A 71296-nucleotide genomic window follows, 5' to 3' on the forward strand; every position below is an offset into this window, starting at 1 on the left:
ACCTGTGGTGAAAGCAGGGTGGTCTGCTTCTGCATCCTTTAGAAATGGTGCGGGCTGGCCAAAACCAGACAAATTATGGGATACCAGGATAGGAATCATGGGAATCTGTGGGTATGACATGAAGCCCCATAATTCCTGTAGTCTGCTAGATATCCCCAGATGCACCATGCAAAAAATCCCAGAATTTATTTAGCCTAAGAGTGGGACATGGAACTGTGGGACACCTGCCCAGAATGCTGGGTGCTTATTTCAGATCAGTGCAGAGCTGTGTGGATGCAATGATTCACAAGGGAAACAGTTAAAGCTGGTTTAAACCAAATAGTGTGCACATACACTTTTGATATAGTTATAGAGGAAAAATCTATATTAAAATACTTTCCTCTAGACAAGCCTTAAGCCTTTTTGTGCACTGTGTGGTGTGATGCCAGTCTGCTAAACTGCCCAGAGCAATAGAGCAGGAGTATGAATACTGGTACAAATGTGGGGTTGTGGGCACTGGGAATATGCAACAGTGTGTTAGAAAGAGACAAAGCTCTTTCATATTCCCCTATCATCTTGCTCTAACTCAGGGGTTGGCAACCTGCAACACACGTGTCAAAGGCGGCACACGAGCTGCTTTTTAGTGGCACTCTGCTGCCAGCCGAGGTCCCGGCTGCCACCTCAGCTCAGCCTGCTGCCAGCCTGGATAGACAGAACCTCGGGCCGACAGTGGGCTTATCGGGGTCGGCGGCCAGGACCCCGGCTGGCAGGGGCTGGCGGCTGGAACCCCAGACCAGCAGCGGGCTGAGCAGCTCAGCCGGTCTGGGGTTCCATCTGCCCCCCGTGCTGCCAGTCTGGGATTCCGTCTGCTGGCCCCATAAATGTAAAATGTATTACTGGCAAGCGAAACCTTAAATTAATGACAATGTGGCACACCATTTCTCAAAGGTTGCCGACCCCTGCTCTAACTAGTGCAATGTCAGCTTCTGAAAGGGGCAGCAGCAGCCATCCTATGGCCCTAGAACACTGAGGATGTTTTTAAAACTCTTTCTTGCACTATTAGATTGTAAACTAAAAAGAGCCATTGGGCCCCTCCTCCTGGATGTTTGGCATAGCGCAGCCCAGAAAAAAAGCATCCCTGATTTCTCTAGCTGCAGATGCCCCTCATCTCACATGGTAGGTGAGCTCTGGCCACTTGCTGCAGCTAATTCAATACAGCCGCATAACGCACAATGAGGGCAGCACGAGTGTGTGAAGAGGAATGATGCTGTTGCATTGTAGCAGCACAACACACCAATAGCAGATTGTGTTGGATATAGGTGAGGTCTGTATTTCCCCCCCTAGAGCCTGTTGCCAGCTGGAGGGGCTAAGGTCGGGTGGGTGAAATGTGGCTGACACTACCCTCTCTATATTCCTTGGTTTTCAGGGGTTTCATTGTATTCTGCCTTAACTCTTCATTTCCTGGTTTTCTGACATTCTGTGAGGGTATGGGGCAGTGCCATTCAGCATGAGCTCTGTGCTAACAAAGCTTTTGGGCGGTGATTTCTAAGGAAGAAAGCTGGCAGCATCCAGAAACAATCTATACCACCAGTTTTTGTGCTGCTGCTGTATCAGCCCCTGCATGTGCTGCAAAGTCCAGAGAACTCTGGTTGGCAGATGGGTCATTTAATGAAACAAAATGTGTCACAGCCCGACCCCATGGGTCCAGAGGAGGGGAAAGGAAAACAACTATTCGTAGATGATGCCACTCAACTCTCACTCTACAGTGTACTTTAATGATTTCCCCTTGCACGTTAACTGCTTTTTACAACTTTACTAGTGACAATATTGAACTTTGCTGCTGCTTTGCTTTGTAGGGCCTGTCTGTGTGACTGCAGCTTGAGGCGACATAGCTGAGCAGGCTGTAATCTGGCTTGCTCAGGTCCTGCAGCAGTGAAGTCATGGTAGTGCACGCTTCAGCAAAGGGGTTAGAGGCCAGTGCCCCCCTATAGGCTTTAGCCTTGTGATTAGGCCCCTCACCTGGAATGTAAGAGACCCAAGCTCACTCTCCTCACCCCCACAATGTGGCAAAGTGATTTGGATGCAGGCCTCTGCCTTTGCAAGAGACTGCCCTGACAGCTGAGCTATGGGATATCAGGGCGTCCTCACTCTCTCCGTCTGAAGCTCTACCACTTGTTTTTATAAATAATCAAACACCTGTTGGATCCTGCATGCGAGTCTCCCACTGCCTGGGTGAGCGCCCGAACTGTTCGGCAGTACAGCCAGACAGTGTCTTGCCCAGTGACTATCCACTGTCACCAGGAATGGCGATGAATTGCCACTATCTAGGAATGACACATCCCAGATGGGTGCCATCACACTGGGCTAAAGGCTACAAGGAACTCGGTGGTACTCTCAGGTTCCCTTCTTCTGGCTCTTTTCTGAATCATTTGCTGCTTTTGTCAAAATACCTGGAAGTTGAAACATTTTTTTTCTGTTTAAAACAAAACTAAAAGTCTAATTTTGACAGTAACAAAATGCTTTGACTTTTTCAGCTTGGCTGAAACTATTCAGTAAATAATTTCAGTCAACCCCAAACTTCAATTTTAATGAATAAACTATTCATCTGAATTTTTTCTCCCAGCTCCACTTGTCCATTCTGGCTGTGGGAAGGAGATCTGAGGACAGCCTCAGGTGGCCTGGGAGAGTCTGGGGAGTGGCCAGCTGTGACTGGGAACTAAAATTCAACTGTGACAGGAAAGGAGCGGTGACTGGAGTTGCTCTGCAAATACAGCTAGTTAAATGGGCTGTGCTTTACTTGGCTACAATGTACCAGCCATATAATCATATTGTGAAAGGATACATTATTGCAGTGGTGTACAATACACTGGCACCATTGTTTTAATTTAGGCTCACACCCAGCTGTGGCTTTTTGGCAGCTTGCTGCAGTGATTTTCTTTAAGGAGAATTAGATCAGATGTTTAAAATTTGCAGTCACTAGCCAAACACACCAAACTTCACTCAAGGCAACAGAGGAGAAAGAGACTGCCATTGTAACTTTAACCCAGTGGTTTGGGTACTAATCTACTATGGGGGAGAGCCCCCATTCACATCCTCCTTCTGATTCAGATTCACAGACTGGGCTCTAGCCCAAATAGGAACATCTGTGCTGCTATTTTTAGCCCCACGAACCCCAGTCGGTTTACCCAGGCTCTGAGATTCACTGCCATGGGTTTTATTATTATTATTTGCAGTGTAGACATAGACTTAGGTACCTTTGTGGGTCCTGGCCTGAGTGCGTTAAGTGACATAGTGCTAGCAGCGCCCCTTCAAAAACATTGTGGGAAGCGTTTCCAAAATGTTTATTGGATGTTGTGTTTGAAAAACGAAAATAAATAAATCCCTGAAAGTTGTATAATTTAATTAAATATTTCAATCATTGTTAATACTACAAGGAGTCCTGTGGCACCTTAAAGACTAACAATGAACATTTTTTTCACAAAAATGAACCATTTTAATAATGTCAGCACTATTTCAAAAAAAATCTGAGAGGAAAGAGTCATTTTTCATGGAACCTTGTTTGCTGGAAAAAATTCAACCATCTCTAGAAAATAGATTTTTGTTTTTGTGTGTATTTAATGAAGGGTAATTGAAACTGTTGTATTAGATGACATCATGGACATAATAGTGAAGGGGTTGAAAGGTCTGTAAAAGTTACAGCTGTGGTATTCTCTCTGTGAAGTAGTCTCTGGCTACGGCTACCCTGTGCACTTTTTAGCAACACAGCTATGCCACTAAAGCTGTTCCACTAAAAGGTGCGCAGTGTAGCTCCCTGCCCCCCCAAAAAATCCACCCCCAGAGAACGGCAGCAGCATGGTCGGCAGGAAAGCGTTCCTGCCGACAAAGCGCTATTCACACCAGCGCTTTTTGTCAGTAAAACTTTTGTCATTCGGGGTGGCGGGGTGTTTTTTAACACCCCTGAACAACAAAAGTTTTGCCAATGAAGTTCCTGTGTAGACAAAGCCTAAGTATGTGAGTGTAGGACCGTGATCTATACAGGGCATGAGCATGGGTGTAGTGGGTCATCATGCAAAGAGGGCAGAGTTAAGTTTGGGTTGGCATGTGATGGGTTGGACCCTCTAGAGTGTCATTTGGGGTGCTGGGACACCACTGAGTCAGTTTTCTGCCAGCCTGGGCCCCCTTTTCACCTGGACGTGCTGGGCTCGGCTCCCTTCAGCCTTTTCCAGCCAAGCACACAGGCAGAACCACACCCAGCTGCACAGAGAGGCAGAGATCCGCTCTCAGACAGCTCAGCTAAAGGGACTTGCCACAGCACCCAAGTGTCCACCCCTCCTAGGAGTTCAAACCCACAATTATACTAAATTTGCCTCTTCCCTCAGTGTGGAAGAGAATATGCACAAACTCCTTGCCCCCTCCAGGTAACGATTACTTACACTGGGTTTACTAGTAAACAAAAGTGATTTTATTAAGTATAAAGGTAGGATTTAAGAGGTCATATGAGATAACCTACTTTGTTCTGTATCAGAGGGGTAGCCGTGTTAGTCTGAATCTGTAAAAAGCAACAGAGGGTCCTGTGGCACCTTTGAGACTAACAGAAGTACTGGGAGCATAAGCTTTCGTGGGTCAGAACCTCACTTGCATCTGAAGAAGTGAGGTTCTGACCCACGAAAGCTTATGCTCCCAGTACTTCTGTTAGTCTCAAAGGTGCCACAGGACCCTCTGTTACTTTTTACTTTGTTCTGTCTGCTATTAAGCAAAATAAAATACCTGGGGGGAGGTTGTCATCACGTGTGGCCTCACCATAGCCTCACTGGGGATGGGGCTGCCCCTTGCCCAGCGTGGGGCAGGAGTGGGGACTGCAGGGTGGTGGCTGTGGGGGGAGGTAGGGTGTCACAAAATTCACCCAAGCCCCAGCTGCTCAGGTCTAGGAAGCCCCCCTCCCCAGTGGCATAGCCAGGTTCTAACATCGGGGGAGGGAACACAAAAAAAGGCACCACCCGACATATCAAATTACTAATCAGGTCGCAGGGTTCACAATGTTCTAACAAGAGATTATGCTATTACCATTCTTCAGTCAACTTGCACACTACTATTTTGAATTAGTGATAATTCACAGAGAGAGAGAAAGAAGAAAGCTGAATTTAGAGAACAATTATTAACCAGATTCCTGGTTATTCACCAGCCACTTTACTCCAGTCCATAGCACAAAGCCCCATAAACCCAGTAGAATCTGGCCAAGAGACTATTCACCTCAAATTGGCATCTGCTACACTCCCCTTCCCCCCACCCCCCCATTCCCAGGCTGCGCTGCCACCCCTTCCCCTCCTGGCAGAGCCCACCCCAGCTTGGGAGCCTCCTCCTCCTCATCCCCAGGGAGCCGGGCAACCAGCCAACGCTGCAGCCCCAGAGCTAGCGAGCTGGGCTGGGGATGCAGGGGGGCAGTGCGGAGCCCAGAGCCAGCCGGCAGCCACACGCAAAACCCGGCTCTAGACTCCGAGTCCAGAGCCCAGTGCTGGCTGCCTGGAAACTGGAAAGGTGCCGCTTTTGGAAAATGTGCACAGAGGGGAGCGGCCACTCCCCACAGCTATGCTACTGGGCCAGAGGGGGACGCTCCGGGGCGGGGACGAGGGGTGGCGGCAGGGGCCGGTGCCTGCTCCAGGCAGGGCAAGGGGAGAAACCCAGCTCCAGATATTGGTGGAGCACAGCCCCCAGCCTTGAATATTCCTGGTGCTCAGGCACCAGGAGCCCATATAACCTGCCGCCCCTGTATTCATAAGCATATTTCCATATGGAGTGCAACATCACAGTGAATGTACCATAACTGTGTATTTTCAGGTGTTCAGAAGTTTGAATTTGCTGAACTTGGTGTTCTGGAAGGACATGCGATATTGCCAGGCAACCAGATCTCTGTGGTAATGAAGTGTTTTTTTGTTAACGTATTTCCTAGGGTATTTAAAAAAAAAAAAACAAATGGAAGGAGAAATGTTGTTGGTAAGAGTTAGTAGAGTCGCAAAGAGACTGACACCTATCACTTTAAGTGCCTAAGCCCAAGAATCAGATCCCACTGGGATACACAAACTCCCACTCGGCTGCCTCTGAACCCTGTAGGTGCATATACTTGCTCAGAGCCCAACTTTCCACCCTAAAAGTTCCATAGGTGCCTATGATTCTGCCTCCAGGCAGGCACTGCAGCCCCACACCGGGCTTCTGGGTGGCTGTCTCCTGCCCCGACCTGTTGCAATGCACAAAGCAGGGGAGGATAGGTGCAGCAGAACCTACCTTGCCTGTGGGACCTCATCTGATAGTGCTACCCTGGCACTCATCCCCACTCAGCACAGGAGGGCTGACTGTAGGCCACTGATAGATGTTGGGGCACTCAGCACTTGCATTAAAAGCAGCCGGGGGCCAAAGGGCAGCACAAAGGGAGGGGCAGAAAAAAAAAAAAAAAAAAGATCCTTCCAGTGAGCAGATGGACTATCCAACTGTCGGGATATTTGATCGGGGTGGGCATGGGTTAGTGGTGCAGGGGGGTAGGTAGTCATTCAACTAAAGGGTGCCAGGTGAAGATGAGAATAAAACAAACAGATTTGGCTAAGCTGAAAAGTGCAAATTGTGGAACATGCACATGAAACCCTCTTTTGGGAACGACACCTTCACTTTCCACTAGAGGTTCACAACATCTGTGTAAAATGACAAGAGAAATTTCCCTGAGCTGATGTCTCTAAAGCATCTTCTAAAATCATCAATACATTTATTATGATCTTACTGTAATATCTATGCTGCAAGTAATTACTCAATCCTTTTTTAGGTAAAACTGTAGAAAATGATGTCATAATCTTATTTCACTTTAACTTGGGGGGCACAATTGGGGTTACATATTTTAAAAACAGCTCCACAGGTGACCCTGGCAACTACAGGCCAGTGAGCCTCACTTCAGTACCGGGCAAATTGGTTGAAACTATCGTAAAGATCAAAATTGTCAGACACATAGATGAACATAATTTGTTGGGAAATAGTCGACATGGTTTTTGTAAAGGGAAATCATGCTTCACCAATCTATTAGAATTCTTTGAGCACACGAAGCAGGGGGATACAGTGGATATAGTGTATTTAGATTTTCAGAAAGCCTTTGACAAAGTCCCTCACCAAAGGCTCTTAAGCAAAGTAAGCTGTCATGGGATAAGAGGGAAGGTCCTCTCATGGATTGGTAACTGGTTAAAAGTTAGGAAACAAAGCATAGGAATAAATGGCCAGTTTTCAGAATGGAGAGAGGAAAATAGTTGTGCCCCCCAAGGATCTGTACTGGGACCAGTCCTATTCAACATATTCATAAATGATCTGGAAAAAGGGGTAAACAGTGAGGTGGCAAAATTTGCAGATGATACAAAACTACTCAAGATAGTTAAGTCCCAGGCAGACTGTGAAGACCTACAAAAGGATCTCACAAAACTGGGTGACTGGGCAACAAAATGGCAGATGAAATTTAATGTTGATAAATGCAAAGTAATGCACATTGGAAAGCATAATCCCAACTATACATATCAAATGATGGGGTTGAAATTAGCTGTTACCACTCAAGAAAGAGATCTCAGAGTCATTGTGGATAGTTCTCTGAAAACATCCACTCAATGTGCAGCGCAGTCAAAAAAGCAAACAGAATGCTGGGAATAATTTAAAAAGGGATAGATAATAGGACAGAAAATATCATCTTGCCTCTATATAAATCCATGGTATGCCCACACCTTGAATACTGTGCAGATGTGGTCGCCCCATCTCAAAAAAGATATATTGGCAGGACTGTCCCTACCATTTCTGGTGCCCTACACAGCCCGAGTACATGCCCCCCCTCTGCGTGGGTGGGAGGGCTGCGAGGCCATGGGGGCAGGAGCAGGGCAGGGAGGGTGGGAGGCTCACTTAAGAAAGGGGGTCAGGCGGGAGGCTGCGAATGGTGTGGTTCTGGGCAACTGCCCCAGGCCCTAGGGCTTTGTCAAGCTGGGCCTTAAAAATATCTAAGGATGAAGATTCCACCACCTCCTTAGGTAACCCATTCCAGTGCTTCACCACCCTCCTAGTGAAATAGTGTTTCCTAATTTCCAACCTAGACCTCCCCCACTGCAACTTGAGACCATTACTCCTTGTTCTGTCATCTGCCACCACTCATCTTCCTTCAGAGAAAGGAGAATGTGTGTGGGAAGGGTTGGGGAGGGTTAGGAGAATAAACACCTGGAAGAAGAAATAAGAGATTTATTTCCAAATAGGGACTTGTCACTTGCTGCTTCAGTGATTGCTAAAATGTAGTGACGTCACCTACCTAGGTAAGTAGAAAATAAACATTAATGAGAGACTGAGACTAGTTCACTTCGTTTCCTTCTTTGGACTTAGTGCCACTTAGCAGGTAATAGCCTGTGGCATTTGCACGTCTCTGCTCTTTTGACTGATGTCTGGCTCCTTTGCCTTGCTCAGCTGTGAGACTCCTCCTGCTGCTCAGGGGTGCTGGAACGGGGGCGAGGGAAGGCAGGTCACTTTTAAAAGAGTGGGGGCTTTTTGAAAACTTGCCTCTCCCCCCAACAGAAGTTGGTCCAATAAAAGATAGATTAGCTCACGCACCTTCATGAGTGGTGGGTATAATAGGCCAGGAGCGACCACGTTAGCTCTCTGAAAGGACAAAGTCATATAGAACTCACACATTCCTATCTGAAACAAGGAATGATTGAAATCACAATTACTGGATTCCTCTGGATGAAATGTACTGTGTAAATACTGATAGTTGTTCAGGGATGGCCACTTGAAAAGAGGCGATGAGTCTCTTGTAACTTACCCTGAGCTACAGTGTAACCGTCTCCCTTCTTCCCTGCAGAGAAAAGGCAAATTTCAGTGAATGCAGCTCCCAAGGTAGGAACCAACTCCGATCTGTGTCCACAGCTCAGAAACAGGGCCCCTGGCCCAGCACAGTCCCCTGGCGCTCAGTAATGGACTCAAGTTCCCCGGCGCTCATCACTGGCAGGAGAGAAAGACACAATGAGACAGAGTTTCCAAAGAACTCAGCCCACTGGGTGCTGAGCTCTTTGGAAAAAATCTAGCCTCATATAAACGTAACCTGTATCCAGTTTCTGGGTCTGGCCCTCCAGCACCTCCCATGGGGTGTCACTAGCTCAGTCCCGCAGTGGGGGAGTTACACCATACTGACACTGGCTCCTGTATTGCTGTTGTCCTTAGCGGTATGTGCAGGGCCCAGCAAGTCCAGGGAATCCCACCCATCCCAGGCTCTTTACCTGGGCATTTCTTTTTCCAAACGACTACTCCGATTATAACACCAATCAGGACAACTGCAGTGATAACTCCAGCCACAATGGGAATCAGATTGTTATTTGGTGCTGAAATGAAATGGAGAGAATGATCAATGGGGAAAAAATCCCCCTCCCCCCCGCACTTAAACCCTCTTTCATCCCACTGCACGGATCAATCAGTCGGCTCCCCAGATAAGGGCTGAGTCTTGCAACCCTCCACCCCTTCCAATGAGCTCCATGCACGGCATTGCACCCCACCATAGAAAGTCCTGAACACAGCCTCTACCACTTCAGTGTCTATCAGGAATGGTCTAGACAGTATTTGGTCCTGCCATGAGGTCTCTCGAGGTCCCTTCCAGCCTAGAATCTATGAATTCATAATAAATATGTAGCACTTAAAATAGAAGACTTTTATAACATTAATCAATCGTCATACACCTCTGTGTGGGGGAGGATGGATGTCAGTATCATCCCTAAATTGAAGGGGAAGGTGAGTCAGTGCAAGAGCCAAGGACAGAACCCAGGAGTCCTGGCTCCCAGCCCCTAACCCCCCTTGACCACGCTGACTTTCATGACTAATGGAACACAATCCCATTGTGGGAGTCTGGTGACAAACTGGAAACTGACCTCAAAGCTCTGGATTTCCCAGCCATGAATGGAGTTACAGACACAATGCATGTTTTTTGAGGGGGCAGGAAGTGAAGAGGGGACGATAGAGATATTTTAATACTGTTCTTGGTTTATATAAACCTGTTAAACCCCGAGTTCTCTATACGCATTAGTGAAACTGAATCATCTTATCCTGTTGTCTGAAAGAGGCACATAATACAGCAAAAAGAAAAATATTTCTAAGAGAATAAGGAAATGTGGTTTATGAGACAAAAGTTGGCAGGGGACGTGGTAGCAACATTATGATGTGAAACTATCTTTTGACTAGATTTCCAGTGCAGGCTGCCCTTTTAGAAATTGTTTGCACTTCCAAATGCTGCATTTTTCCACATCCCAATTAACCAAGCAAAAAGATGGGTGGAAGGCAGCTCCATGTGTAAAAAATTCTTCCTTGACTTTCTTGTGCTAGGGGCATAGGAGACTCTCCCCACTGATGCAGGGCTCCAATCTGCCTCCTCGCTCCATTCCAAGGCCATACCCTCTCTTCCAGCATCTCTGCACACAGAAACAAGCTGCTCCCAACATTAAACATCTCTCTCTGGCCACATGGACAAGAATGAAGGACCCATAGAGCCATATTTCTGAGAACCTGCTGGATCATATGACTGGAAGGGACCTCGAGAGGTCATCTAGTCCCGTCCCTTGCACTCATGGCAGGACCACGAGTGCATGAAGTTGAGACCGGGCTGAAAGCTGAAGCAAGACCAATTCTGTCTGGAAATAAGGGGCAGATTTGAGCTTTCCCTCGGATGTGATAAATTCTTCATTTCTTGGAGACTTTACATCTGGAATGGGCATCTTTTTCTGAAGGGTCAGATCTACTTTGCCCACAGATGACCAGACTGGATGCTGGGGTCTCTGATGTGATTCCCCCCTGCCCTGGGCTATGCAGGAGCTCAGATCAGATGATTAGAATGGTCCCTTCAGGCCTTAATGCCTCATTGTTAATCTTCTCCCTTCAGAGACAGCGTATTGCTGAGATGTATCCAACAGCCCCAGAGGCAGAAAACTGGAGAGCAAGACATGAGCCCCAGGCACTGCAGGCCCCAACTCTAGCACAAGAACTTGACTGCAGAGGGACAGGGTCAAAGAGGACAGGGCCTCACAGACCCTCAGGAAATTCCAGCTTCAGCCTATTAATCAGAATGAGAATTTTTCAGGGGTTGAGTTTAATGGATTCCCCCTCTCCCACTAGGAAAACAGACAAACACACAAACTCCTTACCCCAGGAGACAGAGAGTGGCTCTAACAGGCTTTCATGCTCCACGTGACATGAATAATGGGCGTTGATCTTGGGATCAATCTCCATTGTCAACCAGGTCTGGTAGGTCCCATCCCCACTGGGTAGGATGCCTTCAGAGTAGGTCTCTTGCTGTCTGCTCTCCCCATTTTTCAGCCAGGTCACGGTGATGTCCCGGGGGTAGAACCCACTGACCTTACAAGAGAGGGTGCTGAGGCCATCATGAGATGACCTGTAACTCACTCTAGCAGTTGGGCCCACTGGGAAAAAGATGAAATTGAAGTTAGCTGTTTTCAAGCTCTAATCCAGGCAGTCTTTGCTGGAGTTTTGCAGCATGAAATTCTGAGACCCCAGCAGTGGGAGAGGATGAGAGTCCATGAGACGGAATCCCTCTGATGAGAGAGAACCACCATGTTAGAGGATTTCTGTGCCAAATTCACAGCATCAGCAATGGTGAACCCCAAATCCAGGTCCCTGACCAGATTCTATGAGTGTGGTAACCAGAAGCTTCTGCTCCCAGCCACAGTGACACAAGTACCTTGAAAGGCTTCACTAAGCTCCAGATACAGGTGTCAATCATTTCCTACGTTTGTGCCCATCTCCTCTCAGTCCCTGGATTTGAAAGAGAGAAGAATCTTGCCCTGGCCAGGGAGCAAAAAATGAACTAGATAAACTGACCAATTAGAAATGGAAAGAACCATTAAACAAAAAAATGACACATGGCTGTAAACTGGCCCTCAAACTAGCTAATATTAATTGGCTAATTTCTTGTAGGTTGTTAACAACAATATTTACCCAATATTATGGATTTCAAAAGGATTTACACATGTGGAAAAATCAGTTTCCCAGCCTCTTGGCACTGAAATACACATTACACTGCTGTGTATAGCTTTTTCTTGTTGGCATTTGTAAAGATGGCCAAGAACAAGATCATGTTCTGCTGAGGTTTGTGAGAGAAATAAGCAACTAGTACACCTCTACCTCGATATAACGCTGTCCTCGGGAGCCAAAAAAATCTTCCCACATTATAGGTGAAACCGTGTTATTTCGGACTTGCTTTGATCCACCGGAGTGCGCCGCCTCCCCCCCCGGAGCGCTGCTTTACCGTGTTATATTCGAATTCGCATTGTATCAGGGTAGAGATGTATAACTGTTGCAAAAAACTGGGTACAAAATTAAAGTAACCTTGAACAGCAAGAGCAAACAGTTTGGGAAGGGAAAGATTAGGGTGTGTAATGATGCTAACTAATTTGGGAAATTGGTAACAGACAAGGTACATACATGGGAAATAGTGAGTTAACATTTTGAAGCAGATTATGCTGCAACTAATCAGTTCTGAATCAGTATGGTAAAGCATTTAACCTCTTCCCTTCTATGTTTGTGCTGATTAATCTTTAACTAAAAAGCTTTGGTAATAAATGTGACTGAGTGATTATCTGATGTCTTATTGATAAAAGAATCAAGTAATAAGTATGAAAGTGTTGCAGCAAAGGTAGGTCTTGAGGGGGGAAAACTTTGAGGACAAGGGTAACATTCTTCCAGGTTAGTATGGCGAGAGCAATTCCACATGTAGGGGATGGCATGGAAGGAAGCACATAAATGACTGTGGAAGAAGTTTGGACAAAGAGGCAACAATAACAAAGCTACTGTCATTGGCGAAACACAGGGGATGGGGGTAAGACACTAAATATGATGGTATAGCGACAAAGAGTCCTGTGGCACCTGTGGCACCTTATAGACTAACAGACGTGTTGGAGCATGAGCTTTTGTGGGTGAATACCCACTTCGTCAGACCCATGGGTATTCACCCACGAAAGCTTATGGTCCAATACTTCTGTTAGTCTATAAGGTGCCACAGGACTCTTTGTCGCTTTTTACAGATCCAGACTAACACGGCTACCCCCCTGATATATGATGGTATAGACGGTGAATGAGGAAGAATTACATGGTGAATGAAGCTGGTGTCCATAGAAGTGGTGGCACTTCCTTAATTAAACAAAGTGCTCTAAAATGCACATGCACAGGCAGATTGCCTTGATAATTACTGTGTTACATCAGGGGAAGAGATAGAATTTGTGCTGTAAATTTGGGCTCATTAGGTCAGCTTCTCTACAGTGAGCTGCTTTTAACATTTTCAATTTCTTATCTTTTTTCCCCAGCAGAGCTAGGGAGGGGAGAGGGGTTGTTTCCCCACCCATCCCTGGTGTAAGGTTAGCTGAACTCCCTACTCCATTTTGGAACTGGGGCTGGGAAATAGAGATGTAACTTGTAGTGACTTCCTAGGTGGGGCTTGTCCCCCAGCCTTACCTTTCCTCTGTAGAGTCTCCTTCCCATACTCTAGAGAACTCCTTAGCCAGGAAATACATTCCTCTTCCAGGTAGTGTTTCCACCACTGGTTGTCAAATACTTCAGCATCCCATCTCCTCTTGGTGATCTGAGCCCCAATATCTGCTGCTACCCAAGTCATGGTCTCCTTATCGAAGGTAAGAAAGTCTCGTCCGTCATAGGAATCCTGGTAAAACCCCCAAGTGGTGTTGCCTTCCCGGAGATCACAGCCGATTATCATTTGGATAATGTGAAACCCTGAAAGACAGCTGAGGGTCAGCAGCAGCCTCTCTCTGAAAATCTCACCAAGACCCCACTGCAGATAGCCCAGTAGTTCTTCTCCTTGCTACTGGACCCTCCCTCCCCTGAGAAATGGGGTTCCCACTTATGCTGTTGGGTCCTACACCCTCCCAGCTCCTTTCAGGAGGGAACCCAAACCCACAGGGGGCGCCCTCTTCATCCGTTGGGTCTTGTACACTAAAGACCCCCCGCTGCATAGAGCTCACAACCTTCAAGGAGTACCTCACTGCTGCTTGTTCTTGTATGCTCCCTGCAGGGCGTGCAGGGAGGCACGACCCCAAAGGGAGTACTCCAGATATTGCAGGGGTCTATCCCCTCCAGCTCTCTTCTGCTGTCTGAGGATCCCCCCCAGTTCTGATAGTCAGGGTCATTTTAGGAAAGAGAGGGAGTGCAGGGTGTCTGTATCCCACTCTCTCCTGTTCTGGTTGTATTAATTTTGCAGGTCCACAGGGTCACTTGGTCCCCCACTTCCTCCATTCACAGTACCCCCATGTCCCTGTGGGGAGGGGGTACAGGTCTGTCCCCCACACTAACCGCTGCTCTGATTTAATGACCTCACAGAATCCCCAGGTCACTCTGTTTCCCCGCCCCATCTTCCCCGTGCTCCCAACTCAATCTAGGAATGGCAACAAACCAACTTCGGATGCTTGGCCTCTTTTTCATGTGGCCACTGTCTCAAGGTTCCCTGTAAGGATGAGAACATTGACGGCCTTTAGTTCAGCTGGCCACCATTTTCCTACAGCCAGGCTAATCTTCACAACAACAGCCACCATCTCGCACACAACCAAGACCAGGCTTAGTTTATACAGCCACCCCTGGGCTGAGAAGAGGCAGGGAGGTAGACGGGGGGGGGGGGGGGGGAGACACTGAGATGGGGACAGTAAGGAGAATTTAGGGGACAAAGAGGGAACGGATCAAATCCCTAGCCTGGCAAACAGGGCAGAATGTGGGGGTACAAAAATAATCCACACACGGTCCCAAATATTTTCACCCTTCCCCGTGCCTGCATTAGATACATTGAGGTAAACGCCTAGATTTTCAGCAATGCCTCTGCATATCAGACACCCAAAAAACACTAATTACTATCCCTCAGTGATACCCCTCAGGCCAGCTCTAGTGCCCTCTAGTGCAGCACTCATGTCGTGGTGCCAGGGGACCAGTTGACCCCGCACCTTCTCAGTTCCTTCTCGCCAGCAACTCCAACAGAGGGGTAGGATGGTGGCTCATAGAATCGACATGTGCAACACATCTCAAAGAACAACAGTTACAGAAACTTTAGTAAAGGACAGTTATCTGTTGGCAGCCGGTTTCAAGCAGAGTGCCCCAAGGGTCGGTCCTGGGGCCGGTTTTGTTCAATATCTTCATTAATGATCTGGAGGATGGCGTGGACTCCACTCTCAGCAAGTTTGCAGATGACACTAAACTGGGAGGAGTGGTAGATACGCTGGAGGGTAGAGATAAGATACAGAAGGACCTAGACAAATTAAGAGGATTGGGCCAAAAGAAACCTGATGAGGTTCAACAAGGACAAGTGCAGAATCCTGCACTTAGGATGGAAGAATCCCATGCACTGTTACAGACTAGGGACCGAATGGCTAGGAAGCAGTTCTGTAGAAAAGGACCTAGGGGTTACAGTGGACGAGAAGCTGGATATAAGTCAACAGTGTGCCCTTGTTGCCAAGAAGGCTAATGGCATTTTGGGCTGTATAAGTAGGAGCATTGCCAGCAGATAGAGGGACATGATCATTCCCCTCTATTCAACATTGGTGAGGCCTCATCTGGAGTACTGTGTCCAGTTTTGGACCCCACACTACAAGAAGGATGTGGAAAAATTGGAAAGAGTCCAGCGGAGGGCAACAAAAATGATTAGGGGGCTAGAGCACATGACTTATGAGGAGAGGGTGAGGGAACTGGGATTGGTTAGTCTGCAGAAGAGAAGAATGAGGGGGGATTTGTTAGTCTGTTCTCAGTGGTACTTGATGACAGAACAAGGAGTAATGGTCTCAAGTTGCAGTTGGGGAGGTTTAGGTTGGATATTAGGAAAAACTTTTTCACTAGGAGGGTGGTGAAGCACTGGAATGGGTTACCTAGGGAGGTGGTGGAATCTCCTTCCTTAGGGGTTTTTAAGGTCAGGCTTGACAAAGCCCTGGCTGGGATGATTTAGTGGGGAATTGGTCCTGCTTTGAGCAGGGGGTTGGACTAGAAGACCTTCTAAGGTCCCTTCCAACCCGGATATTCTATGATTCTATGGTTCCGTAACTGGTGTTCTTCGAGATGTGTTGCTCATGTCTATTCCACAGTAGGTGTGCGTGCTCACCACGTGCACCGGTGCCAGAAGTTTTTCCCTCAGCAGTATCCGTAGGGGGAGCGCCACTGCGACCCCTGGAGTGGTGCCGCTATAGCGCACTATAAAGGGAGCCGCACGCTCCCCCCACCCTAAGTTCCTTCTTGCTGGACCAACTCCGACAGAGGGGAAGGAGGGCGAGATGTGGAATAGACATGAGCAACACATCTCGAAGAATGCCAGTTACGGAACAGGTAACTGTCTTTTCTTCTTCGAGTGATTGCTCATGTGTATTCCACAGTAGGTGACTGCAAGCTCTGTCTGATGGAGGTGGGTAGGAGTTCACAGATTCCCTGGCTGAAGCACAGCTCTACCGAAACCAGCATCATCCCTGGCATGGGAGAAAATGGCATAATGCGACGTGAACATGTGTACTGAGGACCAGATAGCGGCTCTATAGATGTCCTGGATAGGGACAAGGGCCACAAAGGCTGCCGATGAGTTGTGGCTGATCAATGGCTAGATGCGGAGAAGAGAAGGTGTTCGGAAGGGGTCAGGCGTGTCCTCCTCGAAAGTAGAAAGCCATCCACATGCTGAGCCTACCTGGCGATGAGGCCGCCGATGAGGCCTGAGCCCTTGTTGAGTGAGCCCTTACGATAGGTGGTGCGGGAACCCCTGCTAGGTCGTAGCATGTGTGGATGCACGACGTGATCCACCGGGAAAGCCTCTGGGTGGAGATCGGTTGACCTGTCATGTGCTCGGCTGAAGCAACAAAGAGTTGCAAAGACCTACGGAACGGCTTAGTCCGATCCAGATAAAAAGCCAGTGCTCTGCGTACATCGAGCATATAGAAGTGACATTCCTCGTTAGAGTCATGAGGTTTGGGATAGAGGATAGGCAGGAAGATGTCCTGGCCCATGTGAAAAGCGGAGACCACCTCAGGGAGGAATGTAGGGTGTTGGCGGAGCTGTATCTTGTCCTTGTGAAAGACTGTGTGTGTGTGGGGGGGCGTTTCGCAGGTCAGGGCCCTGAGCTCTGAGACCCACCGGCCTGATGTGATGGCCATGAGGAAAGCTACCTTCCATGAAAGGTGAGACCATGAGCATGCAGCCAGGGATTCGAACAGGGGCCACATGAGGCAGGATAACACCAAATTTAGATCCCACTGAGGGACAGGGGTTCTAGCATAGGGGAAGGACCCGTCTAACCCTTTAAGGAAACACCCGGTCATGGAATGGGAGAAGACCAAGCAGGCCTGGACCGGCAGATGGAACGCCGAAATAGCAGCCAGGTGCACCCTGACAGAGGAAGGGGCCAGGCCTTGAGTTCTAAGGTGAAGAAGGTACACGAGGATAAGTTGGAGTGGGGCAGACATCGGGGGAAGTACCCCGCTCGCCCGCCCACCTGGAGAACCTGGGCCACTTCGCCAGGTAGGCTCAGCATGTGGATGGCTTTCTACTTTCGAGGAGGACACGCCTGACCCCTTCCAAACACCTTCTCTTCTCCGCATCTAGCCATTGATCAGCCACACTGTCAAATGGAGGGTGGCCAGATTGGGGCGCAGGAGACGGCCCTGGTCCTGGGAGACTAGGTCCGGGTGGAGCGGCAACGGAGGGGCCACGAGCAAGCCCAGGAGGGTCCCGTACCAATGTTCTCAGGACCAGGCTGGGGCAATCAGGAGGATGTGCGCCTCGTCCATTTTCACTTTCTCCAGGACCTTGCCAATGAGGGGAAACGGGGGAAAGGCGCAGAGGAGTTGATCCGACCATGACAGGAGGAAGGCATCTGAGATCGCGTTCCTCCCTACCCCCCCTCTGGAACAGAACCTGTGGCGATGGCGGTTCTGTCGGGTCGCAAACAGGTCTACTTGGGGAGAGCCCCACACTCGGAAGAGCCAGTGAGTGACCTCCGAGTGGAGCAACCATTCGTGTTGGGAGGAGAAAACCCTGCTCAAGCGATCGGCCTGTGTGTTGTTGAAGCCTTCAGGGAGATGTCGTGGGCTATACAGAACTCCCAGAGGCAGAGGGCTTCCAGGCAGAGGGCCAAAGACCTCGTCCCACCTTGCCTGTTGATGTAAAACATTGCGGCGGTGTTGTCCGTGACCACCTTGCGCAGCTGTGAGCTGAATGCCCCGCAGGCTAAGCGTATCGCCCTGAGTTCCCTGATGTTTATGTGAAGGGACAGCTCCACGGCTGACCACATCCCTTGGGTCTGCGAGTTCCCTACGTGGGCCCCCCAGCCCAGGTCCGATGCACTGGACACTAGGTCTAGTGACGGGGTCGGGTCCCGGAAGGGAACTCCCTGGAGCATATTGGCCGGGCAGGACCATCATTGTAGCATGGCGATCACCCGCGCCGGTACTGAGAGGACCTTGTCCAGTTTGTCCCGGGCCTGGGAGAACTCTGAGGCCAACCAGAGTTGGAGGGGCCTCACTCAAATCCTGGCGTGGCGGACCATATATGTGCACGCTGCCATGTGGCCCAGGAGCTGCAGGCATGCCCTGGCCGTGGTGACGGGGAACTCCGTGACCGAGGCTATAAGCCCCTTCAGGGTCTGGAACCTGTCCAGGGGAAGGGAGGCCGTGGCCTTGGAGGCATCCAGGAGAGCGCCTATGGATTCTATGCACTGCACCGGAACCAATGTCGACTTGGCCTCATTCCCTAGCAGGCCTAGGCTGGTACACGTAGCCAAGAGCAGGTCCACGTGGTTCTGTACCTGGGGCCGCGAACTGCCCTTGAGCAGCCAGTCATCGAGGTAGGGGAATATCTGTACCCCTCGGCGACTGAGGTAGGCCACCACCACTGCCATACACTTTGTAAATACCCTGGGCGTGGTGGACAGGCCGAACAGGAGGACCGTAAATTGGTAGTGGTCCTGTCCTACTAGGAAACGGAGGAAGCGTCTGTGCCCCTTGAATATGTGGAAATGGAAGTATGTGTCCTGAAGGTCCAGGGCTGCATACCAATCGCCAGGGTCCAGAGTGGGTATGATACATGCCAGAGAGACCATGTGGAACCGGCATTTTGCCATGAACCGATTGAGGTCTCACAGATCCAGGATGGGCCTGAGCCCCCCTTTTGCCTTGGGGATCTGGAAGTAACGGGAGTAAAACCCTTTCCCCCGGAACTCCCACTGAACCTTCTCCACAACTCCCAAGCTGAGGAGCTGACCCACTTCCTGCTGTAGCAGGGGTAAATGCGACGGATCCCCCTTGCCGTCCGAGGGAGGGGGGTGGGAGGGCAGGGGTGAGACAAATTGTAGTGTGTAACCCTGGGAAATGGTGTTGAGCACCCATTGGTCCAATGTTATTCAGGACCATTCCATAAGGAACGCACACAAGCGGCTGCTGAAGGTAAACTTCATTGGTCAGAGGGTCCTCTCGGGGGTACCGTCCTGCAACCAGTCAAAACCACCTCTTGCCCTGCTGCTTGCCCCTGGAGGGCCCAGGCTACGGGGCAAAGTGAGACTGCCTCTGAGGTCGCTTCTTTTGGGTCTTGGACCTCTTGTAGGTGGGCTCAACTCTCGGCTGGGGCGCAGGAATGGAGGCTTGTGTCTTAGGCTTTTCCTTGGGCAGGACATAGAGCCCGAGGGTTTGTAGGGTAGTACGTGAGTCCTTCATGCCATGGAGCCTCACATCTGTTTGTTCTGCGAACGGGTCCTTGCTGTCAAAGGCAAGATCCTGCATCACAGACTGCGCCTCCGCGGAGAGCCCGGACAGCAGTAGCCACGATGCCCTGCACATGGACACGGCCTTTGCAGCGGCGGCGCCCTCCTCCACCAGTGCCTTAAAATCCTTCCTTTCGCGCTCCAGGAGGGAGGGCTTGTATTTCGGCAGTGACCCCCACAAGTTAAACTCATAACGACTGAGGAGGGCTTGGTGGTTGGCCACCCGGAGCTGGAAGTTGGCAGACGAATAAAGCTTCCTGCCAAACGAGTCCAGTCTTTTAGAGTCTTTATTTTTGGGTGTGGGTCCTGGTTGACCCTGTCTTTCCGTATGATTTACGGACTCCACCACTAGGGAGTTGGGGGCCGGGTAGATATAAAAGGTATTTGTGCCCTTTCATGGGTATGAAGTATTTGCGCTCTGCCTGGCGAAAAAGAAATGGGGGCGAGGGAGGCCAGCGTTCGCCAGAGGGCATTGGAGATGTTAGCCACCCCTTCGTGCAGTGGGAGGGCCACTCTGCCCAGTACCGAGGACGAGAGCATGTTAGACGGCGAGTCTGAGGGTCCCTCCATCTTCTCAGCTGGAGACTGGATGCTACTCGCTTTAGTAGCTCCTGATGAGCCCTGAAGGCCTCGTGAAGGGGGTGGGGCTGCAATGTTGTCATCCGGTGTGGGGGAGGGGGCCAGTACGGGGCTCCGCACGTCGGCTGGTGCCATGGGATCCACCCCTTGGTCGGACTCCTCGTGCGGTGCCGAGGACCCATGATCCGCCGATCTATCCCTCGGAAGTCTGGATAGTGTGGCTGAAGGAGCCTCCGATGCCCCCGCCACCGACCAAGGGCCTGGCTGGGCGTGTACGGGAAGCCAGGAGGTCCACTGGCACCACTGGCCTTGCCATGAGGGCCCGTGCCATTGACTCTGCTGCAGCACCGGCGGCACCAGCTGGTCGGGTTGGCCCAGCTGAGTCGTAGGGTGCCGCGTGGAGGTCGAGGTCGGGGTTACCAACGACCTATCGGTGCAGTGGGAGCGGTACGAGCGGTGGTACCAAGAGCGATGTCTGCCACGGGACCAGGACTCCGACGTCAACGAATGGTGCCGCCTCAAGCTGCTACTCCTTGAGACACTTCGATGCCTTGATGGAGCTGGCGGCCCCCGCTGGGAGCCGTGGGCACGGTGCCTCGAGGCGAGAGAGCTGGAGCGTGACCAGCAACAGCGCCCATGGCGGGAGCAGCTTTGGTAGCTCCGCCAAGAATGGGAGCATCTACGTCATCTGCGCCTGTCCTGCCGATACTCTGTACTCGGCGTGGAGGGGTGCCTGGAACTCCACTCCGACGGCACAGGACCAGACAACCTGTTAGGCGACGAAAGCAGGGCTGTCCGGGGGGCGAGGAGGGGGGCGGGAGAGGGAAGTGGGGCAATTTGCCCCAGGCCCCACAGGGGCCCCCAGGAGAGTTTTTCGGAGCCCCTGGAGTGGGGTCCTTCACTCGCTCTGGGGGCCCTGGAAAACTCTTGTGGGGCCCGGGCCCCCGGAGCTTCTTCCGCTACAGGTCTTCGGCAGTAATTCGGCAGTAATTCAGGGGGCCCCCTCCGCCAACAACCCCAGGCCCCCTGAATCCTCTGGGCGGCCCTGGACGAAAGCGGAGGCTGGAGGCTGTGTCCTGATAGGACACTGAGCAGCGAGTGGGCCTGAGAGCGATCCCCTGACCGGGATCTGCGGCGGGTCGGTGTCGGTTGGTGGGGGCCCAGCGGCAGCTTGCCCGTAGAGTGGGATCCAGGTGCCGGCAGTGCCCCAGGCACCTGCAGAGTCATAATGTTTTTGGCAGCCTGCAGAGCCTCCGGCATCGAAGGCATGCAGACGTCCGGAGAGGCCTGAGTCAACGCAACTGGGCTGCTCCGCTCAACCTGAGTCGGAGATCTGGAGCCTGGGGGAGGAACTGGGGCTGCCCGACGTAGGTCTAGCCTCACCCCTTGCTTTCTCTCGACGCCTCTGAGAGGACGGGGCCTTTCTCTGCTTCTTGGATGGGGAGCGGTGCCAGCCACCAGAAGGTGCTGGGAGATCGCTGCACACCGAAGATGACGTACCCAGTGCCGATTCCGCTCGGCACATCGGGGTTGAGGCCAGTGCCGACTCCATGAGAAGGGCCCGAAGTCTAATGTCTCCCTCTTTTTTAGTTCTGGGTTTAAAGGACCTGCAGATCTTACAGCAGTCGCTGATGTGAGATTCACCCAAGCAGCGGAGACAGTCAGGCATGCAGGTCACTTCTAGGCATCGAACGCCTGCAAGACTCGCACAATTTAAACCCTGCGGCCTGGGGCATGCCCCGGCCTGAAGACTAACTAACTAACTAACCTGAAACTTTATTGAACTAACAAAGGCAGGTACTACTAACAACGAAACGAGTTCTGGGATGAGCTGCAGCAAAGCTGGAGCAAGTAGTTCCGATGCACCGTCACTGGCGGCAAGAAGGAACTGAGGGTGGAGGGAGTGCGCGGCTCCCCTTATAGCGTGCTATACAGGTGCCACTCCAGGGGTCGCAGCAGTGCTCCCACTACGGGTACTGCTGAGGTGATGGCGTAGTTGGAAGAAAAAGTATGTACTGGTGCCCAGGTCACTGCTCTGCAAATGTCCTGGATTGGGCCTGGGCCACAAACATCCCTGAGGAAGCTTGTACTCTCATAAAATGGATCATCAGGAAGGCAGGTGGTGGGATACCTGCCTACTTGTACCACATGTGAATGCACAACATGATCCAGGATGAAATTATCTGAGCCTTTCATCCTATCAGCTACTGTCACAAAGAGTTGAGTGGATTTACGGATCGACTTAGTCCTTTCTATATAGAATACTAGGGCGCACCTAATATCCAGAGTGTGGAGACGCCATTCCTACCTATTCTTAAATGGATTTGGGAAGAAAATGGGCAGGAAAATACCTTGATTACTATGAACTGCAAGACTACCTTTGGGAGGAACCCCGGGTGGGGACGACGTTGTACCTTGTCCTTAAAGAACACTGTACAGGGGAGTCGCATCATATGCGGATTCAACTTACATGATTTTAACTATACACGCTCGGCAAAAAAAAGAAGAAAAATAACAATTTAAATATTGTACCTGTAGTGCGGGCAATTCAGCCCGACATTCCACTCAATGAGTGTTTGGCTATACGCGATTTTCGCCTTACGCATTGACTTCAGAACCTAATCCCCGCGTAAAGTGTGACTCCACTGTATACGGAGGTTTTGACATAAGAGCTCTAATCTCCAAGACCCTCCTGACTGAGGTAATTGCTACCAGAAAGGCGACCTTCCAGGAATGGTACAACAGAAGGCACAATGCTAGCTGCTCAAAGGGAGCCCCTATGAGCTTTGACAGGACCAGATTTAAGTCCCTCAGGGGGATGGGTTCCTGGATTTGCAGGTATAGCCTGTGACGGGTTGGATCACAGAGATCCCAGTGGGACTGTCACCTGATGTGCTGAGCCTGCCAGTTTTCCCTGCCAGCCTGGGACCTCCAGATCCCTGTTCTGCTTGAGCCAGACAGGCTAGCCTGCTCAACACAGACTCAGGGTCTGGGCCATATCCCCAAAGCTGCAAGCTTCACTGAAAATAGCTTAGCAAGTTATCTGTCTCCAGCACCCAGACACCCAGCTCTCAATGGGATCCAAACCCAAACAAATCCGTTTTACTCTGTATAAAGCTCATACAGGGTAAATTCATAAAGTGTCTGCCCTCTATAGCACAGATAGAGAGATATGAACAGCTATTTGCCACTGCGCACCCACCCACCCCCAGGTATTAATCCCTTCACTTTTGTTTATTAATAAACTCAGAGTATTTTATTAAGTATAAAGAGTAGGATTTAAGTGGTTTCAAGTAATAACAGACAGAACAAGATAAGTTACTAAGTAAAATAAATCAAAATAGGCAAGGCTAACTTAATACACTGAGGATCTATTACAGGTAATATCTCACCCTCAAAGATGTTCCAATAAGCATACTTAACAGACTGGATACTTTCCTAGCCTGGGCCCAATCCTTTCCCCTGGTACTGTCCTTGTTAGTTCCAGCTTACATCGCAGGTGATAAACAGGGGTGTTCTCCTGACTGGCAGACTCTGGAGCTAGCTCAAAACCAAAATGGAGGGGCTTCCAGGGCCTTTTATATGCTCTCTCTCATGGGCGGAAACTCCTTTGTTCTTCTGTGCAAAATCACCGCAGCAAGTTGGAGTTTGTAGCTACATGGGCAAGTCATATGTCCATGAACGATTCAGCTTCTTGCAGGCTGAAGCCATTGTTTACATGTTAGCTCAGCAGATGTGGACTGGCGTCTCCCAAAAGTCCATTGTTAGTTAAATGTTTGCTGATGGGCCACTCATCAGCACACACAGAGAAATACAAGTTTGTATCTTATTTCCCTAAATTCAGACATAAAAATGATACATGCTGTGACAGGGTTGGGACTCAGCACCGTGGCGCCTCCCGCTGGTCACTCTGGGAATTAGCTCGGTCCATGGGGAGCACCCTCTGCTGGTGGTGTCCCGTCCGTCGTCTGTTCCTCGCTAGTGTTTGGACCCGCATTGCCACCGCTCAGCGACATCTGTTTCAGGCCACTGCCCTACGGCAGTGCCCCCTAGTCCATCTTCACCCCCTTCCTGGGGGAGAGTGGGTTAACAGCCGTCTTTCTCTGCACCCCAGCCACAGTGGTCAACCACACCCCAAAATCTAACCCGTGTCGGGGGTCTGGTGCAGTCCGCTACTGCCATATCCAATGGCTGGGTGCCCATGCAAGGGGGAAGGGGGGGACCCAGGCCTGCCCTCTACACTGGGTCCCAACCCAGGGTCCCTTTGGTGGCAGCCTTCCTGCCCTCCTTCTCTCCCCTTGTGCGTCTCTCTCTCTGGGCCGCTTCCCCTTTGGCTCCTTTGCACCGGCTCAGAGGAACCAGACCCCGAATTCCCCCACGTGCGTGTTGGGGGCAGACGCAGCTAGAGAGGGGAACACTGTTGGTGGCCAAGGTGCAGGACTCAGGACAGTCTCCGGCAAGCTGGCAGCCTCAGGACTGCAAGGAGGGGGCAAATGGGGGGAGGAAGCAGGAGGGGGCAGCGGGGACAGAACAGCAGCTCCCCAGCGCAGGCTTAGGGGCAGGCGAGCAGAGCCCCTCACTCAGCACTGGGGAGACCAGTGTCCGTGTGAGCGGGTCAGGTTGGACAGGCTCAGCAGCAGGGAACCAATGGGTGATACTAGTCAGGAGAGGGTTAAACTAGCTACAGAGGGGGTGGGCTAGGGGGGCAGACACTTGGCAACCCTCTGCCCTGTCGCTTAGTCCTGGGGCAGGGCTGCCAGGAACCCAGGTGTCCAGGGCAGAACGGGAATTAGTTCTCATTGCTGCTGTCCCAGTGCTGGGAGAAAGGAGGGATTGGGGCCAGGGTGGGGGTGTTACAACAAGGGGCTGGGGACACTCCTGAGTGAGGACCAATGTGACAGGCCAGTACCACTAACACAGGGGAATCAGGGATTTTCACTCGCCAGTCCCCTGTCAGGAAGGGCAGAGCAATTACATCAGAGAGACCCTCACCTGCCAGGGACAGTTCAGCAGCGCCAGGCACTGAACGCTTATGGATCATCACCGAGCTAAATGAGACAGCCCAATCGGGGGCCTAGCCAGGTGGCTACAGCCCCACACACTGGGGACTGAGCAGGAAGAACAGTTCTTTACACATCTGTCGATAGTGTGCAGGGGAACCTGCCTGACCCCGGGGGCTCCAACCAGGGGACACGTGCTGGGGTTGTGCTCCCAGGAGTAAGGAAGACTGGGAGTCTCTGCACGTTGTAGGGGCTGATTCTTTAACAACTCTCCAGCCCAAGTCGATGTCAGTCCCTCCTCCTGAGGAGTGAAGAGGAATCTGACCTTAAATAAACTCACTCTGGAAATAAGACAAAATGAACAATGAAGGAGGCTCACCGGTGAGCAGCTTCTCCCCAAGGCTGGGGTGAATGCAGCACTGCCTGCTCTTGTGACTTTACTGTGCGTCTCATGATAGTGGGTGGTTTTATTAAATCCCCAGTTCCTGGACTCATGGGATTAGAGGAGAGTCTCAGCTCTCTTTTCTTACAGCAGTAACTTCTAGTCCTTCTAGGAGCAGGGAAAACCCTGGAAATATGTCCCCTAAGGCTCAAACCAGAGGGCAAATAAAAATAACCTCCAATATTATTCCCAAAATACTCATGACATTTAAGCCAAACTCAGGATTTTGGGGGTCTGACTCGTGATGTTTGAACACTTGGGGTTGTCGATATTGGGATTCCCCATCACTCGGTGTCTGGGAATTGAGACAAGATGTCTCAGAGCCCTGTTCTAGCTCTAGGGTCTGACAACGTCACTTTCATAGCTGGGAGGAACAAACTGCTCTATGCAGGAATTCCTAGGTGCGATTCTCTGGCCTGGGCCACCAGGAGGTCAGACTAGCTGGGTCTGATGGGAACTTCTGGCTTTCTCACCTCTGCCACTCTGCCTGGGAAATAACCACACATGAGCGGCAACATGAGCGGCAGGGGGTCCCCGAAGGGCAGCAGAGGTAGTTGCAAGTGGGATTGGTAGCAGAAAACTGGGGTGTTTGGGAAGGGAACAGTATGAGAGTTCCACTTTGGAGGGTGTCAAAAATGTCTTTCGCATGGAACCTCCATCCTGCAGCCCCCCTTTGTCCCCCACATTCACACTGACTCCAGTGAGAAAATGCACCTGATGGCTGTCTCCTCCCCTACATCCCCAACATGCTATCCCTTCACACTGTTTACATCAACCGCGCTCCCTCTCCCCCACCCCACATACCTGCGTCCCTAGGTCAGGCCGTGTGCCGCACTCACCCTCACTGTGGTTGTAGAGCTCACGCAGGGTGTTCAGACTCGCGTTGAACCAGGCCTCCCAGCGCCGTGCCCAAAAGTTCTGAAGGTCCCAGAACTCTGGGCCCTCGTTCTGCGCCATCCACGCTGTGCAGGGCTCCACCCTCTGCATCCCGCTGGTGTAGTTAAAGATCACCTGATCATCCACGTATGCAACACGGCTGTATCAGGGCAGCCCCGGGCCGGGCTCTGACACCACCGTGTGGAACATGCGCCTGGAGTGCAGGCCTGAGGGGGGGAGATTGGGGGAGGGGGGAGTTAGACCCAATCAGACCCTGCCAGGGAGACCCTGGCAATACACAAGAGGTGGCACCAGCCCTCAGGAGCGCTCCTGTGGGAGGGAGACCTGGGAAAGGGCTCACACAATGGCCTGACCGGGGAGAAAGAGGCTTGGGTAAGAGGAGAAGTGTGGGCAGGGCCAGAAGGGGAGTGAGGAAGGGAAGGGGGTGAGGAGGTATAGGGGGGCGGGAGCATGCGTGAGGAATAAGGGAGCAGATGGGGAGAGTGTATTGGGGGTATGGCAGGGCTGAAGGGGAGTGTGAAGAAGGAAAAGCAGCCCAGAAGGAAGGGCAGGGATGGAGGGGGGTGTGAAGAGCAGGAGGGGGATTTTATGGGAGAGGGTAGGAGAGGAACAAGGGCTTGGGGGGTACGAGATGCAGGAGCTGAAACTGGAGGAGAGCAAGGGGATGTGTCCAAGCTGCAGGTGGGAGCCAGGGCTCCGGCTGTTCACACAATTTACTATAATTTATTAAGAACATAAGTATGATCATACTGGGTCAGACCAAAGGTCCATTTAGCCCAGTATTCGGTCTTCCGACAGTGGCCAGTGCCAGGTGCCCCAGAGGGAATGAACAGAACAGGGAATCATGAAGTTATCCATCCCGTCACCCATTCTCAACTTCTGGCAAACAGAGGCTAGAGACACCATCCCTGCCCATCCTGGTTCATAGCCATTGATAGACTTATCCACTGTCCATTTCACTCCCCTTCAGTCACAATCAGACGGCCTGATCCAGCGAGCAGGGCTGCTGACGCTGCTCCTCCCTGGCTAACTAATTAGGGTCAATGGAGCAGAGGGACTGGACCCGTGGACTCCCACCTCCCAGGTGAAGGCTCCACACCTGGCTACAGAGCCAGTCTCACGCCCCTGCTCTCTGGCCCAGTTTTAGTTCTCCCCAGAGGAACAGCTCCCACAGAAGTGATAGAGGGGGCCCCACAGCTCAGGGACTAGAGCACCTGTGAGGTGGCAAAGCCCTGCTCAAATCCTGTCTCCCCCGCAGGCAGAGGGGGGCTGGAACCAGGCGTCTCCCACACCCCAGGCGATGCTCAAACCACTCGGCTCCTCCCACACTGTTGTGAGCTCATGCGTGGGTCTGATCCAGCAAGCGGCCTGAGCACACCCACCACATAGGGCCCACAGACGAGTGCAGAAGACACCTGTCATCCCTTGGTGCATGCATTGCTCTGGGGCAAGATGGATAAAAATCAATGATTTTTTTTTTTTAAATCGAATGTTTTTTATTTAAATCAGATCTTTTTCATAAAATGCTTTTTGTGGAAAAAAAACCTATCTAAAGATAATGTACCTTAATGAAAACTGTAACTCAAAGATATCTCATCATGGAACAGGGATTATAAATTCTAATTCTATAGTATGAGACAATATATTCATGTAACATTTAAGAAAAGTTTTGTAAATGAGTTCCAATAATTCATGGATTAGGGATCCAATCTTATGGGGTTCCAGAGGCTTTTGTGTAGATTATTTAGGTTAATCTTTCTATCTACCCAAAGGGACTCAGTGCTCAGTTTGGAAGATACTATCAGAGATGCTTAGTTTTGCAGTTCTCAAACTGTGGATTTGTGTCTCCAGATAACATGCTTGTTAACAGCAAAAATGTTTTAAAATAAATGAATAATATAAGGAGGTGAGAAATAACAGACCTCAACCCTATTGTCCCTCTGCAAATTTGTGTACACAAAGTCAGTTCCTTACCTCTCTCTAAAAGTGAAAAGTTTCAAAAAGTCCAATGAATAGAAGATTGTTGGGGGTGGAATAGATCTGGACAAGGAGAAGTCTGGAGATAAATCTGAGAAGGAAGGGACAAACAGTAGAAACAAAAGTGAAACTGTTTGAGAAACATATTCCAGAAGACTTGAGGTCTTTCTGAGTGTAGCCTTCATTGATTTGAGATCTACCATACCATTCTCTCACTAAAAGGGAAAACCTATAATAGCAAGAGGCTTTAAAAGAGCCCCAGTTTGGAAATATTTTAATGACGTTCCTCTACCTGTGTGTAAAACAGGCATGGGTGCAAAATGCAAACAGTGCAACAAAGAAATGCATCGCTTGGTTTCCTGAATGAAACAACATCATGGGACGTGTTCCTTCTCAGGAGGAAGCTGCACTGAAGATGATGAAAGGAACATTTCTGAACATGCAGGATCTTTGGGTTGGTAAACTTTTTTTATTTCATACTGTCTTCCTTCTGGACTATTCTTGAATTCTCAAGTTTGAGCAAAAAATATAGTTATTACTCTATGGTACTATCATTTTTGATGCAGTTCTGATCAAAAATAAATAGCTGAAATAGGTAGATCTTCCTTTTTACAATTTCACCCTTAAAGTAGTATGGAGTGTCTGTGAATGCAATGAGTAATACTAAATGAGCAGCATGGTAATAATAATTAAATAACTACATTGACTTATTTTGTTTAGGAGAACCCATCACAGAATCATAGAATCTCAAGGTTGGAAGAGACCTCAGGAGGTCATCTAGTCCAACCCCCTGCTCAAAGCAGGACCAACACTAAATCATCCCAGCCAGGGCTTTGTCAAGCCGGGCCTTAGAAACCTCTAAGGATGGAGATTCCACCACCTCCCTAGGTAACCCATTCCAGTGCTTCACCACCCTCCTAGTGAAAGAGTGTTTCCTAATATCCAACCTAGATCTCCCCCATTGCAACTTGAGACCATTGCTCCTTGTTCTGTCATCTGCCACCATTGAGAACAGTCTAGATCCATCCTCTTTGGAACCCCCCTTCAGGTAGTTGAAGGCTGCTATCAAATCCCCTCTCTGCTGCAGACTAAATAAGCCCAGTTCCCTCAGCCTCTTCTCGTAAGTCATGTGGCCCCCTAAGCATTTTCGTTGCCCACCAGTAGACTCTCTCCAATTTGTCTACATCCACATCCCTTCTGTAGTGGGGGAGGGGGGGGGACCAAAACTGGACGCAATACTCCAGGTGTGGCCTCACCAGTGCCGAATAGAGGGGAATAATCCTGAGATAACTGACTCTGTGGATATGGGGAAAGCGGTGGATGTGAGATATCTTGACTTTAGCAAAGCTTTTGATACAGTCTCCCACAGTATTCTTGCCAGCAAGAATAGACAAGACGCGATAAATCGATCCCAGAAGATGTTTTAACTCATGTTTTAAAATCTTCACACAAATTAAAGTTGGCTACTCTAGCCTTCTATGAAGCACTGTATCTACATCCTTCTTGGTTTCTTGTTATTATTTTGCACAACTTTGTTAATGCACTTCTTGAATCCAATGCATTCATCTTTGGTGGCTTCTTGTGTGTCTGGTACTACCATTCCTTCAACTGATATGTTCATTAGTTCATTCACATGATCAGGCAGAAGGCGACTTCTTTCAGAACCCAAAATTCTATTCAATGATGAAAAAGAACACTCAACTGTAGCTGTTGTGACTGGGAGTAGCAAGAGATGAATTCCTACTTCTTTCATCCCAGGAAACAGAGCACAAAAGATCTGGTTGAGCCACTAGTGATGATAAAAACAAAGTTGAAGTCAAATCTTCATTCATTCGTTGTATGATATTCCACTCTGTGTTCAAATTCTCTATTCTGTGCTGAGCACATGTCAGCCCCATTGCTGGTAGTGGCTCACTCCACTCAACTGTCTGTGTTTTATAGGACAGGGATCTGTAAAAGCTACGTAGAGGTTGAGTAGAAGTCGCTGTTGTAGATTTTTAAGAATCAAGTCTGTGTACTTTTTCAGTTGTCTTAACAAACACTTCTTGTCCTCTTCACTTAAGGATTCAATATAAATGCCTCCATTAGTCAACTTCTGGACTGAAGTCTTTGCTTCTTCCAGTACTTTTTCAATGGATAGCTCTCTGATTGATCCAAATGTAGCTTCTATTGCTGGACAAAGATCTACTACTGTTGTAGCAGATGCCTGGATAGCATTGTTTAATGACCCAAGTGGTTTCAACAGTAGACTTACGAGAGAGAGAATGGCGATAGTCTTCTCTGAACCTAGTAGCAAAAGTAGTCCACCAGCCTCACTACTTAGATCCATCCCATCTTGCGCCGTCACCTTCTGCTGCCACCTGCCACTGTGACCTCTGCAAATTGGTCTCTTGAGGTTCCACCCAGCTCTCAGTGATTTCAGCTGAGCTCTCAGTGGGGGAACCTCGCTGCTAGTGGAGACTGGGCCTTCTCTTCCACAGAAACCCTGTCCCACAGCAGGTGTAAGCACTTAGACCTGATTATCAATGATTTCAGCTGTAGTGGTCACTTAACAGAACAAAAGACTATCTACGGAGCCTAATCAGCTCGGTCTTTAAACAGTGGAGAGGGGCAGGTCAAATAGTACTTGTGACTCAGGCAGACCATCAAGCAAAACACCTGTCCCCAACCTCTCTCTTGATGTCCTCAATCAGCACAGGCTAAGTACAGTTGTACTGCCCTTTACTCATACAATAAGAATAACAACATTTCATCCCCCACCCCCCACATTCAAGTGATCTGTAACCCAACCCCAGCCACAATCACTTGGGCAACACAGTTCTGTTTGCTGAATACCTAGGTAGATTAGGTGTGAATGTAAATACAATCTGGTCCTGAAGCCTTTTCCTCCTAACCCCCAGCTCATCACTAGCTGTCAGGGAGAGCTCATTTAGACTTTGCTTACAAATCATAACTGGAAATTATTAGGTTGGCCAACATCACCGAAATGAATGCACTGACATTGTTGTAAAAAACTACAGGTGTATAAGGAAGCTAGTCTATGTTCATACTTTTCAAATCTATTATACTTTTTCAGATACATGTATTTTATCATACACTTTATATGCTTTCAAAGTGTGTATTAATGTTTCAATTTCAATTCAAATTTCCAAATAATCGCTAGATTGGCAACACTGCATGTAACTAGTTCACAAAACTGGGGGGGGGGAGGAGGTTGGGGAAATTCACGGGGGGGTGTAGGGAAATCCCTGGGGCATCCAGTGGATATAGTGTACTTGGATTTTCAGAAAGTCTTTGACAAGGTCCCTCACCAAAGGTTCTTAAGCAAAGTAAGCTGTCATGGGATAAGAGGGAAGGTGCTCTCACCGACCAATAACTGCTTAAAAGGTAGGAAACAAAGTTTGGGAATAAATGGTCAGTTTTCAGAATGGAGAGAGGTAAATATAGTGGTGTTCCCCAGGGGTCTGTACTGGGACCAGTCCTATTCAACATATTCATAAATTATCTGGAAAAAGGGGTAAACAGTGAGGAGGCAAAATTTGCAGACGATACAAAACAACTCATGAAAGTTAAATCCCAGGCAGACTGTGAAGAGCTACAAAAGGATCTCTCAAAACTGGGTGATAGGGCAACAAAATGGCAGATAAAGTTCAATGCTGAGAATTGCAAAGTAATGCACATTGGAAAACATAATCCCAACTATACATATCAAATGATGGGGTCTAAATTAGCTATTACCACTCAAGAAAGATCTTTGAGTCATTGTGGATAGTTCTCTGAAAACATCCACTCGATGTGCAATGACAGTCAAAAAAGCGAAAAGAATGTTGGGAATCATTAAGAAAGGGATAGATAATAAGACAGAAAATATCATATTGCCTCTACATACATTTTTACTCCTCTTGGAATTCTGCAATTTTACTATGGCTCCAAATGCAACAATTGCAGAATTCCAAGAGGAGTAATAAATCCATGGTAAATCTTGTATACTGCATGCAGATGTGGTCGCCATCTCAAAAAAGATATATTGGAATTGGAAAAGGTTCAGAAAAGGGCAACAAAAATAATTAGGGGTATGGAATGACTTCTGTATGAGGAGATATTAAGAAGATTGGAACTTTTCAGCTTGGAAAAGACACAACTAAGGGGGGATATAATAAAGGTCTATAAAATCATGACTGATGTGGAGAAAGTAAATAAGGAAATGTTATTTACTCCTTCTCATAACATAGGAACTAGTGGTCACCAAATGAAATTAATAGGCAGCACCTTTAAAACAAACTAAAGGAAGTATTTCTTCACACAACACATAGTCAACCTGTGAAACTCCTTCCCAGAGGATGTTGTGAAGGCCAAGGGTTTAAACAGGGTTTAACGGGGTTCAAAAGAGAACTAGATAAATTCATGGAGGATAGGTCCATCAATGTCTATTAGCCAGGATGGGCAGGAATGGTGTCCCTATGGGTGACAGGGAATGGATCACTTGATGATTACATGCTCTGTTCATTCTCTCTGGGGCACCTGGCATTGACTACCATCAGAAGACAGGATACTGGACTAGACGGACCTTTGGTCTGACCCAGTATGGCTGTTCTTATGTTCTTCCGTGTGAAGCACTGGTCATGTGGATCTGTAACGATGAAACATGACAGTCCTCCTCCCCTCTCCCTCCCTTCCTTCAACTCCTACCTTGCAGATATGGACATTTTTCATCTGCTCTCCTCCTAACCCCTCCACTCACCTCACAGACCCCATCCCATTTCCTGATCTCCCTCCCTTACTCTTGACTTTAACCTCTCACTCTCCTCTGGCTCTTTCCCCCTCACAATATGAACACTCTTCAGCATCTTCCATCATAAAGACTTTTGACTCCATTTGCCTCTTCGGCTACCGCCCCTTCTCCCTTTCATCTCTCAGCCTCTGCAATTGCTGTCTGGAGTTCCTGTCCTCCGGTTCCCTCCTAGACCCTCCCTACCCCAGCTTCCACCCCTTGTGCTCCACAGAAATTGCTCCTGCCAAAGTCTCTAATGACTCTTCCTCGCTAACACTCAGACTCAGTGCTCCATCCTCACCCTCCTTGGCTTGCCTGCCAGCCGCCTCTGACACTATTCACCACACTCTTCTTAAAATCTTGTCCTCCCTGGCTTCCTTAACTCTGTCCCCTCTGACCTCTCTAATCACTCCTTCACCATGTTTCAGAGTAGCAGCCGTGTTAGTCTGTATCCGCAAAAAGAACAGGAGTACTTGAGGCACCTTAGAGACTAACAAATTTAATTGAACATAAGCTTTCCTAAGCTACAGCCCACTTCATCGGATGCATGTATTGGAAAATACAGTAGGAAGATATATATACATATATTATATACACACACACACACATACACACACAGAGAACATGAAACAAAGGGTGTTACCACACACACTATAAGGAGAGTGATCAGTTAAGGTGAGCTATTATCAGCAGGAGAGAAAAAGAACTGTTTGTAGTGGTAATGAAAATGGCCCATTTCCAGCAATTGACAAGGAGATGTGAGGAATTGTGTGTGTGTGTGTGGGGGGAAAATAAGCATGGGGAAATAGTTTTACTTTGTGTAATGGCCCATACGCTCCCAGTCTTTATTCAAGCCTAATTTAATGGTGTCCAATTTGTAAATTAATTCCAATTCAGCAGTCTCTCGTTGGAGTCTATTTTTTAAGTTTTTTTGTTGTAATATTGCGACTTTTAGGTCTGTAATCGAGTGGCCAGGGAGACTGAAGTGTTCTCCAACTGGTTTTTGAATGTTATAATTCTTGACATCTGATTTGTGTCCATTTATTCTTTTACATAGAGACTGTCCAGTTTGGCCAATGTACTGGCAGAGGGGCATTGCTGGCACATGATGGCATATATCATATTGGTAGATGTGCAGGTGAACGAGCCTCTGATAGTGTGGCTGATGTGATTAGGTCCTATGATGGTATCCCCTGAATAGATATGTGGACAGAGTTGGCAACGGGCTTTATTGCAAAGATAGGTTAGTGTTTTTGTTGTGTGGTGTGTGGTTGCTGGTGAGTATTTGCTTCAGGTCTGGGGGCTGTCTGTAAGCAAGTACTGGCCTGTCTCCCAAGATCTGTGAGAGTGATGGTTCGTCCCCCCCCTACAGCAAAACTCTGCTCCAGGCTCCCAGCATCTCGTGTCTCGACTGCTGCAACATCCTTTTCTCTGGCCTTGACAAATGCAGGCTCATCCCGCTTAGATCCATTCAGAAGATGCTGAAAAGATCATTTCCTATCCCGTTGATTGGGCCGTGCCACCTCTCTCTTTGCCTCCCTCCATTGGCTCCTCCTCCTTCATTGCATCAAATATAAACTGCCTGATTTCAGCTGTGAGGCCCTTCACAGCTTAACCCCACCTGACCTGTCATCTCTCATTTGCTACCAAAATGATCTGTACACGATCCTGGCCTCCATCAACCACTTTTTACATTTTCAAACAAGCCCCTTTGTGCTGTGTCACATGCTGCTCCTCACACCTCGGAGGAGCACCTCATAAATGTCTGCAAAACTACCTCATTATCCACCCCACCCTCCTCAACAGTCTCCTCTGGCAGGATGCCTAAAAACCTGGATAACCATTAGACCACTGGTGCTCTGAGACCATAGCCTGTCATGCTGGCCAGTGCTGTCTCCTTATAATCCCTCATCAGCCTTATACTCCAATGAGACCATATTTTGTTTTGTATCTGTACAGCACTTGGCACAGTGGGGTCCAGGACCAGGACTGAGGCGCCAGGTGCTGCCATAAAACAATAATAAATAACGATGATGACGACAGCGGGGCAGAGAGCTTTACTTTCTTTAATTGGCTTGCTTTTCCCGCTAGCAAGGCCCATCTTGTTGGCCCTGTTTTGCGTGAAAGACTCTATGGTCAGTTGGAGAACTTGAGGGGCGGACATGTAAGCTGAGAAAATGAGAGGGGAAGGAATTATTATTTCATTCGTGGTACAAAGCCCCACATGGACACTCGTATTCCCATGTAATAGAAGCTTTTTTCAGTTCAGGTTAAGTTGCTGGGAATCAGTTTAAGCTAAACTAAAAAAGGCCATGGTTATGCCAAAATAAGAGGGTCCACAAAGGGGTTTACACTGACTTATCTAAACCAGTTTAATTAAACCAGAGCAAGTTTGAAGTGTAAAAAAGGCCCTACTTAACCAAGCACCTGTCAAGCACTAGAAAGAAAAGCTGTCCTTGGTAAAGATTGTACACCCCGTGTCCCTTCATTTAAAGGACTGAGAATTCCCACCCTAGGTTTCTGCTGCTCCAAGCAGACCTCCAGTGAGCGACCAGGACACTATCTAAGGGAGTGCCCCTACCGGGGCTGGGGCACGGAGACCCCACATGGATGAGAAAGAAACAGAGGGAGTCCCCCTGTGAGTGTAACGGGGGGCCCCAAACGTGTTGGACCTGTAGGGAACCGGGGCACATGAGGAGGGAGTGCCTTCAGGGGACTCACAGGGCCCAGACTAGGCCCCACCCCGGGAAAGGCGGAACTAGGAGAGTGCCCCCTGTGAAGGCAACAGGGAAGCTCCAAACTTGTTGGGCCTGTGGGGAGCCTGGACACTGGAGGAGGAGGTGCCCCTACGGGACTTGCAGGCCCCGGGCTAGCCCGGAGGGAAGAGCTAAACCTGATGACGGTGTGAGGGCCGTGGCCAAGGGAAGGCACAAGAGGTGCTTCCAGTGCCACAAGGAGGGCCATCTAAAAAGGCACTGCCCCCTTTGGAAAAGGCAGGGTGCTGACTAAGGGGCGCAGGCTGAGCCTGACCAGGCTGGAGGGACAGGCAAGGCTGGAACCCCTAACAAGGGGCTACTGGGGGCAGAGAGGCCCCCGACAAACCAGGGAATCCACACGGGGGCGAGACAGGCCCTGGTGGAGACCCAAAAAGGGAGGGAAACCCCCATGGAAGCTGGGAGGGCCACGGTGGGGACCCACACTGTAATAGAAGGAAGCAGGTGGCTCCAACTAGTGGAGAGCCTGTAGCGGGAGAGGGATTCCCTGCAGGCCCAGTTGCGAGGGATGCTGGGGCGATAGGGACTCCCCTCCACGCATTCTTAGGGGGAGGGTATGTGGCGGGGTGGTCATGCCGCTCCTGCCCTGAAGGGCTTAAAACAGCCCTGTGAGAGGGCTGAGGCTGTGAAGGAAAGCCTGGGCTGATTGGGGAAGCAGCCACAGCTGGGGCCAGCCCAATCATGGCCCAGCTGGCCCTATAAAAATGCTGCAGGGCACAAGGTCTCTCTCTAGCTGCCTGGAGAGAGAAGGACCTGGCTGCCTGGGAAGCTGAGGAGGGTACTTAGGGTGGAGCAGGGCTGGGGAAGGGCAGAGCTGGGGAGCTCCAGCATAGCAAAGCCGCAGGCTGAGATAAGGGCCCTCAAAAGGTTACTAGGGCTGCAGAGGGCAGCCCAGATCTAGGCAAAGGCAGCAGGTCCAAACCCCCCTTGCCAGTGATGAGTGGTTTACAGGCTGCCATCTGCCCCAGTGAGTGGGGGCTAGATAGTGACTGGCAGTAGCCACTGAGATGAGGTGGGAGTAAAGGGTTGGGGGATCCCTGAGGTGGGGAGACCCAAATAGTAGGTTACTGCCAGGCACAGGACCCTGAAGTGGAGGGGCACCAGTGTCTGGGAGGGACAGGGTAGGAGAGACACCGGCCTACAGAGGGCGCTCTGGGCCAGAAGAGCTAATTCCCAGGATGATGGGCAGAAGGCGCCGCACTGGTGAGTTGACACACTACAAAAGTTATTTTTCCTCCCTTGGTATCCTACTGTTCATTTAATTGTCTCATTAGATTGACCTCACACTTGGTAAAACAACTCCCATCTTTTCATGTATTTATACCTGCTCCTGTATTTTCCACTCCATGCATCTGATGAAGTGGGTTCTAGCCCACGAAAGCTTATGCCCAAATAAATTTGTTAGTCTCTAAGGTGCCACAAGGACTCCTTGTTGTTTTTGCTGATACAGACTAACACGGCTACCACTTTGAAACCTAACAACACAAACGCAGCAGCTGTTCTGTGCTCTACAACAGGAGCTCATGCTCAAACTAAGACATGATTAATGCACAGATTCAGGGGCATTAATCTCTCCCCTTCCCCTGGGGCGCCAACACAGCACCGGAGACAGAGAGGGGGTTAACATCTCCTCCCTAGGATAACCCCTCTAACGACCTGCTTCCACTACAGATATGGCCCACTGCCATCATAGGCGCTGACTCCGTGGGTGCTCCAGGGCTGGAGCAGAGCACCAACCGGCAGCTCCCCATGACCCCCCAGCTCACCTCCACTCCGCCTCCTCCCCTGAGCACGCCACCACTGCTCCGCTTCTCCCCCCTCCCTCCCAGGCTTGCCGGGGAGGAGGGGAAATGCAGCATGCCCGGGGGAGGAGGAGGGGATTTGGGGAAGGGGTTGGAATGGGGGTGGGGCTGGGGGCGGGGCTGAGATAGAGTTGGGGTGGGGCCGGGGTGGCATCAGCACCCACCAGTGCCGGCTAAAGTCGGTGCCGATGACTGTCATGGCAGGTATAATAGGCCAGGGGAGGCTCTGCATTCCCCTGGCACTACCGCTGGACCCCAGGTTGCAGGATTTTGGAGCGAAATTTTTGCTTTATTATGCCTCATGCAGGTTCCTGAGCAGCCAGGGCCGGCTCCAGGCACCAGCTTACCAAGCAGGTGCTTGGGGCGGCCACTTCGGAGAGGAGCGGCAGGTCCAGCTGTTCAGCGGACGATCCCTCACTCCTGCTCAGAGCGAAGGACCTCCCGCTGAATTGCCGCCGCAGATCGCAATCGCAGCTTTTTGTTTTGTTTTGTTTGGCTGCTTGGGGCGGCCAAAACCCTGCGAGCAGCTGAGGGGGCAGTATTTGCTACTCAGCTTCCTGGAGTCCAGGGAGGTTACTGATGAACCCAGGAAGCTGAATAGCACAAACACTGCCTCCTCAGCTGCCCAGGAACCTGCATGAGGCATAGCAAAAGCTTCTTCCGGAAAAGAGTGAAAGGCTTTAGGGGTTGGAGTTCAGGGAAGGGAGTTGCTCCTTGGCTTCCTCAAGGGGGAAGCGCCAGGCAGGTGGAACCACAAGGCGGAGGAGACTGGGAGCTTGGGCTGGCCTGGGACACCACTGGCTGAGGGGAGACTAGTGGCTGCTGGGGAAGGGGCACAAGCAGAAGAGGCAGACCTGGGGGCTATTCTCCCCTAAGGAGGTGATACCAGACACCTCTGTGTTCCTGGGGAACCAGGGTGCAGTATCCAGCCAGACTCATGAAAGACACGCCCCCGCCTCTGCTTAAACCAAAACCCATCAGAAAAAGAAAACTTGCAGAGAGCAGTGAAGGGCGTTGGGAGACACACCTAGACCCCTCCTGACAAGGGTGACAAGATTAAGACATCTCCATTAGCATACAGAATGGAGAGCAAAGACAACTCCCCTAGCCTCATCTGCATGAAAGATGGAACAGGAAGATATCTCAATTTACATACAGAATGGAGAACAGAGAACCACACTGAATTCTGGGACCAGAAAAAGCAGGGAAGCACTGCATCATTGGAATCTCTGCTCCAGATGCTAATGAACCTATGCCTGCTCACACACCCAGCTCAGCAGTTATCAGACCAATTCTAGTAATGAATCCTTAATTGATATCCAAATACTGAAGCAGCCTAGTTGCATTGTGAGCTCCCTGGAAGAAAACACCACCCATAGCCAAGAGTGATCAGCTCCTATTGTCTAGTCTAAAGAAAACTCTTGAGTCATCAGCTTACCTATAAGCAAATCTAGTGTTCTCCCTTGAACCATTGTAATTTCTCTACAAAAATCCCTACTCACCCTCTAGTCAGGGTTCTGATGCTATGCAAACTAGATACAATCAACTCAGGATTGAATAAGGACTGGGAATGGTTGAGCCACTTTGTGACTTTGTCCTCACCCACAACCACTTCAGATTTGGGGACAACTTATACCTTCAAGTCAGTGGCACTGCTATGGGTACTCGCATGGCCCCACAGTATGCCAACATTTTTATGGGTGACTTAGAACAACGCTTCCTCAGCTCTCGTCCCTTAATGCCCCTCCTCTACTTGCGCTATATTGATGACATCTTCATCATATGGACCCACGGAAAGGAGGCCCTTGAAGAATTCCACCTGGACTTCAACAATTTCCACCCCACCATCAACCTCAGCCTGGACCAGTCCACACAAGAGATCCACTTCCTGGACACTACAGTACAAATAATTGATGGTCACATAAACACCACCCTATACCGGAAACCTACTGACCGCTATACGTACCTACATGCCTCCAGCTTCCATCCAAGACACATCACACGATCCATTGTCTACAGCCAAGCCCTAAGATACAACCGAATTTGCTCCAACCCCTCAGACAGAGACAAACACCTACAAGATCTTTATCAAGCATTTGTAAAACTACAATACCCACCTGGGGAAGTGAGGAAACAGATTGACAGAGCAAGACAGGTACCCAGAAATCACCTACTGCAGGACAGGCCCAACAAGGACAATAACAGAACACCACTGGCCATCACATACAGCCCCCAGCTAAAACCTCTCCAGCGCATTATCCACGATCTACAACCTATCCTGGAAAATGATCCCTCACTCTCACAGACCTTGGGAGGCAGGCCAGTCCTTGCTTACAGACAACCCCCCAACCTGAAGCAAATACTCACCGGCAACTACACACCACACCACAGAAACACCAACCCAGGAACCTATCCCTGTAGCAAACCTCGTTGCCTACTCTGTCCCCATATCTACTCTGGCAACAGCATCAGAGGACCCAAACACATCAGCCACACCATCAGGGGCTCATTCACCTGCACATCCACTAATGTCATATATGCCATCATGTGCCAGCAATGCCCCTCTGCCATGTACATTGGCCAAACCGGACAGTCCCTCCGCAAAAGAATAAATGGACACAAATCGGACATCAGGAATGGTAACATACATAAGCCAGTAAGTGAACACTTCAATCTCCCTGGTCATTCTATTACAGATTTAAAAGTCACTATCATTGAACAAAAAAACTTCAGAAACAGACTTCAAAGAGAAACAGCAGAACTAAAATTCATTTGCAAATTCAACACCATTAATCTGGGCTTGAATAGGGACTGGGAGTGGCTGGCTCACTACAGAAGCAGGTTTTCCTCTCCTGGAATTGACACCTCCTCATCTATTATTGGGAGTGGACTACATCCACCCTGATTGAATTGGCCCTGTCAACACTGGTTCTCCACTTGTGAAGTAACTCCCTGCTCTCCGTGTGTCAGTATATGTATGCCTGCATCTGTAACTTTCACTCTATGCATCCGAAGAAGTGAGGTTTTTACTCACGAAAGCTTATGCCCAAATAAATCTGTTAGTCTTTAAGGTGCCACCAGACTCCTTGTTGTTTTTGTAGATACAGACTAACACGGCTACCCCCTGATACTATCTCCCCTTGTAAGTATTCTCACACCTCTTATCAAACTGTCTGTACTGGGCTAGCTTGATTATCACTTCAAAAGTTTTTTTTTCTCTTACTTAATTGGCCTCTCAGAGTTGGTAAGACAACTCCCACCTGTTCATGCTCTCTGTATGTGTGTATATATATCTCCTCAATATATCTCACTCTATATGCATCTGAAGAAGTGGGCTGTAGTCCACAAAAGCTTATGCTCTAATAAATTTGTTAGTCTCTAAGGTGCCACAAGTACTCCTGTTCTTTTTGCGGATACAGACTAACACGGCTGCTACTCTGAAACCTGTCACTATGCATCAGTTCCACTGGAACTCCATCTCCTGACTGATCGTGCTGGGGGCTCTGCCTGTCTCCACCATCCAGAACCCTCAGCTACCACCATCATCTGGGAACCCTGACCAGTTCAAGCCTCATGGAGTGGGTGAGACCCCCACCTCTTTCTCTCTCTCTCTCTGTTTTCCTTTCTACCTTAGGTATTAACCTTTAATCATGTATGTTATGTTGGTTTAGTCTTCCTTGTGTAGTTATTACTATTATTCAATAAATAATTTCTATGGTTAAGTTGGTTGCTTCTCTCTCTCTTGCTGAACTTTACTTGTTTGCGTTTTTAGCTTCCCCCATTCACTCTACAGCAACGCTTCTTTTACCTAAGCTAAAGATCCCTGCAGCGCCCAAAACACTGCGGGGTTTGCTCATCGAGTAGGTTATTACCAGTACAATTGTGTTGGTGGAGTGGGGATAGGGATGTGCTGAATTTGGGACGCATAAGGGTAACAGCTTGAAAGTGCTGCTTGACCCAGTCCATGGAGCCCCGGGGCATATAAGGAGAGACAGCTTGAAAGTGCTGCTTCCTCCAGCCCAGTGAGTCCAGAGACATATAAGGGGTCAGCTTGACAGTGCTGATTGACCCGGTCCGCTCAGACTTGCTCCGTTAATGTACGTGTGGGTGTTCATCCAGTTCTGGGGTGGGAGTAACCCAGCCATACGGACCCTAGGTCCTGCAAGATAGCGCCATTGGGAGGGGACTTGCAGAAGGGAGAAGTAGAGCTCCATATGTAAACACAAGTGACACAAGCAGTACATTGACAGGATTACAGAACCCCCTTCCCCAGAGGAGTAACCCGAATAAATGAGCATACCCCAAAGTAATGGGCAAATCTGGTAACAGATCTGGGGCTCTACCCGCAGCCCAGGCCCATTTCTGAGTGTGAGTGTGACTAGACGGGGGCTGACATAGCTCAGCCCTACCTAGCCAAGGACAAGCCACGCTCAGGAGTTCCAGGCACTGGGGTTAAAACTGAAGCAACTTCTGGGAGCCATTAAAGGTCAGAGAGTTCCTTCATTTAACCCTGGTTTATCTGGGGGGGTGATGTATTCCCTCTCAGTAGCCTGAACTCTGCACACAGGAATCGTGTCCGAAATCCCTGCCCCGCCCTGAGACACTGGGAATGAAACAGCCTGGGCAGCGCCTGGCACTGGGAATTTCCCCGCAGCCTGGGAACCTCACAGGGCTGTGATGGGCTTCTCAGCGTGTGCAGCACCCATAGGTGCTGGTCCTAATGGTGCTGCACCCCCGGCTGGGCATGGTTGGCATTAGATGACAGGCTTACAGTTCGGCTCAGTGGTTCTCAGCCCCCCCCTCCACACTACACACATTGTCCCAGCAGCGCCCTTGGCAGCACCTGGCACAAGGGGGCCCAGACCCCCCCAGTCACTATAACAACGTCACTGTTCGATGTCAGTGACTGCTCAGTGCTGGGGGGGAGCGCAGGGTGGTTATCCCAACACCTCTGAACACAGAGCCCAGAACTAGCCCCCTCGACACCCAGTTCACCCCTCCCTGAACCCCACTAGCCTGGCCACCCCCCGACACCCAGCTACCACCTCCCCACACCCCCCGGCCAGGCTGCCCCCTGACACCCAGCTCCCCTCTCCCCAGGGCCGCCCGGGGGGGGGGGGAAGTGGGGCAATTTGCCCCAGGCCCCGCAGGGGGCCCCAGGAGAGTTTTTCAGGGCCCCTGGAGCAGGGCACTTCACACCGAGTGCCCGGGACCCCGGAGCTTCTTGCGCTCCGGGTCTTCGGCGGCAATTCGGCGGCGGGGGCCCCCTGAATCCTCTGGGCGGCCCTGCACCGCCCCGGCCCGGCTGCCCGCGTCCCCGATACTCACGGGAGTGGCCCCCCTGCAGGGCTACAGCCCCCAGCAGCAGCAGGCGCAGCGCCAGGGCCATCGCCGCCCCCTCAGCGCAGCAGGACTCGGCCCATGGACCCGCTCTCGGCCGCTCACAGCCCGGCCCGGCCCCGGGAACTTCGCTGCGCTGCTAGCTCCCGAGTCCCCGCTACTCACCGTGGGAGCGTCTGCGCTGCAGCGATTGGCTGAGAGGGGAACATCCCACCAATAGCGACGCACAGACACGCCTTCATCACCGGTCGCTGGGCAGAACCCGGCCGGGCAGCCGGGGGCGAAGGAGAAGCGAAAGTGGGGACGGGGGGAAATGGGGGATTTGGCGCCGCGGAGAACTTGGCCCCGGGGCTTTAATTACCAGCAATTAACGGACAGCCCAGTGGCTGACCCTGCTCTAGAGATTTCTTTGTGAGAGGGTTTCTCAGGCCAGCCAGACTGCACAGTTCATAGGGGCTGGGGGGCTGCTACCCACCCCCCCGGAAGTGGTTCCCGTCACACCCGGGGGTTACAGTTCGGGTCAGTGGCTCTTGGGCCCCACTGCACACATTGCTCCCTGTGCACCCCCGGCACCGACCTCCCGCAGCACCGAGACCTTCCACCCAGGGGCGGCCGTGTATATGGGCTCCTGGTGTCTGAGCACCAGGAATATTCAAGGCTGGGGGCTGTGCTCCACCATATCTGGAGCTGGGTTTCTCCCCTGGCCCTGCCTGGAGCAGGCACCGGCCCCTGCCGCCACCCCGGCCCAGTAGCGTAGCTGGGGGGAGTGGCCGCTCCCCTCTGTGCACATTTTCCGAAAGCGGCACCTTTCCAGTTTCCAGGCAGCCAGCACGGGGCTCCGGACTCGGAGTCTAGAGCCGGGTTTTGCGTGTAGCCGCCGGCTGGCTCTGGGCTCCGCACTGCCCCCCGGCATCCCCAGCCCAGCTCGCTAGCTCCGGGGCTGCAGGCAGCGTAGGCTGGTTGTCCAGCTCCCTGGGGAGGCGGAGGAGGAGGCTCCCAAGCCGGGGTGGCTCTGCCGGGAGGGGAAGGGGTGGCAGCGCAGCGGGGGGCTGAGGAGCAGCAGCCCCGTTGGTCCCCTGCAGCTCCATGCAGAGCGAGGCAGCCGCGGGCAGGGAAGGGGGCTCTGAAGCCCAGCTGGTGCTGGTGGAGAAGGAAGGAAAAGGGGGGGGTGTTTTTTTCTCAGACTCATGGTCTCTCTTCAGCGGAGGGGGCTGAGGGAGCAGGAGGCAAAGGAGCAACTTTGGGTTATTCCCCCCACCGTACTTACCCCCCCCCCCCCCCGCAGTGCTGCGCCCGGGCCGTGAAACTGTGCTTAGTGCAGCTTGTGAAGGAAGGAGGGTAAATGTGCTTTAAGGTGCCAGTTCTGTCTCCTGCGTCTCACTGCTGACTAGCTGCAGCCCCAGGGCTCAGAATGAAGCCGTGTTCTCAGGGACTGTACAGACTCTAGACTAGTTTTCAGTTGCCTGCTAAATGCTTCAGCCAGGCCACCTTTTCACTTAGCTATCTCCTGAATAGTGGGGACTGGGAAGGGGGGGGGGGAGGGGAGTGTAGCAGATGCCAATTTGAGGTGAATAGTCTCTTGGCCAGATTCTACTGGGTTTATGGGGCTTTGTGCTATGGACTGGAGTAAAGTGGCTGGTGAATAACCAGGAATCTGGTTAATAATTGTTCTCTAAATTCAGCTTTCTTCTTTCTCTCTCTCTGTGAATTATCACTAATTCAAAATAGCAGTGTGCAAGTTGACTGGAGAATGGTAATAGCATAATCTCTTGTTAGAACATTGTGAACCCTGCGACCTGATTAGTAATTTGATATGTCGGGTGGTGCCTTTTTTTATGTGTTCCCTCCCCCGCTGTTAGAACCTGGCTATGCCACTGGGGAGGGGGGCTTCCTAGACCTGAGCAGCTGGGGCTTGGGTGAATTGTGTGACACCCTACCTCCCCCCACAGCCACCACCCTGCAGTCCCCACTCCTGCCCCACGCTGGGCAAGGGGCAGCCCCATCCCCAGTGAGGCTATGGTGAGGCCACATGTGATGGCAACCTCCCCCCAGTACCCACCATAGGGGAGGCAAGTGGACTTTCTGGACCTGAGAGAGGCCCTAGGAGCATGTGCAGTAACCGTGGTGCAGAGTGACTGTGCTGCGGGGGAAGAGGAGGGGTCCCTCCCCTGGAGCTTGCTGCTGCCAGTGTGTGTGTGGGTGGGGGGGGAGTCCTCTCTGGCCCTGGCCCTAGGGCAGCCTGTCTGCACCCTTATCCCCAGCCCTGCCCCACCCCAGAGCCTGCACCCCCAGCACCCCAACCCTGAGCACCCTCCTGCACTGTGAACCCCTCATCCCCAGCCCCACGCCAGAGCCCTCACCTGAGGGGAAAAACACACAACTTGAAGTTGGTGGTCAGTTTGGAGTATCATTGTGTTTAGCACAATACTTGATTATTTTACACCCTTTAAAGTATATAACTAGTCGTATACAGGTGTTACGAAGTGGGAATGTTCTTAATATTTTCTCTGAATACTGTGTGAGTGCCTCAGTTTCCCCTATGCATTTCTTAAGGATCTAGATGGTGGGGTAAGGGGGTGGGATTGTTGTAGAGCTCTAGAGGGCCAGCGTGATGGTGTCTGCACAGAGAATGGCCGAAACCCTGTCTCCGGACAACTAATGGCCTGGGCCGCTCTACTGCAAGGTGCCAACTGAAGGTGTTGGAGAACAGAGATCAGGTGGCCTCGTAATGCCTGGAAAAGAGACAAAGGCCAGAGGAGGGAGTGTTAGTGCCTGTGCGGACTTCCGGGAAGCACATGGTGTGGAAGGGGATGCTGGGATGCTCTTGGAACCACTCCTTCCAAGCCAGTCAGGACTCTGGGGGAGCCTCCTCTCTCTGAGCATACTGTCTCCAGAGTAAGAAGCTTACACCTTCCTGGGTCTGACCTCGGAGCATTCAGCATGCCCTTCCACACAGTGCGCTTCCCGCAGCGAGTCCACCCAGGCAGAGTCCTGGGGCAGCCAGAGGTCCCTGCACCCCAACTCTGCAGTCAGACGTGACTCTCAGCCAGCCGGGAAAACAGAAGGTTTATTAGACGACAGGAACACAGTCTAAACCAGAACTTATAGATACAGAAAACAGGACCCCTCAGTGGAGGGTGGGAGCCCAGACCCAAATTCTGGGCCTCTCCCCATTTCCCGAGCCAGCTCCAAACTGACACTCCCTCCTCTGGCCTTTGTGCCTCTTCCGGACAAGGAGGCCACCTGATCTCTTTGTCCCCAACACCTTCAGTTGGCACCTTGCAGGGGAAACTGAGGCACCCACACACTATTCAGAGAAAACATTAAGAACATTCCCACTTCATCACAATAGGTGCAACAAAGTATAGTACTGTATATTGAAACAAGCAAGTGCTGCTTCTGATTTTCCACTTTTAATTGACCCTTGTAATCTTGTGGCACCGATGTGTTGTAGCTTCATTTTATCCCAGCAACAAATTCTTGATTTGTAGGACCACTAATAATCAACAATGGATTTTTCTGATAGTGATATTGTGCAATAAAGAGAAACATTGCACTTAAATGCTTACAACTTCCAGTCCATGTTTACACTATTTAATAAAATATATATTGGCTTACAAGGCGGGAGCGGGGGGCACCACCATGTTGGGCACCACCAAAAATTATACAAACCTGCCGCCTATGCTTCCCCCAGCCCCTGTTCAGTGACTTGTCTGTCACACGAGGGACTTCAGCACTTATGAACTTAGCCCTTCCCTGTGTGGGGAGTGATAACTTCTACAGCATCATTGCCCCCAGTTTGTGGACGGGGAGAGAGGCACAAAGAGAGCCCAGTGATTTGCCATGGAAGCAGCAAATACAGGGATAGAACCAGTGATGAGCTGCCAAAATATTAACAATAGGTTCCCTCCTCCTCACCCCACGAGGGGGTCGTGCCCCACCCCAGACTCCTGCCCCATCCAATCCCCCATGTTCCTTGAGCCCCCCCCCCGGGACCCCTGCCCCATCCACCCCTCTTCCCTGTCCCTTGACTGCCCCCTCCCTCCCCATCCAACCCCTCCTTGCATTCCTGATGACCCCCCGGGACCCCTGCCCCATCCAACCGTCCCATCCAACCACCCCTTCTCTCTGTCCCCAACTGCCCCCCACCGCCCCATCCAACCCCTGCTCCTTCCTGACTGCCCCCCGGGACCCTTGCCCCCATTCAATCCCCCTGTTCCCTGCCCTCTGACCACCCCAACCCCTATGCACCCCCCCCACAAGCCTCCGAACACCTCTGACCTCTTTCAACACCCCCTCCCTGCTCCCTTACCGCGCTGCCTGGAGCTGCTCATCCAAGCCGAGGCCAGTCCAGAACCAGGGCCGGCACTCGGCCAAGACCAGCGCGGCGCCATGGGGCCTGAGCCGGAGCTGCTCGGTCGGGACCGGCACCGGCGCCGCGGGGCCCGGGACGGAACCGGGCTGTGGCGCTCGGCGGGGGCCAGGCCAGGGCCAGGGGGCCGGGCCGGAGGGAGCTGCTGGGCTGCGCCTCCCTGGAGCCCTCCTTGCGCCCTCCCCCCCCCGCCCCAGCTTACCTGCCTGCTGCTTGTTTCAGACTTCCCGCGAACATCTGATTCGCGGGAAGCAGGGGAGGGGGAGGAGAAGGGGGCGGAGCATTCAGGGGAGGAGGGGGAAGTGAGCTGGGACCCGGGACAGGGTAGACAGCTGCCCGAGTGTAATAGGTCCTTGCCGGGGCTCGACCCTTCCGGCGGGAGGGGAGCCACACCGACTCACTACAGTTGGGGGTAAATAGACAGTTACTTCAGCAGCTCCGGCCCTCCAGTGCAGGGACGGAGCAAAACCGACAGCTAGCTAGGGAGCCCAGACCCTAGATCAGGGCGGGGCCCACACAGTTCTAGCACAGGCCCGTAGGTGCGGGGGCTGGGCGGGCAAACAGTTCAGGAACCCAGGCCCTGGATCAGGGCGGGGTAAGCACAGGTAAAGCTCAGGCCCTTGGTCGCAGGGGGCTGAGCGAGCCAGCAGATAGGTAGGGTACGCCTAGGCTTCTGTAGCCGAGCGTTGGGTGAGGGGGAAGCCTGCCACCCGTGAGCGGGGGGGTGGCAGGGGGGAACGCAGGCCCACCCACTCCACTGCGTTCCAGCCCGGGGCCCTAGCAGCGGTTACTGCCGCTGCTGGTCAGTGGGGTATCCAGACCGCAACACACTGACATTGGCTCACACTCGGTTGCAGCCGGACCGGGGTCGGCTACCCCCGGGCTACTTCCAGGTCCCCCTCAGAGCCTACCTCGTTCATCGCGCCGGGCTCGGGCCAGGCCATCTGCATGGGCTCCTCTCGGCCAGGCCTCGGTGGCAGGTCCGGTAGCTCTGCCGGGAAGTCAGGCCAACGGTCCTCGGGCGGCTCCTCCGGGTAGCAGCAGGGGCGGAGGGGTTCTGGTGCAGTCTCGCCCTCGGTGTTAGTGGAGTGGGGCTCCCAGGGATTCTCCCAGTGACGGGCGCGGACGGGCTCCGGCGGCTCCTCCTCATAGCGGGCCCGGGGTAGCTCAGGCCAGTTAGGGCTCGGGCCTCGGAGGTCTCCTGGTCGGGAGCTCCCGGCCGCACGTCTGCTCCCTGTGGTGGCTGGTTGCCGACTGAGCTCTGGCGGCCGGCCTTTATACTTCCTGTCCCGCCCCTTGACTTCCGGGGGGTGGGGACAGGCGGTGGTGGCTCCACTCACTCTGGTGCCTGCACGTGGGCTCCCTCTTCTGGGCAGGAGGGGAGCCACACCGACTCACTACACCGAGCTTTTGTTAAATTTAAAAGCCCTTTTAGAACCGGTTGTCCTGGAACAACCGGTTCTAAAAGGGCTTCTAAATTTAACAAAAAGAAGAACAGGAGTACTTGTGGCACCTTAGAGACTAACAAATTTATAGAGCATAAGCTTTCGTGGACTACAGCCCACTTCTTCGGATGCATATAGTGAGTAGGATGCATGTAGTGAGTCGGTGTGGCTCCCCTCCTGCCCAGAAGAGGGAGCCCACGTGCAGGCACCAGAGTGAGTGGAGCCACCACCGCCTATATGCTATATGCATCCGAAGAAGTGGGCTGTAGTCCACGAAAGCTTATGCTCTATAAATTTGTTAGTCTCTAAGGTGCCACAAGTACTCCTGTTCTTCTTTTTGCGGATACAGACTAACACGGCTGTTACTCTTAAATTTAACAACTGGTTCCTGCAAACCGGTGGGAACTGGCTCCAGCTCACCACTGGATAGAACCCAGAAGTCCTGGCTCCCAGCCCCTGCACTAACCCCCTAGACCCCACCCCTTTCCCAGAGTGGAGCATAGAACCCAGAAGTCCTGCTCTAAGCGCAGGGGATAACAATGACCTAATCCCTGTATTGTTTTTGCTTTTACAAGTCACTGGGCTATTTACAACATTTCTGGGAACTATTTTGATTGGTCTCCTCCCCTGGGGGAACCAAGGCTCTGAGGCCTGCAAAGTTTTCCCTGTGCTGCAGTACAGCCATAAGAATGGCCATACTGGGTTAGACCAAAGGTCCATCTAGCCCAGTATCTTGTCTACCGACAGTGGCCAATGCCAAGTGCCCCAGAGGGAGTGAACCTAACAGGGATTGATCAAGTGATCTCTCTCCTGCCATCCATCTCCACCCTCTGACAAACAGAGGCTAGGGACACCATTCCTTACCCATCCTGGCTAATAGCCATTAATGGACTTAACCTCCATGAATTTATCCAGTTCTCTTTTAAACGCTGTTATAGTCCTACCTTTCACAACCTCAGTCAAGGACTTCCACAGGTTGACTGTGTGCTGTGTGAAGAAGAACTTCATTTCATTGCTGCCTATTAATTTCATTTGGTGACCCCTAGTTCTTGTATTATGGGAATAAATAACTTTTCCTTATCTACTTTCTCATGATTTTATATACCTCTATCATATCCCCCCTTAGTCTCCTCTTTTCCAAGCTGAAAAGTCCTAGCCTCTTTAATCTCTGCTCACATGGGACCCATTCCAAACCCCTAATCATTTTAGTTGCCCTTCTCCGAACCTTTTCTAATGCCAGTATATCTTTTTTGAGATGAGGAGACCACATCTGTATGCAGTATTCAAGATGTGGGCATACCATCGATTTATATAAGGGCAATAATATATTCTCTATCTCCTTTTTAATGATTCCTAACACGGCTACCCCTCTGATGATTAATGATTCCTAACATCCTGTTTGCATTTTTGACTGCCTGGACGTCTTCAGAGAACTATCCACGATGACTCCAGTATCTTTTTCCTGATTCTTTGTAGCTAAATTAGCCCCCTTCGTATTGTATGTATACAATATGGGGTTATTTTTTCCAGTGTGCATTACTTTACATTTATCTACATTAAATTTCATTTGCCATTTTGTTGCCCAATCACTTTGTTTTGTGAGATCTTTTTGAAGTTCTTCACAGTCTGCTTTGGTCTTAACTATCTTGAGCAGTTTAGTATCATCTGCAAACTCTGCCACCTCACTTTTTACCCCTTTCTCCAGATCATTTTATTAATAAGTTGAATAGGATTGGTCCTAGGACTGACCCTTGGGGAACACCACTAGTTACCCCTTTCCATTTTGAGAATTTACCATTTATTCCTACCCTTTGTTCCCTGTCTTTTAACCAGTTCTCAATCAATGAAAGGACCTTCCCTTTTATCCCATGACAACTTAATTTACGTAAGAGCCTTGTCAAAGGCTTTCTGGAATCTATGTCCACTGGATCCCCCTTGTCCACATGTTTGTTGACCCCTTCAAAGAACTCAAATAGATTAGTAAGACACAATTTCCCTTTACAGAAACCATGTTGACTTTTGCCCAACAATTTATGTTCTTCTATGTGTCTGACAATTTTATTCTTTACTATTGTTTCAACTAATTTGCCTGGTACTGTAATTGTAATAGACTGTAATTGCCGGGATCACCTCTAGAGCCCTTTTTAAATATTGGCGTTACATTAGCTATCTTCCAGTCATTAGGTACAGAAGCCGATTTAAAGGACAGGTTACAAACCCTAGTTAATAGTTCCACAACTTCACATTTGAGTTCTTTCAGAACTCTTGGGTGAATGCCATCTAGTCCCAGTGACTTGTTACTGTTAAGTTTATCAATTAATTTCAAAACCTCCTCTAGTGACACTTCAATCTGTGACAGTTCCTCAGATTTGTCACCTACAAAAGCTGGCTCAGGTTTGGGAATCTCCCTAACATCCTCAGCCGTGAAGACCGAAAGGACAGTTACCTGTTCCGTAACTGGCGTTCTTCAAGATGTGTTGCTCCTGTCCGTTCCACAGTAGGTGTGCGTGCTTGCCACGTGCACCGGTGCCGGAAGTTTTTTCCTTAGCAGCATCTGTAGTGGGGGAGCCCCGCTGCGACCCCTGGAGTGGCGCCAACATATCACGCTATAAAGGGGGCTGCGTGCTTCCCCCCCACCCTCAGTTCCTTCTTGCCAGACAACTCCGACAGAGGGGAAGGAGGGTGGGATGTGGAATAGACAGGAGCAACACATCTCGAAGAATGCCAGTTACAGAACAGGTAACTGTCTTTTCTTCTTCAAGTGATTGCTCCTGTGTATTCCACAGTAGGTGACTCCAAGCTATACCTGACAGAGGTGGGTAGGAGTTCTAAATGATAAAGGTTACGGGTTACCCGGGCGGAGTACCGCCCTACCAAACCTGGCGTCATCCCTTGCTTGGGAGACGATCGCATAGTGCGATGCGAAAGTATAGACAGAGGACCATGTAGCAGCCCTGCAGATGTCCTGAATAGGGACATGAGCCACATAGGCCGCGGACGAGGCCTGGGCTCTCATCGAATGCGCCTTAACAATAGCAGGCGGGGGAACTCCAGCCAGGTCATAACACGTGCATATGCACGAGGTGATCCAGCGGGAGATCCGCTGGGTGGAAACCGGTTGCCCTCTCATGCGCTCAGCCGTAGCAATGAAAAGCTGAAGGGATGCCCAAAATGGCCTTGTTCGATCTAAGTAAAAGGCCAGCGCCCTACGCACATCTAGCATGTGTAGGCGTCTTTCCTCATTGGAGGAATGGGGCTTAGGACACAAGACTGGCAGGAATGAATCCATATGAAATACTGAGACCACCTTCGGTAGGAAGGCCAGGTGTGGGCAAAACTATACCTTTCCCCTATGGAAGACAGTGTACGGGGGTTCCGAGGTGAGCGCCCTAAGCTCCAACACCCTGCGGGCTGAGGTGATAGCCACCAAAAACGCCACTTTATCAGATAAGTGGGACCAGGAACAAGTGGCCAAGGGCTCAAAGGGAGGTCCCGTGAGGCGTGAGAGTACCAGGTTCAGGTCCCAAGGGAGAACCGGGGGTCTAGCATAAGGGAATGCTCTGTGCAAACCCTTTAAAAACCTGGAAGTCATGTGGTGGGAGAACACTGACTGTCCCGCCACCGGAGGGTGAAAGGCCAAAATATCTGCCAGGTGCACCCTGATCAAGGAGGGAGCTAGCCCTTTGGTCCTAAGGGACAGGAGGTAGTCCAGGACCAACTGGAGCAGAGCAGACACGGGGGAGGAACCTCTCTCCCTCGCCCATGAGGAGAATCGATACCACTTAGCCAGGTAGGTCCTCCGTGTGGACGGCTTCCTGCTTTCAAGCAGGACACATCTAACAGACTCGGTACACCTCCCCTCCTCCGCATCTAGCCACGGAGCAGTTATCTGCGAGCGTGTTGCTCTTGCCGGGTAGGTGGAACGCTCGGAGGAGGCTGTCGTGGGCGATACAGAACTCCCACAGGAGCTGGGCTTCCTGGCATAAGGCCCTGGAGCGCGTGCCCCCTTGCCTGTTGATGTAATACATTGCGGTGGCATTGTCCGTGAGGACTCTGACCACCTTCCCTTGCAAGTGCTGGTGAAAGGCCAGGCACGCCAGGCACACAGCCCTGAGTTCCCTGACATTTATGTGCAGGGTCAGTTCCTCGGGTGACCACATACCCTGGGTCCTGATGTCCCCCACGTGGGCTCCCCAGCCCAGGTCCGAGGCATCTGACACTAGATCTAGTGAGGGAGAGGGGTCTCAGAAGGGGATACCCCGGAGCATGTTGCTCAGGAGGGACCACCATTGGAGGTCTGCAACCACCATTGGTGGTACCATGACAACCTTGTCCAGGCCGTCCCTGGCCTGGGAATAGCGGGAGGCCAACCAGAGTTGGAGGGTCCTCATCCGGAGCCTGGCATATCGTACCACTGTGGTGCATGCTGCTATGTGGCCGAGGATTTGAAGGCATATCTGAGCCGTGGTTACTGGGAAGGCCGTGACCGAGGCGACGAGGCCTTTGAGCACCTTGAACCTGTCCCTTGGAAGGGAGGCCGTGGCTGCCTGGGAATCCAGCAGCGCTCCTATGAATTCTATGCGCTGGACAGGAACTAACGTGGATTTCTCCTCATTTACCATTAGGCCCAGAGCAGAGCAGGTGCGTAGCAAGAGGGATACTTGCTGCTGCACCTGGGACCAGGACTTACCCTTGAGCAGCCAATCATCCAGGTAGGGAAAGACCTGCAGCCCTCTCCTCCTGAGGTGGGCCGTTACACCGCCATACATTTGCTGAAGACCCTGGGGGCCATCGAGAGGCCAAAGGGGAGGACCGTAAACTGGTAGTGGTCCTGACACACCAGGAAACGGAGGAAGCGCCTGTGACCTTCGAAAATGTGGATGTGGAAGTAGGCATCCTGGAGGTCCAGCGCTGCAAACCAATCCCCCAGGTCTAGGGAGGGAATAATAGAGGCTAGGGACACCATGCGGAATTTGCAGCGTACCACAAAGGGGCACGAGCTCGTTGAGCTTCCGCAGATCGAGGATGGGCCGAAGCCCACCCTTTGCCTTCGGGATGAGGAAATACCTGGAATAAAACCTCTTGCCCCGGAATTCCCAAGGTACCCTCTCCACGGCTCCCAGGGAGAGGAAGCGCTGTACCTCCTGACCTAGGAGGAGCGCATGTTCCAGATCCTCTGCCGACTCCCTGGCCGGAGGGCAATTGGGAGGGGGTGAAACAAACTGCAACCTGTACCCCAGGGATATAGTGTTGAGGATCCAGCGGTCCATAGTGATACAGGCCCATTACAAACGGAAGGCAGGTAAACGATTTGCAAACCTGAACTTTATTAACTGGGGGGGGGTTAACCTGGCAACAGGCCTGGTGACTCCCCACAAGCAGTCAAAAACGCCGCTTCCCTGGCCTCCTGGTCTTAGAGGGCCCCAGATGAGGGGCCAAACGGGATTGGCGTTGTGACCGGCGCCTCTGCTCCTGCTCCTTCTTAGGCGGGGGCTCATATCTACCCTGAGCCTGTGGAGCGGAGGTGTGAGGCCTGGGCTTGTCCTTGGCCGGCGGGACGTACAGGCCCAGCATCTGCAGGGTAGTACAGGAGTCTTTCATCCCATGCAGACGCATATCTGTTTGATCTGCAAACAGGGCCCGACCATCGAACGACAGGTCCTGCATGATCGACTGGGACTCAGCCGATAGGCCAGAGAGCAAAAGCCAGGACGCCCTTCTCATGGAAATTGCCTTGGCCATCGAACGAGCGGCCGTGTCCGCCGCATCGGGAGGCCGCCTGGAGCGCCGCTTTAGCCACCGCCGCACGCTCATCCACAAGGGCCCAGAACTCCTTCCTGCCCTTCTCGTGGAGGGAGGGCTCAAACTTGGGAAGGGACCCCCACAGGTTAAAATCATATCTGCTCAAGAGTGCCTGGTGGTTGGCCACTCTGAGCTGAAAGCTCACAGACGAATAAACTTTTCTCCCAAAGGAATCCAGCCTGCAAGCGTCTTTGTCCTTAGGGGTAGGAGCGGGTTGGCCATGTCTCTCTTGGTGGATCACCGACTCCACCACTAGAGAGTTCGAAGTTGGGTGGGAGTATAAGTACTCGTGCCCCTTTGTGGGCACAAAGTACTTCCGTTCAGCCTTTCTGGAGATTGGACAGAGAGATGCCGGGGTTTGCCAGAGGCCAGTAGTAATATTGGCCACCCCCTGATAGAGCGGGAGGGCCACAAGCCCCGCCGTCGAAGACATTAAACAATATGTCCGATGGCTCCTCCATCTCCTCGGCCTGGAGCTGGAGGTTTGATGCCACCCTCCTGAGTAGTTCCTGGTGGGCCTTGAAATCCTCCTGAAAGACTGGAGGTGGTGGCGCCACGGAGTCGTCCGGCGCCGAGGAGGTTGGTGCTGCAGTGTCGTCTGCACCCAGCTGTACTGAAAGCTCGACGTCCTGACCCGGGGCCCGAGTCAGTGCCAGAGGGTCAGTGCCCACTGCCTCATCGTGGTGCCGAGGTGGCAACATCGGCTGGGCCTGGGATGCTCCCGCCACGAAGCGGGGTCCTGGAGGTGCCAGTGCCTGGGGCCCCGGTGCCCACTGGCACCACTGTCCCTGCCAGGGAACGGCCTGACCCTGGTACACGAGGTGGCCCGGAAGGGACGGCTGGTCCTGCGGCACCGAGCGGCTCACCGAGGGGCAGCTGAGTGCCGAAGCCGAAGTCCGGGATGAGCGGACGGTGCTGTACGAACGGCTGGAGCGGTTCCGTACATGACATCTCCGGTCCCTGGAGGAGGACAGGTAGGAGTCGGGGGTGCTGTCCCTGTGGTGCCTCCGGCACCCAAGACTACGACGCCTCGGTGCCTGGGATTCCCATGATAAGGTCCAGGCGTAGCGCCATCCACGGCAGCTGCCGGAGCAGGAATGGCGGTGCCCATGACAACGAGACCTGTCCCTGCAGTCAAAGCTCGGAGAGGAGTGGCGCCGTCTTAGTGCCTCCCATATGGTCTCCCGGAGTGGAGGTGGAAAGCTTGCTCGCAAACGATCCTGCTCACAGCGTGGAGGCGCTTCAACTCGGGACAGTATCTCGACCTCGGAGACGTCCGGAGAGGGTCAATGGGCACTGAGTGATGGCTTCCCACAGGATCGGGGGCCTGACTGGAGCGGTGCTCCCGGTACCGGAAGAGTCATGATGTCGCACGCGGCCTGAGCTGCCTCCGGCGTCAAAGGCATTCTCACTTCTAGCGAGGCGTGCGTGGATGGCACCGGACTACTCCGCTTTATCCGAGTCTGAGGTCTCGGTCCTGATGGGGATCATGGGCTGCCCAGCGCGGGTCTAGCCTAACCCTGTTCTTTCTCCCGGCGCCGCTGAGTCTTCCCTTGCTTCTTAGAAGGGGAGCGGTGCCAGCTCGTCGACGGGGCCTTGCTGCACACCGACGACGCGGTACCGGGTGCGGAATCAGGACGGCGCACCGGGGGCACTTCACTGCACGCTGAGGACGAGGTGCCCGGCGCGGGGTCGACTCAACGTGCCGGTGCCGGGGTCAACCCTGACTCCATTAGGAGAGCTCGGAGTTGGATCTCAGGCTCCTTCTTTGTTCAGGGCTTGAAGGAGTGGCAAATTTTACACTTCTCACTAATGTGAGCCTCACCCAGACAGCGAAAACACTGAGTGTGTGGATCGCTTCTGGGCATAGAATTGCGACAAGAGTCACACCACTTGAAGCCTGGGCCATGGGGCATGCCAGCACTAACAGAGAAAGGTTCAACAAGTAACTTCAGGGAAAGCTGGATACCACTAAGGCTAGAAATGCTGCAGCAGGCTGGAGCACAAGTTTCGACTACCTTCTCTGGCGGCAAGAAGGAACTGAGGGTGGGGGAAGCACACAGCCCCCTTTATAGCGCGATATGTCGGCGCCACTCCAGGGGTCGCAGCGGTGCTCCCCCACTACGGGTGCTGCTGAGGGAAAAACTTCCGGCACTGGTGCACGTGGCGAGCATGCACACCTACTGTGGAATACACAGGAGCAATCACTCGAAGAAGAAGCAAAGAATCCATTTAGTTTCTCCGCAATGACTTTATCGTCTTTAAGCGCTCCTTTTGTATCTCGATCATCCAGGTACCCCACTGGTTGTTTAGCAGGCTTCCTGCTTCTGATGTACTTAAAAAACATTTTATTACCTTTTGAGGTTTTGGCTAGCTGTTCTTCAAACTCCTCTTTGGCTTTTCTTATTACATTTTTACACTTAATTTGACTTCCATTTTTTAAAAGATGCCTTTTTATCTCTCACTGCTTCTTTTACATGATTGTTAAGCCACGGTGGCTCTTTTTTAGTTCTTTTACAGTGTTTCTTAATTTGGGGTATACATTTAAGTTGGGCCTCTATTATGGAGTCTTTTAAAAGCATCCATGCAGCTTGCAGGGATTTCACTTTAGTCACTGTACCTTTTAATTTCTGTTTAACTAACCTCCTCATTTTTGCATAGTTCCCCTTTTTGAAATTAAATGCCACAGTGTTGGGCTGTTGAGATGTTCTTCCCACCAGAGGGATGTTAAATGTTGTTATATTATGGTCACTATTTCCAAGCGGTCCTGTTATAGTTACCTCTTGGACCAGCTCCTGCGCTCTACTCAGGACTAAATTGAGAGTTGTCTCTCCCCTTGTGGGTTTCCCGTACCAGCTGCTCCAAGAAACAGTCATTTAAAGTATCGAGAAATTTTGTCTCTACATTTCGTCCTGAGGTGACATGTTCCCAGTCTATATGGGGATAATTGAAATCCTCCACTATTATTGAGTTCTTAATTTTGATAGCCTTTCTAATTTCCCTTAGCATTTCATCATCACTATCACCATCCTGGTCAGGTGGTCGATAATAGCTCCCTAATGTTATAGTCTTATTAGAGCATGAAATTACTATCCATAGAGATTCTATGGAACATGTGGATTCACTTAAGATTTTTACTTCATTTGATTCTACATTTTCTTTCACATATAGTGCCACTCCCCCTCCCTGCACGACCTGTTCTGTCCTTCCGATATATTTTGTACCCCGGAATGATTGTGTCCCATTGATTGTCCTCAGTCCACCAGGTTTCTGTGGTGTACCACCAGGTATCAATATCCTGCTGTATCACATCAGGGCAGTTTGGACAGAAACCAGCATTGCCCCTCTGCCATACACACCTCTCACTCCCCACAGCCCCACTGAGAGCCTCCCCCTACACTGGCTGAGGGTGATGGTCAACCACAAGCCCAATGACTTCCAGACTGACTGTCTCCCCTGGCTGGCTCTGAGCTGCTGGCGCCGACCATAAACGCAGGACAGTTCTGGGCCGGGCAGCCATTTTGTATATCTGACATGCATGAGTGAATGCAAGATGGTCACCTCAATAGGAATCACCCTTTCGTCTGACGATCACCCTAATAAGTCTGTCACAGGCTGTGGATCAGTGGCCTAGGGCTGTGGGGCAGCCCTTTTGGTGCCATTACAGAGCCTTGCTCTATGGATGGCCTGTGGTTTCTGATTCTGGAGGTTTACATTTTTAGGGGCCCAAATGGAGACACCCGGGGCTTGACTTGCAGAGGTGCGGCACTCCCCCAGCTCCCTGTGATTTTCCCCTAGCATTGTGGGTGCCCAGCACCCCACAACATCAGCCTTAGGGTGGCTCAAAGCTGGGCCCCCAAAAAAGGAGGCATTGAGAATTAGAGGGCACTTTTGAGAGTGCCTCACCCCGGGGGCCTCCTGCACGGAACGGGGCTCAGCACCCCTTCCCCCCCGCTCTCCAAGGGGCTCCCACCACCATCGGGGATCTCTTCTCTCTGTCCCTGCTCCAGAGGCTCAGGGGACGGGATGTGTCCCGGTGGGTTTCTTTGGGAATGTGGAGTGAGAAAAACTCTCCCTGGGCCAAGACGTAGGCAAGAGGGGGCAGTGGATTCAGGATGGTCCCAGGTTCATCCAGACAGGCCAGTAATTGACCATTACAAGCTGGGAAAGCGGGCTCCTTACCTGCCTCTGAGCCACGCCGAGGTGTGTGGGGGGGTGATCACAGAGGGACCATGACCGCACCAGAGCTCTACAGGCAAAGCACAGAGCCAGGGAGGAGGTGTCCTGTATTCCCAGCTCTCTATTAGCATGGTGAGTGCTCCCTACACTGGGGTTCACTGCTTTCCTGCTATTTCTATAGTTCCTTTAACCCAGGGGTGGGCAAACTTTTTGGCCTGAGGGCCGCATTGGGTTTCCAAAATTGTATGGAGAGCCAATTAGCGGAGGCTGTGCCTCCCCAAACAGCCAGGCATGGTCCGGCCCCGCCCCCTATCCAACTCCTCCTGCTTCTTGCCCCCTGATGGCCCCCTGGTACCCCTGCCCTATCCAACCACCCCTTCTCCCTGTCCCCTGATTGCCCCCGGAACCCCTTGTAGCCTGATTTAGGGTGTAGTGATAATATTAATGTGGCTAATATGGGAAATTATTTTATTTATTTATTTTGTATTTAATTGTAATTTTAGTTTGATTTAATTTAAGTAACAATATTAATAATAATTAATTATTATTATCAATAGTAATTGGTATGGGTTTTAGGCTCGCCAATCTGTTTGATCAGAAGATAACAGTTCTTGTCCTGAATCAGGCTCCACAGAATGTACAAAGGACGCTTGGGGGTATGACAGGAAGCTCATACTGAGACAGATGGAGACTTAAAGACTTTTTATTAAAATCAATAATAGTAAGTCAATGGTAAAATACCCAGAGATACAAAGTGACAATTGCATTACTGCTATTCAAAAGATACATATGATAATATAGTATTATATGCAACAAAGCTTTGGTTAATATACTCACACCCTTCCTTGATAACCTGGTGGTAAGAGACACAGGAACAGCCTTGTGCTTCAGGTTTCTCAATTCTTGAGTGAGGGATGCAGGGCTTAGAAGAAACTAATGGTATGAACTATTAAAGCGAACTTAGGGTTTACTTGACTAACAAACTTAAAATCAAAACCTGATCAACAAAGAATAAAGCTTAGGGAAACCAAGCTTAGCCTAGTTCCTTTGAAACTTAAAGTTTAAGAAGAACAAGTACAGCCTACTAATAGTAACAGTCATCGTAGATAGACAGAATAGGTAAAGTGGAGGAAGTACGTGAGAATAGAGTAAAGTGATAATGGAGATGGAGTAAAGTGAGAACAGAGTACTCTATTGAGATGGGTCACTTCTTTTATAGGGCAAATGCCAGAAATCCTTCCTCTTATGCCCAAATTTCATTCCTCACCCACAGAAATGTTAGGGTACACTTACCCCATAGGCTAATATAGTTGTGCGGATTGATGACAGGTATGTATGCACATCAGTCTCTTGTGGTGTACTTGTTAAGTCTGTGGGTACAACATTGAAAACCCCCCTATGCCATTCTCCATTGTCTATTGGTCTAGATAAAAGGTCATGGACATAGGCGTGGGCACTCATCTATTTAGGTAACAAGCTATAGGTCAACTTTGCTTTCTGAGTAAAAGGTCTTAATATAGATATGCTAACTTTGCTTTAGCTTAACATAACATACAGGATATGGCCTGTAGGTCTCTTGCATTACAGCCAAACTTACTTTAATATAAATCTATAAACTGATTACAATAAACCAAATACTTAAACTATAAGAAAATATAGATAGATAGATAGATAGATAGATATAAATAAAAGCAAGCAGGTTAGTCCTATCAGCTACACCCTGCCCCTGACTGCCCCCCACCGCCCCATTCAATCCCCCTCTCCTTCCTGACTGCCCCTTGGAGATCCCTGCCCCCATTCCACCCCCCCCCCGCCCCCATTCCCTGCCCTCTGACCGCCCTGACCCCTATCCACACCCCTGCCCCCTGACAACCCCTCCGAACTTCCCTGCCCTCTATCCAATCCCCCCCCCTGCTCCATGCCCCCTTACCGCATTGCCTGGCGCACTGGTGGCGGCGGCGCTACAGCCGCACCGCCTGGCTGGAGCCAACCACACCACCACCACCGCACAGCACAGAGCACCAGGTCAGGCCGGGCTTTGCAGCTGCGCTGCCCCAGGAGCTCGCCGCTCAGAGCATTGGAGCAAGCTGAGGCTGCGGGGGAGGTTGGCTGAGGGTGATGGTCAACCACAAGGGGAGGGGCTGGGGGCTAGCCTCCTGGACCAGGAGCTCAGGGGCTGGGCAGGAGGGTCCCACAGGCCACCATAGTTTGCCCACCTCTGCTTTAACCCCTAAGTGCCTCACTGACTATGGACAGCACCCACAGCCCTATGGAGATGCAGTCACCACTGGGGAAGAGCACATTAGCCAAACACACAGGGGAAATGTCAGCCAAGGGCTATGGGGCAAACTCCTGCTCTTATGGAAAGTGCGCATGAGGTCTTCAACCTACACCCATCTGACAGGCCTTGGGGTTTAACCCCTCCCTCCCCGTCAGTCCTCCACCCCCCCCCCCACACACACACACATACCCCATGGATCCTCCATTATTTGCTGGGCAGTGCTCCGGCAGCAGCCGACTTCATAATATGCATTGACTTGTGCACAAAGATTGCCATACAGACAGAGGAGAACCCCACCCTAGCTGGGCAAGGGGAGGCGGGAGCAAAGACAGAGACTGAGCTGGGGAGGTTCAGTTTGGTGCCCAGGCTAAAGTTCCCCATAAACACAGTGATCCCCTGGCAAGTGGAGGATGGTATCCTCCGGCCCAGAGACAGGTGTGTTCTCCCCACTGCATTGAAGGGGCGGGGGGAATCTGGGCCCAGACCTATGGAGAAAAGGCCCAGTAGAGTCAGACAAAGAGAGGAACTAGAATGAAATTCCCCGCCCCCAACTCAGCCTGTATCTTTGCTCCTGGATTCCCGGTATCAGCCCTACAGACAGCTGTGCTGAAGAAAGGGTCAGCTGTTTAAATGGCTGCTGGGCCGATGCTGGAGTCAGGCAGTGCTTTCTAGTCACAGCAGCCGGCGGGGATGATTCAGGGCTGTGAGCGTCAGGGTGACACACTGGAACTGCAGGGGGGAATCCCAGCTTCCTCTCCCTTGGACTGAGGTGTGTGTGTGTGTGTGTGTGTGTGTGTACACCTGCAGGTGAGCACACCTGAGTGTATTGCAGGGGTTGTAGATTTAGCTTGGGGTTCTCCAAGGCACCTATGGCAGTTAGACACCTAAATCCCACTGGATTTCAATGGGGATTTGGGCACCTGATTCCCTTGGTCCCCTTTTGAAAATCATGTTCCTCCCCAATACCCCCAGCATTGGTAGGGGGCCACGCTTACCTCACTAGCCCAGTGCAGGCTGTCTGCAATTGCAGGGCAGGGGCTGCACGTTACAAACCTGACAGAGCCCCAAAAAAGGTCAGGGACACATAGTTTGCTGACCTTCACCAAATGGGTCTGATCCTGAGGCCCTAGCTCAGTTCATAACACTGGTCTACAATTTTTGAGAAGTCGTCTGCTTCATAGATAAAATGTGCTATTTATTATATATTTTGATGTGCTGAATTCAAATATGACAATTAAAACAACTGATTGGCTACTGTTTCTAAGATATTCAAGTTTTTACATTTTATGTCTATCTATATTGTGTAGATAGTAGAGTTTTAATCATAAATTGTAAACCTAGGTCTTTTCATGTGTTTCTGGTTGCTTTACATGATATTTCACCTGTCCTGTTTATGTAACACTTTAAAAATCAGCAAAAGGGTTATATAAATAAAATTTATTATGAAACAAAAGGCAAAAAACTATTATGTACATAGCTTAGTCCTATTCAGTGTCTACTCGGTGCTTCTTGGCTTGTCTCTTGTATTCATTAAATGGAGCATCTCTTGTCACTGTCTGCAAGCATTGATGGGCTCCATTTGCCCTGATAGCGTTTCTCCATTGTTGCAATGTCCTGGTGAAATCGCTCGCCGTGCTCGTCGCTCACTGCTCCGCAGTTCGGTGGAAAAAAATCTAGATGAAAGTGCAAAAAATGTATCTTTAGTGACATGTTGCAACCGAGGCTTTTGTATGCCTTGAGAAGGTTTTCCACCAACAACCTGTAGTTGTCTGCCTTGTTGTTTCCGAGAAAATTTATTGCCACTAACTGGAAGGCTTTCCATGCCGTCTTTTCCTTGCCACACAGTGCATGGTCAAATGCATCATCTCGAAGAAGTTCACGAATCTGAGGCCCAACAAAGACACCTTCCTTTATCTTAGCTTCACTTAACCTTGCAAATTTTCCACAGAGGTACTTGAAAGCTGCTTGTGTTTTGTCAATGGCCTTGACAAAGTTCTTCATCAGACCCAGCTTGATTCAACAAGTGGTGGATGCTGAACACTTTTCTTCTCAGGCTCCAATGACTGTCGGAGTGGCCAATCTTTCTTGATGTAGTGGGAATCTCTTGCACGACTATCTCATTCGCAGAGAAAACAGCAGTACTTTGTGTATCCAGTCTGCAGACCAAGCAAGAGAGCAACAACCTTCAAATCACCACAAAGCTGCCACTGATGTTGGTCATAGTTTATGTACCTCAAAAGTTGTTTCATGTTGTCATAGGTTTCCTTCATATGAACTGCATGACCAACTGGAATTGATGGCAAAACTCATCTTCGATGAATCAATGAACAGTCTCCACTCATCTGGATCGTGAACGATGTTGAGGGCTGCCATCACACCATCGATGTTGTTGCAGGCTACAAGATCACCTTCCATGAAGAAGAATGGGACAAGATCCTTTTGACGGTCACGGAACATGGAAACCCTAATATCACCTGCCAGAAGATTCCACTGCTGTAGTCTGGAGCCCAACAGCTCTGCCTTACTCTTGGGTAGTTCCAAATCCCTGACAAGGTCATTCAGTTCATCTTGTGTTATGAGGTGTGGTTCAGAGGAAGAGGATGGGAGAAAATGTGGGTCCTGTGATACTGATGGTTCAGGACCAGAAGTTTCATCCTCTTCCTCTTCCTCGTCTGACTCAAGTGAGAATGATTCTGGTGCATCAGGAACTGGCAGTCCTTCTCCGTGCGGTACTGGGCATATAGCTGATGGAATGTTTGGATAATGCACAGTCCACTTTTTCTTCTTTCCCAACTGGAGGCACCATACAGAAGTAACAATTGCTGGTATGATCTGTTGGCTCTCTCCAAATCATTGGCACTGCAAAAGGCATAGATTTCCTTTTCCTGTTCAACCACTGGTGAAGATTTGTTGCACAAGTGTTGCAGCATATGTGTGGGGCCCACCTCTTGTCCTGATCTCCAATTTTGCAGCCAAAATAAAGGTGATAGGCTTTCTTAACCATAGTGGCTATACTGCGCTTTTGTGATGCAAAAGTCACTTCACCACAAACATAGCAGAAGTTATCTGCACTGGTCACACAAGTACGAGGCATCTCTGCTCACTTTGGCTAAACATAAATGTGTCCCTTTGCAAAATCAAACACTGACAAATAAGAGAGCATGACACTGTATGATTTCTAGAGCTGATATAGGGCAATTTGTTCAGCAGAGTGATGTAAGTTTCGTTATGATTGCATCATCCATGACTTCTAGGAATAACATGATGCAATTCATATCATGAATGACGCAATACCAGCTTCAGATTGCATCATTCATTGTTTTGCCTAAAAAGCAAGTACTGTCCAAACCCAGTCATAGATTTATTCATAGATCCAGTCAAAGATGTATTTTAGTCATTTCTGGTTTATATTGAGATCCCTTCCCTTTATAACTCACTTATCCTCCGCCATTCCCAAGTCAAGGGTCACATATACTGACCCAATAGCATATCTTGAAAACTAGAGCCAATCAACAATTTTAAGCATCATTTTCGTTCTCAGTGACCCAGAATTAGTAAAGTTTGACTACATTTATTTCAGAAGCATTTTGGCTGTAGAGCAGTGTAATAAGACAGATTAACATTCAGTCGCCCCTCACCCTGGCAGTGCACTGCTTTCCTCTAATTAGTGAGTAGTGGTAGAAAATCCACTCAGGTTTTCTCCCTCTCTCTCCAGTCCTCCAACATTGATCAATTTCCCCTCACATTCTGCCCTTTTCCCCTCTAAGGGCTTCTCTACACACAGTTTTTGCATCAATTTAACTCTATGGGTTTCTGAACCTGTAAAGTTAAATGGGTGCATCTCCTAGTGTAGACACAATTATATTAACACAGCTCATTTGGTACATTTGCCAAAACAAGCTATCGCAACAGAAACACTTTTATACAGACATACCTGGGTTCACATAAGGGGAAGTGCATTGATTTAACTATATCAAATTAAAAAAACCACCTAGTTAAATTGATGCAAAAACTGTGTTTAGACCAGCTCTAATTCTCAAATATGGATGATCCATATTTGAGAATTAGAGCTGGTCTAAACACAGTTGCCAACTCTGGCCATTGTATTGCAAGTTTCACAATATTTGGAATTTTCCTAAGAGCCCCAGCTCCTGGAGTCATGGGACGATGTGAGAATTTCAGCTTTAAAAAAAAAAAAGTAAATTTCTAGTCCTCATAGCTGAGGGAAAAGCTTGAAAATGTGATTGCCTGAGGCTCAAAACCCAGAATGCAAATAAACTCCCCACTTTTGTTCAAAGTCTCATTTGTGAATCAATGTTCTGATTTTTGGAGGGTATAAGTGGCGCATGCCATCTGCACATGCCCCTAGCACCCAGATACAGCTCTGCAAGTGCCCCCTGCCCTAGCAGGTCATCAGTAAGCTAACCAAGGCCTTTATGCATTGAACAGTCCCCTTCCAGAGTCGGATTAGTTAAAGGAAAGTTCAACAGACCCAAGGCAGCCCTTCACCCAGCCCCTTGGCAGGGGGGCAGACTGCATGTGAATGTGTCGACCCCACAGCCAGACACAGCCCCCTTCCCTGGAACCAGGCCCTCAGCACCCACTGCAGCGCCTCTCCCAGTAACACACAGCTCCTGCAGCTGGCTGGGAGATCCCCCCTCAGTTCTTTCCCTTGGAACTCTCCTGCTCTGCCCCCCTGGGCCTGTTTGCTTCTACCTGAGCACTGGGAACCTTTTCTCAGGGCCAGGGCTCATTAGTCAATTAGCTGCCACCCAGGCAGTCAGGCCCAGCTCCACACAGTGATTTATTCTCCTAACTTCCATTGAAATCCTTGGTGGAGCTTTGCTTTAAGTACTGACAGCTGGCTGCGCTGGGCTGGTTCTCCCTAAAGAAGCCCAGCATAAATAGACAGGGCCCTGACTCCCCTCGATGGCCCAGCCAGCCAGGGCAGGGGCCTTCCCAGGATCTGGGAATGTCTTGGAGCTGGTTGTGCTCTAGAGCTAAAATCCCCTCAGGAGTTTCCCTTTCCCCTTTAATGCACCAATACGGATAGAAAATCCCCTCAGATGTGGGACTCCCACAGGTTTTAAACCCCAGCCCCTTTCCCTGGGTTTGGAAGGCAAACTGTTGCCCTGAGAGGGGGGGGAATCTCTGGGGTGGTTCAAGCCTCACAATCATCGCCTCAGATATCAGAGTTTGATCCTTTTCCCTTCGCCATCAGTAACACTCAGCCCATCTGGGGTTAACAGTTTCTTCCTTTATGGCAATAACAACTGTCAGGTTGGTGACTGACACGACTTGTTCCATATTTAAGAGTCATCTGGTTCCTGACAGGACAGGCCTTTATTCCCATGAGCCCCCAGGTCCCTGTCCATTCACTTCCTTCCTTACATCAAGGTATCCGTGTACCATGGACAGTGCTCAACTGTTCCTGCTTGTGTGTGAAAAACACCCAACCCGGCAACTGCCACCCACTGGCCGCCTGCCCCAGGCACTGGCAGCTCCAACCTGGGAGTGCCTGAGCCCAGCCAACAGGAGATCTGAGTAGCGCCTGTAATGGGGCATCCCTAAGGGAGGGGAGCCCTGGGATATTGTCTCAAACCCAGAGCTTCACAGGGCTCCCAGGTGCCTTTTAAATCTCCACATTGCTGCTCACTGCCCATAGAGTTATTATTTGTATTACAATAGCACCTGGAGCCCCTGACTGGGGACCTGTTGTGCTGGGAGCTGCACAGACCCTGACTGCAATCAAGGTCCCATTGTGCCACATACTGCACAGACCCTGAGCAAGATCAAAGCCCCATTGTGCTGGCTGCACCACAGGCTCCCATTGAGATCAGGGCCCCACTGAGCTGTGTGCTGTATGCACAGACAGAGACAATTTCTTCCCCAAAGAGTTTACATTCTAAATAGACAGAGGAAAGATTCTTATCCCCATTGTACAAATGGGAAAACTGAGGCACAAAGTGGCTCAGTTACCTGTCTAAAGTTGCACACAGAGTCGGAGACAGAGCCAGGAACTGAACCAAGATGTCCTGAGCCCCAGGCCAGTAGCTTCACTACAGACACCCTGTTACTGTCCCTGCGTTACATTTGCAGAAAGATGGCAGCCCCTTCAGCCTTGAGGGGGTTGCAGAGAGGGGGAGGCATTATTAAGGGAGAGCAATACACAAGGATTTGGGGAGACCTATGTCATAACTATAAAAGGAAGGGTGTAACAGCTCTCCTGTGTACAGTACTATAAAATCCCTCCTGGCTAGAGACTCCAAAATCCTTTTACCTGTTAAGGGTTAAGAAGCTCAGGTAACCTGGCTGACATCTGACCCAAAGGACTAATAAGGGGACAAGATACTTTCAAATCTTGGGCGGGGGGGGGGGGGGGGAAGATTTTTGTTTGTGCTCTTTGTTTGGGAGTTCGTTCGCTCTTGGGACTGAGAGGGACCAGACATCAATCCAGGTTCTCCACATCTTTCTAAACAAGTCTCTCCTATTTCAAACTTGTAAGTAAATAGCCAGGCAAGGCATGTTAGTTTTCCTTTGTTTTCTCAACTTGTAAATGTACCTTTTACTAGAGTGTTTATCTTTGTTTGCTATACTTTGAACCTGAGGCTAGAGGGAGGTCCTCTGAGCTCTTTAAGTTTGATTACCCTGTAAAGTTATTTTCCATACTGATTTTACAGAGAGGATTTTTACCTTTTTCTTTAATTAAAAGCCTTCTTTTTAAGAACCTGATTGATTTTTCCTTGTTTTTAGATCCAAGGGGGTTGGATCTGTATTCACCAGGGGTTGGTGAAAGGAAGGAGGGGGGATGGTTAATTTCTCCTTGTTTTAAGATCCAAGGGGGTTGGAACTGTATTCACCAGGAGTTGGGGGAAGGAAGGAGGGGGGATAGTTCATTTCTCCCTGCTTTAAGATCCAAGGGGTTTGGATCTGTATTCACCAGGGAATTGGTGAAGAGTTTCTCAAGGCTTCCCAGGGAAGGGAATCCACTTGGGAATGGTGGCAGCGGACCAGATCTAAGCTGGTAGTTAAGCTTAGAAGTTTTCATGCAGGCCCCCACATTTGTACCCTAAAGTTCAGAGTGAGGAAGCAGCCTTGACATGGTGGCAGAGCGGTGGGATTCATTTTAAACCCAAAAGCCAGTAAGATTTTTTTTTCCTTCTAGCTGCTTGGAAAGCAGAGCTGAAGGTAGATGCATATCTTATCTCTCCTTGCCTGAAGGCAGAGGTATTAAGTTTTTTTTTAGCAAGGGCCTTTGTTAAGAGAAGTGTTCAATTAATGAGCAAACAACTGGTAAAAGGAATTTACAAGCTGAATTGTTTTTTTTTTTTCTTTTTACATCCTCAGGAGTAGCTAGTTAGAAAGTCTCTGTTAACTCAGCAGCAGCCTGAGCTGAGTGCATCCCAGTTTCAGTCAACTGCAGAGGGGTGTGACCCAGCACAAGAAAACAGGAAAATGACTACCAAAGAAGAAAAAGCCAAAGAGGAGGCCCACAAGAGAGAGATGGAGCTGAGAGAAAGAGAAGAGAAAGCCAAAGAGGAGGCCCACAAGAGAGAGATGGAGCTGAGAGAAAGAGAAGAGAAAGCCAAAGAGGAGGCCCACAAGAGAGCTATGGAGCTAGAAAAAGCCGAAGAGGAGGCCCACAAGAGAGAGATGGAGCTGAAAGAAAAAGAGATGGAGGAGAGAGAAAAAGAGAGGAAGCATGAGCTGGAAGTAGCAAGGGCTAGGCCGGATACATCAGCCAATCCTAGCAAACCCTCTCCAGGTACCCCTTCCCATCCCAGAAAATTCCCCACCTACAAGGCAGGCGATGATACTGAGGCCTTCTTAGAAAATTTTGAAAGGGCCTGCCTTGGATACAGCATCGCTCCAGAGCAGTACATGGTAGAGATGAGGCCGCAGCTCAGTGGACCCTTAACAGAGGTGGCGGCTGAAATGCCTAAGGAACACATGAACAGTTATGAACTTTTTAAAAACAAGGCCAGACTCAGAATGGGGCTAACACCTGAGCATGCCCGTCGGCGGTTCAGAGCCCCAAGGTGGAAACCAGACGTGTCATTTACCCGACATGCCTACCACATTGACAAAAATTGTGATGCCTGGGTATCAGGAGCAAATGTTAAATCTCTGGAAGATCTGGTTTCCCTAGTAAAAATGGAACAGTTTTTAGAGGGTGTTCCTGAGGAAATAGAAAGGTACATCCTAGATGGGAAGCCCAAAACTGTAACCAAGGCGGGGGAGATTGGAGCTAAATGGGTGGAGGTGGCAGAAAAGAAAAAAACTAGTAGCAGTTGGAGCGAATATCAGAAGGGGCAACCCGAAACCAAACCTTACCACCGGGGACAACCCAAGGCCCCACCCACATCCCAAGGGAAACCCCAGACGCCTTCTCACCCCACCCCACCCCACCAGTCTCCACCAACCAACATCGCCCTGGTGATACCTTAGCAGGGCGATGTTTTAAATGTAATGAACTGGGACATATAAAGGCTCACTGCCCCAAGAACCCCAACCGATTACAGTTCATTACACCACAATCACACCAAAGATCCCCAAACCCAGATGCCTCTCTCATACCCTCGGAGCGAAGGGAAACCTTGAGAGTGGGCGGAAAGAAGGTTATCGCTTGGAGGGACACTGGGGCACAAGTGTCAACTATCCACCAATCCCTAGTGGACCCCAAACTCATCAACCCGGAGGCTCCAGTGACAATTCAACCCTTCGTGTCACAGTCTGTAACCTTGCCTACAGCCAAGTTGCATGTCCAGTACAAGGGCTGGTCAGGAATCTGGACTTTTGCCGTCTATGACAATTATCCCATCCCCATGCTGCTCGGGGAAGACTTGGCCAACCATGTGAAGCTAGTGAAGCTAGCCAAGAGGGTGGGAATAGCCACCCGCAGCCAGGCTAAGCCAGCTTTCACCCCCATCCCTGTTCCTGAGCCGTCCACCAGGGCCCCGGCTGTGTTACCAGAGACCCAAACAAAGGTGGTGGAACCGGATCCCCTGCCAACGACTGCAACAGCTGTAGTGGATCCAATTCCAGAGACCCAGCCAAAGCTAGTCCCAGAACCGGAACTAGCAACGCAACCAGCACCAGAACCATTGCCAGCACTGAGTCCAGCGCTTGCAAACCCGTCTACAACTCCAATGCCAGAGGGTACCAGCGAGCCTGAACTGGCGGAAGCAGCCGATAACTCTACCCAAGAGGCTCAGCCAGAGCCTGAAATACCACATAGTGCACCAGCAAACAGCGGTTCACGGTCAATGGAAACAGCCCCAGCACCTGCATCACTTCCAGAGGGACCAAGCCCCAGTCCACAGTCCAAGGAGGCACTGATGTCTCCAGCATCAAAGGAACAGTTCCAGGCTGAGCAGGAAGCAGATGACAGCCTTCAGAAAGCTTGGGCGGCGGCATGGAGCAACCCAACGCCTCTCAGCTCTTCTAACCGATCCCGGTTTGTTGTAGAACAAGGACTTTTATACAAGGAGACTCTTTCTGGTGGGCACCAGGAAGACTGGCATCCTCAAAGACAGTTGGTAGTTCCCACTAAGTATCGGGTAAAGCTCTTGGGCTTAGCCCATGATCATCCCAGTGGCCATTCTGGGGTGAACAGAACCAAAGACCGGTTGGGGAAGTCCTTCCACTGGGAGGGAATGGGCAAGGACGTTGCTAAATATGTCCGGTCTTGTGAGGTGTGCCAACGAGTGGGAAAGCCCCAAGACCAGGTTAAAGCCCCTCTCCAGCCACTACCCATAATTGAAGTCCCATTTCAGCGAGTAGCTGTGGATATTCTGGGTCCTTTCCCAAAGAAGACACCCAGAGGAAAGCAGTACATACTGACTTTCATGGATTTTGCTACCCGATGGCCGGAAGCAGTACCCT

At 50.7% G+C, this 71296-nt stretch overlaps 1 protein-coding gene across 5 annotated transcripts; it reads right to left on the reverse strand.

Annotated features, from left to right (window-relative positions):
• Nucleotides 1-7433: 7433 nt before the first annotated feature.
• LOC128837698 (class I histocompatibility antigen, F10 alpha chain-like) lies at nucleotides 7434-43483 on the reverse strand. Of its 5 annotated transcripts, XM_054029046.1 has the most exons (7): nucleotides 43321-43483; nucleotides 28643-28736; nucleotides 26611-26874; nucleotides 13483-13758; nucleotides 11160-11435; nucleotides 9252-9353; nucleotides 7434-8830 (listed from the first exon to the last, which is right to left on the reverse strand). In XM_054029046.1, the coding sequence occupies exons 3-7, from the start codon at nucleotides 26756-26758 to the stop codon at nucleotides 8751-8753; spliced, it is 882 nt and encodes a 293-aa protein (XP_053885021.1). In that variant the 5' UTR covers nucleotides 26759-26874; nucleotides 28643-28736; nucleotides 43321-43483; the 3' UTR covers nucleotides 7434-8750. The 5 variants fall into 5 exon arrangements, with proteins under 5 accessions (XP_053885021.1, XP_053885020.1, XP_053885023.1 ...); XM_054029045.1 differs by lacking the exon at nucleotides 28643-28736; XM_054029047.1 differs by lacking the exon at nucleotides 28643-28736 and having other exon boundaries at nucleotides 8743-8976.
• Between the last annotated feature and the right edge of the window lie 27813 nt (nucleotides 43484-71296).

Source organism: Malaclemys terrapin, chromosome 5, assembly GCF_027887155.1.
Source record: "Malaclemys terrapin pileata isolate rMalTer1 chromosome 5, rMalTer1.hap1, whole genome shotgun sequence".
Lineage (NCBI taxonomy): Eukaryota > Metazoa > Chordata > Testudines > Emydidae > Malaclemys > Malaclemys terrapin.

Bases quoted from the DNA above. Each gene is read 5' to 3' on its own strand.
- LOC128837698 (XM_054029045.1), bottom strand. From the start codon at position 26,758: ATGCAGAGGGTGGAGCCCTGCACAGCGTGGATGGCGCAGAACGAGGGC. The intron at 9,354-11,159 runs GTAAGGAGTTTG...ATTTCATTTCAG, and splicing joins GCCACTCTCTGTCTCCTGGG to CACCAAATAACAATCTGATT. The intron at 8,831-9,251 runs GTAAAGAGCCTG...TTTTCTCTGCAG, and splicing joins TTGGAAAAAGAAATGCCCAG to GGAAGAAGGGAGACGGTTAC.